The 61,189-nt window shown below is 32.4% G+C and overlaps 3 protein-coding genes and 1 long non-coding RNA gene across 4 annotated transcripts; 3 read left to right on the top strand and 1 right to left on the bottom strand.

The window, feature by feature from the left end:
• Window positions 1-2,589: 2,589 nt before the first annotated feature.
• LOC134241244 (uncharacterized) lies at window positions 2,590-6,562 on the top strand. The gene is made up of 2 exons (XM_062723304.1): window positions 2,590-2,695; window positions 6,300-6,562. The coding sequence occupies exons 1-2, from the start codon at window positions 2,590-2,592 to the stop codon at window positions 6,560-6,562; spliced, it is 369 nt and encodes a 122-aa protein (XP_062579288.1).
• A 6,579-nt stretch (window positions 6,563-13,141) lies between these two features.
• On the top strand, window positions 13,142-16,476 carry LOC134241243 (heavy metal-binding protein HIP-like). Its single transcript, XM_062723303.1, has 2 exons — window positions 13,142-13,312; window positions 16,061-16,476. Exons 1-2 carry the CDS (start codon window positions 13,153-13,155, stop codon window positions 16,450-16,452), a joined length of 552 nt encoding a protein of 183 aa, XP_062579287.1. The 5' UTR covers window positions 13,142-13,152; the 3' UTR covers window positions 16,453-16,476.
• Window positions 16,477-20,716: 4,240 nt separating this feature from the next.
• Window positions 20,717-34,385, bottom strand: LOC134241240 (short-chain collagen C4-like). Its single transcript, XM_062723302.1, has 4 exons — window positions 34,303-34,385; window positions 24,323-24,470; window positions 21,714-21,947; window positions 20,717-20,986 (listed from the first exon to the last, which is right to left on the bottom strand). Exons 2-4 carry the CDS (start codon window positions 24,468-24,470, stop codon window positions 20,742-20,744), a joined length of 627 nt encoding a protein of 208 aa, XP_062579286.1. The 5' UTR covers window positions 34,303-34,385; the 3' UTR covers window positions 20,717-20,741.
• LOC134241242 (uncharacterized) lies at window positions 33,464-37,376 on the top strand. The gene is made up of 3 exons (XR_009986619.1): window positions 33,464-33,546; window positions 36,551-36,592; window positions 36,890-37,376. It is a non-coding gene; the product is annotated as an uncharacterized LOC134241242 (long non-coding RNA).
• The last annotated feature ends 23,813 nt before the right edge of the window (window positions 37,377-61,189 follow it).

Raw genomic sequence — 61,189 nt, 5'->3', positions numbered from 1 at the left:
GTATAAAAATGGCAAGTTTAACGTTCATAAGGTGAATCTTTATTTAAAAAGAAGTGATGAAACAAAACTCTCTTCACACATTTCCTAATTTTTGTTCAAAAAGAAGGTACACAATCCTTTTAGAGCTTTCAAGATTTCTCAACAATGTATATTCAATATTCATATGACTGTACAGGAGAGAAAAGATTTGTTTGTAATGTGTATGTTAATTTTAACTTGCTTTATATAAAATTTGAAAATATCTGCACATTGAATGAGAAAATAAAAAATATTTTATCAATAACACAAATCAAGAGAAAACTGCGACTAAGGCATATAAATAAAATAAAACTTTTCCAAAAACTTGACTCCAAGATTCCTTAACCGCTGTTCTCGCTCCCTGTTTCGGACAGGGTAACTAACAAGCAACCTTCAAAAAAAGCTGAAAATTCAAGGCCCCCAGTCTGCAAGCATATATTTAATACTTTAATCATTGTCTTGCAAAGGGGAGGGGGGTGGAATCCGTGGACAACTCAGTGTAATCTTCAACATTAAGCAGGTAGATTGAAAACATGATTGAAACAGATGACCCTCTACAGAAACTGAAACTAATCTTGAGGTGCAGGAATCAAGCAAGAATTGCAGTTTTGGTCTGGGCAAAAGTGACCATGCAATCTTCGCAAAACCAAAAGTTTTATTTGCACATTGAAATAAACCTTTCGATGGCGAATCTCTCCTTGTTTTTATAAAGAGTTTTAATGTAACTATCCACGTAAGCTGGTGAAAGTGATCAAACTTGCGGGACAGTAAGCGTTTATTTTTTTTATGCAGAAAGTTATAGAACTCAATTATTTTTTATGTTCGCTTTTCATTCTTACTTCTCCTACGCACCTGTCCCTTTGGAGTAATCAAAGTCAAAAGTACATTCAACAATAAAATATTCAGCAACCTTCAATACGATTGGTAAATCAACGGGTCAATTGTTTTCTGATGGACGACAAAATACCTTAGGTGTTAGCAAAATGTACTATTAATTTGTTTAATGAGCAATACCAAACGCTGTGTTATCTGATACGCATTGATACCTGGCTTGGGTATTTAACTCCAGTGGAGTTGGTAGTGAAGAGCATATAAAAGAAGCATATCTGAACACACGGTAAGATTAATGTTAAAAAATGACTTAGTATATCTTTATAATTTTAAGGTGTCAATTTTATCATTTTACTGCATCTTCACTCAAAACAACAGTTTATAGAGTATTTATTAAAATAAATAATAACTTAAAAAATAAAACAATGAGACCAATGACAATTTTATGGAGATAAAAAAAAATAATGAAGTTCACTCAGAAGTCCATTGAAAGTACTGCAATTTGTAGAAGAGCAAACTCGAACCTCTAAAACTTCAGAGGAAAAAAATCAGTGCCATTGATGGAGGAACCGCCGATGTCGACGGGTAACACAAGCTGTGTGCTCTATTTCGTTAAATTAATAATTTTTAAATTTCAAATCACATGTATAACCCAACTCCCCAAAACACTTCCATATCGAGATTCATATGAACTAACTCTATTACTTGTCGTGTATGCCTTTTAAGTGTTGATGTAATTGTAAACAGAACAAATTATATTTTTAGTCCAACATTAGAATTCATAGTTAAAATAAGAGAAACAATGGACGAAATTTTCAAAAAAACCCCTCATATATTAGTTACTTTTAAAGATCGTTTACAAATCAGATTTGATTAAAGGAAAAAAACGTACACATTTCGTTAACAGGAGATACAATACGAATTCGACAAGAGAAGTTATGTTTACCTCCATCAATACTGTGTACAGAGAAATTTTCACCCCCGTCTTATTTTGCCCCCTTTGTTTGCAAGTGTGAAACGGTGATAATAACACAGGGCAAAAATAACCCATTATACAGTAAATTCTTACTGATATCATTTAATGAGAAGGTTCTGTCTACCTACTTCAATACTTAGGACTCATGGTAGATTTGATCGATCAACGTGGAACGCTTATTCCTCATAGGCACCCATCTCCTGAGTTTCCAGGGATCCCTATTTATGTCATATTTACATCTATGTATTCTTTAAAGATTTTGTTTAAAATTAATCAATGTTCTTTTGTTCACCTTTTATATAAAGACAGGTGATCGCACTGTTTTGTACACCGTGCTAAAATTTGATAAAGAAATCTAAATTCCACTTTTCTTTTTCAAAATTGGGCAAATTCTGGAATATGGTTTATTTTCCTTTTAAAAGAATAACCTGATGTGTACGAAATATAAGGTCGAGGAAGATGTTAGACTGCTCTTTCCAATATGTTTTAAAACCGTTTTCGTGTTTCTTTTGGACCACGTGATCTGTACATTATCAGAACAGTGGCAGCGTGCAAGAAAAACTTGAGGAAGTCTACTGGAAGTTTTTTAACTCGTTCGGAACACGTTCTGAACACAACTTGTACTATAACTGAAGATTTTATTAAATTTATATTTATGTTTTTAAATGAATAAAATGTTATTCTCTGTGATATCCAGATCTTAGCTTATTAAATTAGTCATACGATAGTTATTTTACCTCTCAGATGTGCACGTGCAAAGAATGATGAATGAAGCCAAAAATAACAGTGATGAAGAACAAAAGAAAACTGAAATATCTATCATGGAATTTGGTATGAAGTTGATAGGTCTATTAAATATATTCCAGAAAGGTCAGTATAGTCTTTCAAAGTATCTTGTTGTAACATTCTTAGAAATATTATTTGTGAACTATTAAGATAGGTTCGATTTTAAAGATATTTTTCTAATTTAACAAGCTTAACGTAAATCATAATAAAATTCGTGAAATATTATCATTTTCCAAATGAATAAGGATTTTCCCTAAAATCGAATTGACAATGTCATTTATGCATTAATATTGTGTAAAGCAAGTAAGAGTACTTAAATATATTCCATTATTAATCAAACTTGCGATAAATTCCTTATGTTTATACTTCAGATATCAATTAATAGAAGAAGAGTTACATAAGTCTATAATTGTTTTTTTCTTACTTGCTCAAAGGAGGTTAGGCCGTGTGTTTGTCTGTCCGACCGTCCGTCTAGCCTTATGTTTGTCCCTCTGTCTGTTCAACACATATTTTGTGTTGTCCATAGCAAAACATGGACACTACCTTCCTTTTGTGATATTGAAGGGTGCTCGTCTCTCATCAGGAGCTCATTCTGTGCAACCGAATAAAATTTGATGATACTTTAACACATTTTTTTTTTGTAAAAAATGCCATAGTGTACCACCTATTTTCCTTTCACTAATCTGACACTTATTTCGGGTTTCTCAGAACAAAACATGGATTTTGACATAATATTCATACATTTATGGGAGGCGGGAGGTATTTAGTGAATCATTGCTCACAATACATCTTGTTAGGTCACCTGAGTCACTCAGGTGACCTATTGCTCTCTGTTTTCGTCCGTCGTCGTACGTCGTTCGTCGTCAATCGGTCGTAAACTTTTGAACATTTTCAGCTTCTTCTCTGCAACCACTGAACCAATTTCAACCAAATTTGGCACAAAGCATCTATGGGTGAAGGGAAACAAAAATTGCGAATTTCATGATCCCTACCCCCCTGGGGCCTGGGGGTGGGGCCAACACCACTAAAATTAATGCAATCTTTAAAAATCTTCTTCTTTACTCCTGGACATCAAGCAGTCATACTGTTGGCATGATTGTAATCAGCATTGAGTCCTCTAACAAAATTGTGAAATTCATGGCCCTGGGGTCAGGGGTTCTTGTGGTAGGGCGGGGCTGAATAAGTATATACTGAACCAAACTTCTAAGTGTTCATCTAACATTTTTTAAGTTTTAAAGAGCAAATGCATACAATAAATACTTTCTTTAATTCATGGTTAATCATAAACATTTAAGTTCGATGTTGCGTAAATTTCATGTAAGTATCTCGTCAGAATTTTAAGCAAAGTGTCAAGGAAATGATGTACCCTCAAAATGAAAATTCACACAAGAAATCTCTATGGAGTAAGACCTCCACTCGCTCTAATTACTACAAGACAATCTTTACTCTCGGATACCAGGTACCCCTGAATAGGGGATTGACCCATCTGCTGCCACACTTACTGCATAGAGCTTTCTAAACCGTTGAAATTGTTTGGAGGGGGGGGGCTTTGACATTCCTAATAAAAATCCCAAATGTGTTCAATGAGATTCAGATCCGGGAATCTGGCAGTGCATCATCACATAGATGCCTTTAGGTCAATATCCTAGGATGTTTAGCACGTAAGTGCACCGCTTTAAGGATGATTCAGACTGCTTAAGCTGATGTTAGACTGCCACGAGCACCGATTTCTTATCATTTTCATACGATTGAAATTGTTTATTTTCATATTTCTAAGATTGTTTCAGGACATTTTAATACTTTTTTAACCTGGTGTGATGCAAAATTTTGGCCTTAGATGAAGATCAAGGTCACTTCTGGTTTGGTTAAATTTTGTCCGAAACTTCCAAATTGTGATAAATTGGCGATGTAAAATGACGCACAGCCTATAGAAAAATGTGTTTAAATGGGTTTCGATATTGGTTGTTAATTTTTAAAAGTAATATAAAAGAAATTAAACACTAAAGTAAAAGTGAGTAAAACGTGGTGAAAGGATGGTCCAGATATCAACGTTCCAACGGCTCTCCCTTCTATATCAGTGGTCATTTTGCCAATGTTTTGTGTTTTTTAGTGAAACCAGTTTTTAAAATTTGATAATCATCACAAAATGATGCTAATTACACAAAGCACGTGCCGCAAATTACAGATTTATTGTTTTTAATCTTCGTCACGGAACATTGGTTTTCATCAGTGATATTTTATTTTCTTTCTACAATTGTTGAGAAGACTCATTTGTTGTAATAATTTGAAAATATCATACCATTCTATAAAGTAGTTTTAAAATAAATGCATTTATTAAAGTGAACACTTAGAAGTTTTGTTAAGTGTATATTTCATTACATGTAGATCGGACTGAAAAACAGGACTGGGTCATTGCTTTTTAGCTTTCCATTATTTCGTTTGATATCTCTCTATATTTCTCACGAACAGATTTATTTTACTTGTCAGATTGATGAAACTTTTAAATAGCCACATAATTCTTTGTTGCTTTCCTTGTATATTGGTCAGTTTTTCATAGATGGTACTCTGTGTAATAGTAGTGTGTATATATCTCAGTTGATTCGATAAGCAATAACATGCTCTAAGTAAGAACGATTTCTGAAACGAGTAAACTATTGACAAGCAAGTTGATGAAACAAGAATATCAGCAGTCTCGTTTAAAGTCACCATTGCATAAGTACTATGGTCGATAAAATAACCGTATCAGCTAATACAATTTATCGCTGATTCAAATGCTGACTGACGTTTTTTATACTAATTGTTAGTACATTATTTACACAATGAATTCACCACAGATTTTCGCGTTATTTCCCGATCATGACAAGGAGCACACGGCGGATGTGAACGGTCGGCAGAGGATACTCACTCCTTCATGGCACCTGATCCCACCTCCAATGTTTTGGAGGTCCGTGTTTTCTCTTCTCCTATTTTTGTATTGTTATTGTTGGTTTTAAGCATTATAGTTTGTGTATTACTTATATAAATCAAAATTTTATGTTCGTATAGTACGATAGTGATGTATAAAGCAAATTATTTGATTGCGTTATCTTCAAATACTTTTACTTATGGCTTTCAGAATGAATAAATTAAAAATGTAACAATAAATGTCCTTTAAAACAATCGCAAATTTAAAATATCTAAATATATCTATGTGCTGGCTCAAAGCCGGCTTGGTTACATCGACCATAGAACCTGTAAAATGATTATGTTTAACAAGGCTTTTGATATTCTTTTTAGTCAACTTGCTTGTCCATTGCTTGCCTCGTTTTTAAAAAAAAGGTCGAACGTAGAGCTTGATTTTACGTATCGAATCAACTGGGAGACACAAACTACATATGGAGATGATAAGGGTATATTGCTTTGATGGAAGCTGACGATAGATAAAGTGAAGTCAGAGAGCTGTTTTCAATAAAAAAGAAAATTATGCCATTCATTTTTTCATGATTACAAAAATATCAAAAAAGCAAAATGCAAAAAATAAAAATAATCTAAGATTTAATCCTCTGTTTTAAAGTACACTTACATGGCTATCTTCATTATTTGTTTTGATAGAAAACATCGCTTTTCATGGTAACTACGTTGTTGTTGTTTATGGGAAAGTAACATAAAACTGGAAATGCCTATAACACAAACACCTGTAAATTCACAGCGCCTGAAGATGGTCTGTTCTCATTTATGTGGACCAATGTAACAAAGGGTGGAAAACAATTCCACACTGAAATTGTTCTCAACGGTAAAATTATTGGTTATAATCATGTCAATGGAGTGTCAGGCAGTTCTCACTGGGCGTCCGGAACTTCATCAGCTGTAATAAAAATGAAGAGGAAAGACGAAGTTTGGATAAGAACAGATGGTTCGTTTGGATTGTATGCTTATGCTGACTGGTCATCATTCACTGGATTTAAATTGTAACAAAATTATTGTCTGAAATAAATATGCAGAACTATCAAAATAGATATAATATATAACAATATAATTATATCTATATTAAGAAATCGTACATAGAACATGACACTGACCTGACATTAGTCCCTAAATGCATAATCTAATAATTCTAAATTTCAAAAAGTAAACAGAATTAACACAGAATCCATTAAAGCATTCAAACATAATTACGATCGTGTAGTAAAATATGCATTTACCTCCATTCATTAAATGCAAAATTTACAACATGATACAAGTCTAGAAAAAAGTGATAAAGTAGAAAATTGGAAGTCTTTATATCTAAATAAAGTTTCTCTGCAAAATTCTTTCCAAAGAATCGCTGAAGAAATACTATTTAATCAGACAAGGAGGAAAAAATATCAATAGAATCGCTAGAATATTTTTCTTAACAGTTAGTGAAGATACATGTAAATGTAAAAAAGGATATTCCCTCTCCTAACCGTATAATACAGACAGCAGAGAGGTTTGCAAATAGCAAAACTTTTACATCTTTACACAGGTAATAAATTTCTTATATCTAAGAAAATCCATATATGCGCAAGAATATTATTTTCAAATAACATTTAAATTGATGATGGATACAAAAAACAAACTACCAGGAATGTGTGGATTATGACTTATCTTCGTGAAATTGATGGCATTTTCCAATTTAAGTTTAAAAATGAGCAGCATGCGATCAGAATTGGCTGGAAAAGGAAAACAAAAGCAAATCAGAGTAGCTCCACGAATATTAAAGGAAAAACAACCCTTCTTCTAATTTAGCTGTAATTACCCTATGATAGAGATAAAACATTCCATAGAAATTATTCCATACAATCAAATGAATTATCTTACCAGAGTTTAATAATGAGAACCATTTTATAGTCAATCGACTCATTCAGATCTGAACTATGTTTAAATTTTGGTTACTACATGTATTTTCTATTGCCAATATTTTTTTTTATATAAATTACTTTTCAACCCATTCCGTCAAACTATGAAAATTGAGATATTTCTGTATCATAAGGAATAACTGTTTTAAATTATTGAACAAATTTCAAATGCAGAATTTTAATATTCATTTCCGAAAACGTAAGCAAAGCTTCATACTTCAACCGCCTTTCAGGAGTATTATTTGTCGGGTGCATACAATAATGCCTGTGACCAGATGAACACGAAATACGGAGGTACAGAGTCATGTATTTCTTTTGTAATTATTTTATGCCAACTTCAATCATGACTTTTTAACTTTGAAAATATCTATTATTTGCAACTTATAAAATCTTAAAAGGCAACTAATTTGAAAAATCTTCAGAGAGAGAATAAAATTCAAACTCAAAATATTGGGTTATAACTCTTATTTTTTTTTCATGATTTCCTGTAAGGAACTACTTACCTCGACCACTTGAAGGAAAACAGCGCGCAGGAAGCACCGGAAGTGGCCAAAATAGAAAAAGAAAGAACCATCTCGTAGTATATTTCCTCGTGACAATAAGTAGAGTTAGTAAAAAGTAAAACAAAATAAAAAATTAGATCCTCATGCAGTTAAAAATAATTAATGTCTTTGCATATAAGTAGAAATAGTGACCACGTAAGCAAGATGTTTGCATATTTTGCAAATAGTATTGGAGAAAAATGGACATTCATGATTAACAGTGTCGCACTTAACACTTAATGGCAATTGATTAATGAGAAGTGTTAAGACTCGTTTTGCTTTAAAACTTTTCAAAAAAATCTTGTGTGTGTATTTATTATATTATTTGAAATGGTTTTTGGTAGCCTTAGCTTTTTTAAAAGCTTTTACTAAGTACAGTATGTACATAGCTACATTTATTTGATGAATTTTACATAAAACATTTGTACTGATTTAAAACCATAAAGTGTATTTTTTATTGTGTTATTATTTTTTTTCAGGGGATCATACTTCTTGCAATTCTTGTTCTCTTGAAAGGAATAAACCTTGAATGGATTGTTTTTGTATGTTTGGTGTGTGTTTTAATTGTAACGTCAACAACAGTTTTATCAAACATCAATTTTGATCGTCATTATTTCAAATTATGAATCTCACTCTTTAAACATTTTACATATAAGACATGTATGAAGAAAATATTTAAGCAATGTAGAACCATTTCATAAAAAATTTGAATTTGATTTTTTGTCATTATGAAAGTTAGGCCTAAGTTAAGAAATTAAAACGAAAATACGTTTAAGTCGGAGGCAATAGAATGGATGTTAAATAATAATGAATGGAAACGAATATCCACAAATTTTGTAAACATTAATTGGAAAATTAAATGAAGCTTTAAAAATGACCATGAAGACATATTTGAAAACAAATCACCGTCTACTGAGTCCTAGTGATAAAACCCTATTATGGAACGCCATCACTGCCTTATAGCATACAACTATGCATTTATTATGTCAATTTATCATTACGTGATGTGAACATATCTTTACGTTATGTCATTTTTATGATATGATGTGAAAATATCATAACATCATGTCAATGCTGCATTACATGAAGTAAATACATTCTTTTATTATGTCAGTACTTCATAACTTGAAGTAAAAAATCCATTTTGTTAAGTGATTATGTGTTTACATTGTGTTAAAACTTTATTACTTGAAATGAATGTTTCTTTACATCATTTCATTTCTTTAATATGCGAGGTCAAAATTGCATTACGTCAAGCAAATTGTGTTTTATAATTAAACTTATCATTACATGAAGTCAAAAATCCATTCCTTTTTGAGAGTGTATATTTTTATTATATCGAAGCATTATTACGTGATATGGATTTATCTTTTTCATACGTCGGGAGCATCATGATGCTAGGTGAACACATCTTACCTTCATGTCATTGCTTTATTACGTGGTGTAAAAAGTGTATAACATAATGTGAACATATCTTTATATTATATCAACACTTTATTACATTATGTCAAAACTCCATTCCGTGATGTGGATATATAATTACGTTATGTCAACCTTTTCTAATGTGATTTAAAAACATCTTTATATTGTGTTAACTCTTCATCATATTGATTCCAATAGTTCATTACCTGATGTAAAAATACATTTTCATTATCTCAAAGCTGTATATCCGTGTATTAATGACTGGTAAGAGAAAGGGGGGGGGCTCCTCATTGATTAGGACGAATTTCAGGCACATAATATCAGCCCCCCCCTCTTTTCCCATATATAACTTTACTATAGGAAATGTAATGTTCATGGAAAGTACAGCCCCATCCCCACTTTTTCTTGAAGTATAGTCCACTACGGGTAATGTAGAATACTTGAAAAAAAAAATTAGGACTGTTTTTTGTTTCGAGTAGAATTTTTTTTTTCTTGCTGACCTCCCAGTGGCGGATTTAAGGGGGGGGCGCATCCGGCGAGCGCCCCCCCTAAAATTGTCAAAGTTAACGTAAATCACAGTTTCGTCTAGAAAATGTCAATATGTCTACTTGGTAGACCTCATTTTTACCCTACAAAATCTCTAGAACCCTGGAGCTTCCGGGAGCTTCGATCCCTGGGCCCCCACCAATGCTTTGCCCTGGACCCACTGGGGGCCTCAAGGCGCCTTGCCTATTTTTGGCGCCCCCTCTTACTTCAATTTCTGGATCCGCGCCTGCTTCCCCTTTCAAAGAAGATGCTGCGTCACTGGAATTAGTAATTTTTTCAACAATTCCAGTGCCAGAATTCTATTACAAAAATCTATATATCAGTCTAAATGAGTTGAATATGCCTTAGCAAGCATGCATGGGCACATATCAGTGGCGGACATGGGAATCTTGAACAAGGAAGGGGGGCGGTGTATAGTTGGAGACCAAGGGGGGGGGGGGGGCTCTTAGACTTTATAGTTTTATAGAAAAAAAGGTTTTCAACTCTTAATTCAGCTAATCTTAAGCAATGTCCTACAAAGTAAAACCAATGAATTTATTAATCCTATGTATATTTTGGTCACTAAAGATGGAAGGACGGGATTCCTGCCCCCAACCCCAAAACCACCGTTGCACGTTTGTTATACGGTGTGTTAACACTTTTTAAAATAAAAAGGAGAGGTAGAGACTGATAAAAAATATATGACAATGTTCTTAATAAGATAAGAATTTTAAGACTTATATATAAAAAAACAATTCAATATGAAAATAAAAAAAAGCTGCTCGACTCATAATATTTGATTTATCTAATTATCAGATTAAATTAAAGTAAACGCCATTGAAATTAATTCAAAGTCGCAGTGTGAAGGCCTTGGCTGCACGTTTCAAGATTGTCAATCATTTGTCGCTTTACGTTTTCATTTAAATATGCCATTCCCAAATCGCCGAGAATTTCTTCTGTGACTGTTTTCTTTCCCGCCATTTTTAGTGCCTGCGGAACGCGGAAAATACGTTATGCGCATATAAAGGCCGAGGACACCCGTGTTCGCATAACGTAATAGTGAATCGACATAATGTAGAAGAGTGCGCACAGTATAACATGAGTTTTCCACATCTGATCAATATGAAATAGCCAAAGATACACGTATGCTGACAAGAGGCTGAGCATTTTTGACACAATTAATGTAAAGACACAATGACATAACGTAATAACGATTTGTTAAAAAGTAAGGGCAAATTCACATCATGAAATTGATTCACGGCGTCATGTAGCATATTGATGACATATTAAATGTAGTAGAAGAATTCACTACATGTGACAATTTTTTGACATCATGTAATGAAATTCTGACATCGTATTATAGCGACTTGATATCAAATTAAGATAAATTCACATCAGGTAATGAACTACTTAGACCAAATAGTAGAGAGTGCACATAATGTAATACTGAGTTGAAATTATATAAATGTATCTTAACACCACGTAAAAATCTTTTGACATAATGTCACAAAGAGAAGTTAACATAATGTAAAAGAAAGTTGTCGCAATGTAATAGTAGTGTGTGTAAATGTCATAAAGAGTTGACCTAATGTAAAGGAAAGTTGAGATAATGAAATAGTAGTGTTAATAAATGTCACAAAGAGATGACATAATGTAATGGAAGGTTGAGACAATGCAATAGTAGTGTGGGTTAATGTCATAAAGAGTTGACATAATATAATGGAAGGTTGACACAATGCAATAGTAGTGTGGGTTAATGTCATAAAAAGTTGATATAATGTAATGGAAAGTTGACACAATGCAATACTAGTGTGGGTTAATGTCATAAAGAGTTGACCTAATGTAATGGAAAGTTGACACAATGCAATACCAGTGTGAGTAAATATCATATAGAGTTGACATAATGTAATGGAAGGTTGATGTTGTGCAATCGCAGTGTTCTGCTATAAGGCAGTGACGGCGTTCCATACCCTATAGCTTCAATTGTATGGATATTGAGAAAGGTTCATGCCAATTAAACATCGGAAGATTTCATCGATAAATACATGTACTATAAAGTTTGTAGAGAAATTCTTGGAATGGGATATAAAGCAGAGAACTGTAAAGGAATGGAGAAAGGTCATTAGTTTAACTTTACCTTTCTTCACATTCCTTTAACAATTTGTATTACTACCCTATTCAGAAAATGTTCAGTATATACCAAGAAGACCAATCGATGACAGAATTGATAAGTTAACCACATGACGATCGTATTGATCGAATCAAAATACACATTTTTTATGTTTTTTTTTAAATAGCTCTAATCATAAACAGAATAAGAGAAAATAGACGTTTGAAGTTAGAAAAATCCTGTTATTTTCTAAATCAGATGTATGATGTTGTGCGTTTATTATTATTCTTTTAAAACAACGTGTAATTTTAAATGTATTGTATGACATGCACAGCTGATCGATATATACATATCATAAATCACGGTAGATGTATTCTTTTCTGTTATTGTTTCAGCGTAAGATTCTTATTTTTGTTAAACTACATTGTGTAAGAAGAGGAAGGAAAATTGGGAATTTTAAAATAAACCAAGCTGTTTCAGTTATTACAGATTAGACTAACAGAAAATACACATGAAAACGGATACTATAGCCTAAAAGTATGTGTGTTTATTATATTGTAATCGAGTCTTATTAACATTCTCAGCAGGAAGTGGCAACACATTCATACGCTTTCAATAATTTGAAATCACGTTGTTAATTTACTAGTTGATTGTAAGTATTTACGCTTGCATCCACTTACTAATAATTAACAATGCTAGCAACGAACGAGAATTTTATACAATAATCTAAGCTGTTCATACACATAATTTAGTTACAATAAAAAAAACTCATTACAATTGTTCAAATGAATATACATATGAACCTCCTAGAAATTAAAACTAAAACTCATGAAATATAAAAAGTAATGGAATATTCAACGTTCCATAAATATTTCGGTTTTGAGCAAAAATTGCACGTTCCATTCTAAGATGAATCTTTACGTCATAGAAAAAAAAGGAACAAAACTCTCTTCATATACCTCCTATTTTTCAATATGGGAGGCTGAATTTGCCAGCAAACAGAAATCCTTCAAGCAGATAGCAGATAGCCTCGTCCATTGGAGAGTATTCTAAAATATTATTGGTGTATTTACAATATCTTTAAATATGATGAACATACTTAAAGTGATTCTCCTTGTCGGAAGCATACTGTTGGAAGTCCGGGCAAAAGAAGTTACAAAAGACTTCATTGATAAATACAACAAATACTTCACAGTCTGTAAAGGGATGGGATTTCAAACTAGGAACTGTTCAGTTAAAAAGGAAGGTATTTATTTACTCTTATTTAATATACTCTTGTCTACAGTAGAAATAAATTAAATAACAATTATGAAAGTAAAATTAAACAAAAATTTATAACTTGCTTTAGTGTTTTCAAAATTTAAGCGAAATAGTGGATTTCATGATTTTGAATTTTGGTCTGCCTACGACAATTTAAGTTTGTGAGACAAGTCAATTGCAGAAAAATGACCGTTAACACATCATGAGTCAATAAAATCGATAAATTATCTTGAAATGCGTAAATTAAATAATTATAAATATACGAGTGTCATTCAAAAAATACGTTCCCCATCATCATATTATTATTACAAGATTATAGATAAACACATTTTCCTAAATAAAAGCGCATATTTGTGTAAAGTGTGAATTTTCCTTCCATTTGATGAGATAGAACTCATGTTATCCAATACTTAAAGTAGTTTGTTTTGTTACCACGGAGCATGATCAACCAACATTGTAACGTCAAAAACAACGTCAAGAAAGTTTCATACACGATTTGTAGCGTCTTCGCCATTCATAAAAACGTATCCATAACACTTAAGGTAGTCAATGTATAACGACTGTACATGTATTTTGTACTTGATAAATGAATGGTCAAATATCTTTAATCATGATAGCATTTTGAAGATATTATCAAATAAAAATACTCCATCAAAGGAATTTACAAATTTTTGAATAATGGCCAATTAATTTCACCATGAATTTAACATTAAAGTCTATTAGCAGCCCATGTTTTTGTAAGATATTGTAAAAAGTAATTTGAATTTCAAACAAATCTCATGGTGAAAATATGCATAAATTCCCTCTTTATTAGAATATGAAATTTTGAGAAATCAAACCTTTTAATCTTTTTATCAAGGGCAGATAACTCTTGGAAAACTTTCAATGTGCAAAATGACCGTCTCCTTAAATGTCATCAGTCTTGTGAATTTGGTTAATTTCACCTTTATCGTTATCTAGCAATGTGACTAGATTGAAATCATTTAAAATCGTTCAAAATCCCTTCATTATATATTGAATACCTTAACACATATTTTTGCTAAAAATTGTGCAAAAAGCTCGAACTAGATTGTCAGTGTTTTCAAATTCTTTACCGTGTAACTCTATTTGTTCCGGAACAGTAAAGTGCAAATAACGTCTAATGACATTCCTAAATCTATTGACAAGATTTTTAGCCTGTTTGTTTGGAGACCATTCATCGTCCGATTCAAATTCTCTACAACAAAAAACTATAATCTCTATTTATATAGATAAAAGATACCACAGAGTCGGACACAATTGTTTCATACTTGAATATTTTACTTGAAAAAGACATTAAAGGTAATCTAACATCGAAGCTATATGATAAACCTGGTGACTTTAACTTTTCTATTGTCAACTTCCTTTACTTATGCAGCAATATACCTTCATCACCTGCGGAGTATTTATATCTCAGTTGATTCGATACGCAATAGCATGCTCTACGTATGAACAATTTCTAAAACGAGGTAAATTATTAACAAGCAAGTTGATAAAATAATAAGAACATCAGCAGTCTCTTTTAAAGTCATCATTTCATAAGTTCTTTGGTCGATACAATGCCCTTGTCAGCAAATACAATTTATCACTGAGTCAAATGCTGACTGACGTTTTTCATACTAATTGTTAGTTAATTACTTATACACTAAATTGACGACGGGTTTTTCGTTATTTCCCGCTCATGACAATGAGCACACAGGCGGGTGTGACCGGTCAGCAGGGGATGCACATTCCTCCATGGCACCTGATCCCACCTCTGATGTTTCGGAAGTCCGTGTTTGCTCTGCTCCTATTATGTATTGTTTTATGGACTTTGATATTGAATACTGTTCGATATCTCCATATCCTTCATATACAAATTCACGGATAATTTTTCATATATTTCCTGTTTTATACAGAATTTTTGAAGTTTGTTAAAGAAGTTTCCCGAATACAAAGTAAATTTTTATTGCTACTTGCTGCTCTGTTACGTCCTCTAACATCATGGTTTTTTTGCCTTATGTCCATATGTTTTTAGAAACTGATATCTTTTTAACAGAACGATATATTACATTAACTGATAGCAACTTAGGTAACACAACAAGGCTTTATCTAAACATGAAAATTTTATTTCGTTTCAGTGGATTTCCACTAACGAATGTTACACCATTTGTTGCTTTTCTTGCATTTTGGTAAAATATTATTTACCGGTAAACAACATAAATTTTATCATAATGTAGTCATTTCTATTTGTATAATAAAATCCGAATTTTCCACACTTGGTCTACAAAAATTATCTTCTCGAGAGGTATAAAACTAGCTAATATTGAGTGCTGGAGAGATTCTAAGATTATACGCCTAACATTATACTAGTAATTTAATTATTAGCCATTTTAAATTAGAGGATTTCACAGGCTAAGCCAAATTAAAAAAAACATTCGACTGTGATATCAAATATTTCAAATTAGAAAGATCTTGCATTGATGGATTTAATTCTAAAGTGAATAAATATGACAGAAGTCCTTTGAAACGATACATTTCTTCGTTATAAAAATATCATGATATATTCATTCGTTGGCCTAGATCCTTCTGGAATGTAGAGTTTTATTTCAAAGTTGTTTGCAATGTTATTATTACATTCCTTATTGTAAAAATATTCCAAAAAGCAGAATAAAGTAAGGATAATTTGGTCTTTTCATATACCCTTTGATGCTTATATTTAAATTTCTTTTCATAGAAAACATCGCTTTTCATGCACGTTTATCGAAGACACAAGTAAATCTTGGTTCAACCGCTGTTGTTGTATTTGGAAAAATAACGCAAAACTCTGGAAATGCCTATAACGCTAACACCGGTAAATTCACAGCACCTGATGATGGGCTGTACTATTTCCAATGGACGATTCTGACAACAGAGGGAAAATATTTTCACACTGAAATTGTTCTCAACGGAAAAATAATTGGTTATAATCATGCGGACGGCGTGACTGGTAGTTCTAATAGGCTATCCGGATCTTCATCAGCCGTTATAAAAATGAAGAGGAAAGAAGATGTCTGGATTAGAGTACATGGTGCAGCTGGAAAATATGCTTATGCAGACTGGTCATCATTCACCAGCTTTAAATTGTAACGGAATTATTGTCTACAATAAATATGCAAAACTATCGAAATAAATGTATTTTATGATTTATATTATAAAATTGACAAAAGTACAAGAGGACATTGCCAATGTGACAATGGGTAGAAACACTACAAACACTTCCACACTCAAATTGTTATCAACGGTAACGTTATGGGTCATAATCATGTCAAGGGTGTGTCAGGCAGTACTCTCTAGGCGTCCGGAACTTCAGCGGCTCTTATAAAAATGTAGAAAAAAGACGAAGTCTGGATAAGAACAGTTGGTACAGACGGAGAATACGCTTATTCTGACTGGTCATAATTCACCGGCTTTAAATTGTAACAGAATTATTGTCTTAAATATATGCAGATCTATCAAAATAAATATAATTTATAACTAACATAATTATATATGTAAATCAAGAAATGACACATTAGGACATAACAGGCATCGCTTCATACTTTAAATAATTTTTCATTTCAATCTTGTGCTGTTGTTGATGATGATAATCAATATTGGGAATTAAAAAAGAAACAAATGGTGAAATTTGGAGCAGAGGGATATTTCACTTTTAGTAAATAATGTTAAAGCTTCTTGGTGATTTTGGATACTTATGTTGTTAAGAATTATTAATGTCTAAAAATTAATTAGTAGAAATAGTCAAGAGATTTGCATAATTTGGAAATAGTATTAGAGAAAAATGGATATTCGTGATCAACAGTGTCTCAGTGAACACTTAATTACAATTCATTAATAAGAAGTATTTAAGACCCATTTTGCTTTAAAACTTAAAAACAAAGATTCGTGTGTGTGTTAAATTATCAGGATTTTAATTATATATTTGAATGGCATTTTGGTAGCCTTGGCTTTAAAGGCTTTTTATATGTAGCACACTATCTGATCCCCCCAAAAGAACCATTTGTGTTGATTTTAATACTATAGTGTGCATTATTTGTGTTATTATTCTTTTTCAGTGGATTATACTTCTTTCAATTCTTGTTCTCTTGTGAAGAAAAAAACCCTTGAATGGATTTTTTTGTTTGTATGTTGTTTATGTTTCAGCAGTAACTTTAATATCCGTTTTATCAAACAACAATGTTAATTGTCATAATTCCAAATTATGAATCTCCTTTTTTAAATAAGAGATATATGTAAAGAAACTATTTTACAATATAGAAAGATTACAATAAAAACATAAAATTTAATTTGTTGTCATGACGTAAAAAAAATTACAAAAATAAAATTACAGGATGGATTTTTGTGATTGTGTAAAACTTAGGAAATTACAATGTATTATGAAAATACGTTTAAGATAATCTTTGAACAGATAAGTAAATAATGAATGGAAAAGAATATCCATTTAAAAAAATGACCATAAAATATAAAAAAAAAAACGTATAAGCCTAGTGATAAAGCCCAAGCCTCCTGATCGGGATGCCCGGGTTCGATTTTTGTTCGTTGTGACGAGTCAGATATTAGACAAAATCATAGTAATGGACTGTTCCTTTGCAAAGCGCACGGCTCTAGAAGTACAAGTCACGGGTCTCTGGGAAGTAACATTGAAAAACACCGGGGCCGCGGTAGGCGTTGGCATGAAAAATTACCCTAACTGTGATCCTAGATTTGGAATTTCTAGTTGTTCGCGTTTTATGCCTTCTGCACGGATATTAAATATATAATAAACCTTCATCTAATCGCATTATTTTGCCTTCCCTTACAAAACACTTTCGGAAGCATTTTCAAGTGCAAATTTTTGTACCATTTCACCGATGTTTTCTCTTCACTTCGCGAAATTCACGTATATACATATGTTTTTATTAATCATTATTTTATTAATTTTATTAATTTTTATTAATTATTAATGTTTTTATTAAAAGCATAAAGCTCATCTAAACACTGATTGAACCAATCAATTTAAATATGAAACTTAAATCTTCACAGACAAAAAGTTCCCTTAAAACATACCGTCACAAAAGATGTGAAGATATTAAAAGTTTTAGGCAAAAGCTCGAGAATAAATAGAATATTAAAAATTAAAAATCAATATAGTGACATATTTTCATCGTGAATTTATAGTGGTTCTTACCTTAAAAGAAGGGGAAGTATTGAGATACCGAGTCAATAGAGCTCATTAATCTTTGGATTTTTTCTTAGTGTGTGAGATGAGTGAAGGGGAATGAAGTGATTATTACTACAAAAAATTGAAAGTTTTCAAATGTTATTTATAATTCAAAGAATATTTCAATTTTGTCTGAACGAAAACAACAGGGGTAGACATCGTGTTTTTAAAATGATGTTCGCACTGCGTTGAATGTTTCAGCAATTGTTGATTATATATCATTTTCATAGACTCTGATACGTTTGTTTCCTTTCTGGATATTTTACTTGGGAAAAAAATGGTAACATTGCACTTGATGATAAACATGTACAAGTAAAATGACTAACTTTTCCATCGTCAACTTCTTCCCTTATGTATGTAGCAATGCACCACTTATCAACTTCATTTGAAGTTTATTTCTACAAAAGGATTAGAAACACAATTTCATGATCTACCTACGAACAAATTTTAATATAGGGAAGCTAGCCTATTGACAAACAAGTTGATCGATGAAACATGGATATCAACAATTTTGTTAGAGATTCCTTGACGATATAATTACCTTGTCAGAATTAACAATCTGTCATTAAGTCAAATGCCGAAGAACATTTTCCTTGCTTGATGTTATGCTATTATTTACACTCTGAATTGTCTATGGAATTTTCCGTTTTCCAATCAGGATAAGGAGCACAAGGTGGATGTTACTGGTCGACAGGGAATACTTACTCCTCCATGACACATGATCCTATCTCTTAAGTTCTAGAGGTCCGTGTTTGCTCTGCTCATTGATTTATTGTTTGAATGAACGTTTGAGTGCAATTACTTTTGCTATTCTCATATTTCAGTTAAGAACAGTTTTGTTATTTTTAATTATTTATAAGACTGATTTGGAATTGAATATGCATCGGGTATGGTCCACCTGCACACAACCAAAGAACAGGGTTTATTTACAGATATATTTTGAATAGAGAAAACTTACTCGTCCAAAGCATCTGATCCCACCATTTTTTGCATAATTCAAGATTATCTGTGTTTACTCTGCTCTTATGTTGTAAAGTCTTTTGAGCTTGAATACTAAAGGATATCTACATAGAGCTGTTTAACCTAAAAAAAATACGAAGCTTTTCATTTAAATTGTTTGAAAATAAATAAAATATACACAAGACAAACTTGAAATATTTTACAAAAATATTCGGGTAAGAGAACAATACCATAGTATTTCAAAGCTTTCAAAGTACTTAGATATTTTACAATTCATTTGCTTTCCTAAACTAATCGATGTCACATAACGTACTTATCGAAATGAAACAAATGGAGAAATAAAAGTAAAATTAGAATTTTTCTTTTTGCATAAAAACCTGGCATAACGACACTAGTGTTTAATTTGATCAGAATGTTTAAAAAAAGTGCATGAAATTAGTCTTATTTATTTACTTTTTTTATGTACATAGATGTAGATATTAATATTCGTAATCAATATGTCTTATAATATGCATCACTTATTTCTCCTGAAAAGATTCATTTTACTCATAAGAGAAGGACTTTTTTCTCATCCATTGACAGTTGGATATCGCGTGTTAATTTATTCAAGCAACCTATTACATTTAAAGTAGTATTTAATTAAAAAAATGTACAATTAATCGAGATATTTATCAAGTAGTAAATACCATAAATCACGATTATTTGTTTTGGTTTTGTAGTATAATATTGCACCTATTAGTCTTGAAATCAATTTGTCACGGCAGATTTATTTTTTTTCAGTGTAAGATTCTTCTCTTTATAAACTGTGTTGTCTTAGGAGAAGTATTTGATCTCCCAATGTGGTCCCATCGAATCTACATTATGTCAGAAAGATTTCACGTAAATTCAGTCTGTTCTGGTCCATTGTTCCTGTAATGATAAGATTTTTAAAAGATGCTACCAAATTTTCTGAAAACCCTAATTATTTCACCTTGGAAAACGGTGTGACTTTTCCTTTGGACATACTTCACCTTTGAATACTCTGTGTCAAGTTTGTTTGAAATTGATCAAGACTGAGTGCTTATGGAGAAGATGAAAATATTAAAGTATTTAACGACAAAGACCAACAACAAACAATTATCCATTTAAAATACTCACTTTGGCCGAACGGGTGATCTAAAAATAATTTTAAAAAATCAAAGTGACATTGTTTTCATTTTAATGTTTGTAATAGTTTGTTCTATGCCTTAGAACAAACGACACAGGTAATTTCCCAGCCGTCCATGTAGGGTGGACATTTTAGACTGCCACATCTTCCTTCTACCAGATAGAAAAGATAACCATTCTTGCGTGGGCTTCCTCCAATCACAGTTTGGGGATATCGATCAACACATGAATATACAGAACCAGCCTCATAGTCATAGTTACCGGACATCAGATATCCGCTATATTCTGTTTTCCAGCCTGAGTAACAAGATGTTCTCGCTGAAATTATATTTTAAAAAGATGCATTGATTAATGTACGTTTTTGACTGATTTTGATTAGAAATGACAGAATAAAATAATAAATCTCTAAAATATAACGAAAATTCATGAAACTTGTACATGTACCAAGAATACATGACTCTAGTTAATTTTAAAAATTATAAAGCATTCTTGTTTAAATGTTGCTTTACATTTCATGACAAATGAAAATTATATCCTTTCATTGGTCCCTCATCATAGTATCTTACTAATTTGAATTTATATACTAGGAGTGCAGTATTATTTATCATTTTGCAGGTTTAATGTAGACAAAGTAGATTTGATAGAAACATCGATGTTTTAAAATTATTACTTCTTTGGTCGATACAATGACCTTGTCAGCAAATACAATTTATCACTGAGTCAACTGACTGACGTTTTCATACTAATTGTTAGTTCATTATTTAAACACTGAATTGACGACGGATTTTTTTCCGTTATTTCACGATCATGACAAGGAGCACACGGCGGGTGTGACTGGTCAACAGAGGATGCTCACTCCTCCATGGCACCTGATACCACCTCTGATGTTTTAAGGGTCCGTGTTTGCTCTGCTCCTATTTTGTATTGTTTTATGGACTTTGATGTTGAATACTGTTGGTTATCTCCACGTCCTTCATTCTTTGAAATAAAAATAACGAGACTTTTCTATTTAGGAGTAAAAATTACTACAAATTCCTCGATTTACCTGGAATAACTATTACGGACTTTTCACCGACAGTTTCGCAGACAGCACAGGGCACGTCATGATCCACGAGATGGGACACAAAGTCACTAGGAACACCCTTGTATTCAGCCCCATAAAGGAGTCCTCTATGCCCGTCCTTCCAACTGTTGTGGGAACCCCATTGAGGGTCTGTTGGCAAACAGAGTGGGTCTACCGCGGCGCCCTTGTGCGTATAATAAGATCCTCCAGCAAAACCTGCATTACAATAATTTTAAGCTGTTTATTAACGAACTAAATTGCCAACTATAATTGACTGAAAAATCATTTCTTTCCAAATCAGTAAATGAGTTTTCTTCCAGTCAGTCGTATGTCTTTCTCATCTAAGCTATGCTCGTGTTGGGATCGAGGGGTGGGTGCTTAGGTGAGTAGGGGAAGGGGGGGGGGGCGGACATGTGTCCCCGGAATTTGCAGAGTTATTAAATGTACATAGTAAGTAACAAAAATATGAAGTTAGACCCCCCAGCAAACGCAGATTCCTGTTAAATTGATTGGAAGAGTTATACATTTGAAGCTCAAAACGTGAAGGAATGCTGCTTTCCCTACTCCTACAACAAAATATTTTTTCTTTTCACATATAGGAAATATTGTTTTGGCTTGTCAACAAATTTTCTGGACTTGTTTTCAGACAAGTTTGGACCTCCTCCTCCTTTGAAGAAAAAAATCTGGATCCGCGCCTGATACTGCGTTCAACCAAATTATCTATTCTTTTCAATATCTTACTTAATCTTATCTAGGACTGTCATCATAACCTTAAAACGATTAGTCTTAACCATCTTATTGGAAAACTGGAGTACGAATGAATTTCTGGTTTGTCTGGATATTCTTGAATCAGAGCACTACTTCCTCCTTCTACTTGGAACCCAGTCACTTTACTGGCAATCCAAGTAGACATTGCCTGCTAGGCGATGTGATCTTCAATGATCATCAATTAAGAATTTACAGGAACGCTTGGTCACCTATGACGGCATCCCACTTTTAAAAGAAAGAACTACATGTAAAACAAGATGTGTTTGTGAAACACTGATGCCCCCGTATAGCAAACATAACAAAGGTTTAACTTATCTTAGTTGCTTAGTTTCTTAGTTCTTAAATGCAAATTAAATATATTTGTATCCTAATAAAGTAGGTTCTTCTCACAAGAAAAAACAATTGTGAAATATGAAAGCCCTAGCATATCCTGTTCAAAAGTTATATTTGAAAGGTAGGTCAAACTTCAAAGTTATGAAGGGTCAAAGTTGTTGTTTTCTTAAGAGAGGTCTTGTCACAAGGATTACATACACCATGTGTGAATTATAGAAGCCCTAGCCCTAACTTTTTTAAAGAAATGGTAGATGTTTTTTAAAAATAAAAATAGGCCAAACTCCAAGGTCAATGTCAGAAGTCAACGTTCTTTGTATCCAATGAAAGGTCTCTCAAGGATTACATATATGAAGTATGTTAGCTCTAGCACATACCATTCAAATGCTATTGCCAAGGTTAAACTTTTTTATAAGTATGGAAATCGTCAAGGCCAAGGTCAAAAGAACAAAGTTGTTGGTATCAAACAAAAGTTCCTGTAACAAAGTTATGGCCAAAGTTTTTAATTTTTGTGTAAAAGTTGGTCAAACTCCAAGGTCAAAAGGTCAAATTCTATGTTACCCAAAGGAAGGTCTTGTCACAAGGATTAAACATTTGAAATATGAAAGTCATTTCATTAGCTCCACTAAATTATAAGTTATGGGCAAGGTTAAATGTTTTTGCGAACAAACATACAGACACATACACAGACAGCTAGACAGACGGACGAACACGACAAAAACAATATACCCCTGCATCTTCGACTACAGGGGCATAAAAATTATTTGCTTGTGCAACTTTAGGCTTTTGTTCACTCTTTCCTTAATTAAAGATTCAAAATGAACAAGCATTTTTGAACTCAAGAAATCTAGTTCTTATATATAAAAAAATAACCCCACACATAACAATATTATTAGGTATGGGGTTAATTTTATAATAATTAAAAAAATGTGTTTGTGAAAAAAAATGTTGCCACCAGATGACGAGGTTGAAGATGTCACAAAGAATGCATCGGTGAAATATGAAAGCCCCATTTTTAACTGTTTAAAAGATATGACCAAGATTAAAGTTTTTAAAATGCGAAGTGGATCAAACTCTAAGGTGAATTATGGCAAAAGGTCAAAAATATTATACTCACTGAAAGGTCGTATAAAAATGAATATACATGTAAAGTATGAAAGTCCTTCCATCAACAATTCAAAGTTATGGTAAATGTGGGTCAAACTAAAAGGTCAACGTAAAGAGGTCAAATTTGGTGGTACATGTACCAAAAGAAAGGCTTAGGTCTTGTCACAATTGAGGAATACATTTGTGAAATATAAAAGCCATAGACAAACTCACTCAAAATTTATGATCAGAATAAAGTTCTGCGGACAAAAAAATTTAGAAAGACAGTCGGACGGACACGGCAAAAACTATACCCCAAATTAATCGAATTCGGGGGTATAAGCAAAGTCAAGTACCCGTGTTCTGAATCTATCAAGACGTATTCCAGCCGTATCCAAGCAGCCTACCTGAATATATTAACTTTGCTGATCCTGGACAGTCCTTTCGACCCCAGCGAGTATACACAGTCCCTCCTGATGAGCCTCCCTTTACGACGTGGACACTAGTTATTGTCAGAATCAGCACCGAGCAAATACAGGGGATGAATGACGTCATCTAAACATAAAAAACTAAACCATGTCTTTAGAAAATACCGACCGCTCTGTAAATTTATTCCAAATGCCTACTGCATTTATGTATGGCAAGTCAAACGTTGCAATATTCGATCTTTTTCATTTGTATTGTTAAATTTTCCAATTGCATTGTATAATTTTTCATTTGATTAGCATAATTTTTCATTTGCATTGTATAATTTTTCATTTGCATTGTATAATTTTTCATTTGCATTGTATAATTTTTCATCTATATTGAAAAAAAAAATCATTTGAATTGTATAATTTTTAATTTTATTCTATATTTTCCATTTGTATTGTATATTTTTTCATTTGCACTGTATGCAAGGGATTGTTTATTTTGGTTTATTACAAAAGATTTCATTGGTTTAATCTAATCATATATCGGATTTGGTAATACTTGAGATGTTCCGGGAAGTGCACACGTGTTATCTAGTCTGAGCATAGACTGGCCTGCCTGTCTGATCTTCGATATACAGACAGGTGACCAGTAAAGTAAAGAAAATACAGAATACAAATGAAAAATTATACAATACAAATGTTTTTTTTACAATATAAATGAAAAATATACAATGCAAATGAAAAGTTGTACAATGCAAATTTAAAATATAGAATACAAATGAAAAATTATTCAATACAAATGGAAAATTATAGAATACAAATAGAAAATTATAGAATACAATTAAAAATTATACAATACAAATGGAAAGATCGAATATTGCAATGTTTGACTTGCCATATTTATGATTGTGATTCATTTGAATAATACGAATAAAATGATTTCTTTGGTAATGTCAGTACGGGTTTTAATGTCCCAGCTGTTGCAGAAAAAATACGTATAACCCGAGTAATTGGGTTATGCAATTCTTTTTCTGCAATAGCTGCGACGTTAATACTCCTGCTAACAAGCAAAGAAAATATTTTATTGTTTATATTTACATCTGTATTAAAAATCATTCAAAATAAAATCTAATTTGTTTAAATATTGCATTTAAGATGAATATGTAATTGTATTCATAACTCATAGAATAGCCACTGTTCAAGAAATCTACGCAGGTGGCTTGCTTACTGTGGTTCAAGCACTGATTAATGGTAACGGTCTCCGAAATATATAAAGGAAAAACATATTCAGCAAATGTAAAGATTTTGAAATGAAAATGGGTTGCAAACTGAATGTATTAACATTGGATGGAAAGTAAATGGAAAATAGAGAACACACCATAAAATCGGCAATGGACATGTTCATAAATCTACCATAAAACCATGTAACAGATGTTTTGGACTATTCTTACGAGATATCTGGGACCTAGGAAAATTTTATGTGAAGAAAAACCTCTCGTTTTTCTTTAAAAAATTATCTAAAAGGTACATATGTTTTGATTGTTAACCATTCGTTCTATAAAAAAGAGCACAGACACCTGATTCTGTAATAATTTTTCAACCCATAGCTAGGATGTTATTATACAGTGGGTTAAAATTTTATTACAGAGAGAAGTGGTCGCCTGCGTTGCGCAGTGGTTAGAGCGTCTGCTTTAGAGTGGCAAAGTAAGGAAATGGTCCTTACGTCTCGGTTTCGAATCCCACTGTGGGACGTAGAGACCGGTCCTTCGGATGAGATCGTATAAACCGAGGTCCCGTGTCGCAGTAGGTGCTTGCACGAAAAAGATCCCTCCCTGCTCAATGGCCCTGAGTGCCGGGTATAGGACAGAGTTTTCAGCTACCGGCAAGTAGTGACATCTCTATATGAGTGAAAGATCTCGACAGGAACATAAACAACATACAATCAATCAATCAGAAACAAGTGATGTGCAACAATCATAGTATGCTGCTTTTTGAAAACCAAATTTTAATCTTATTGAAAAATATATGTGTGCATCCTTACCCTTCAAACGAAAGACATACCTCTTCGCTTTTAACTTAGAAATAATGCGGGGTCTTTTGTTAGTTTTATATATGTTGACCACATTCTCGTATTTCAAGAGTTGGACAAAATAACTGTTACATAACCATTTTAATTTGATTGCTACACTTTTACACAATATTTATTAGCATATTATAAATCTAATAATTAACACAAGTATAGAACTTTTATTTGCAGAAGCGCGTAACATGTTTTTTGGATGCAGCAATATAAATTTACTCCATTTCTACAATAAAATGTCAATGCAATGATATTTAAGTGAACTGCAAAACCAATTTTTTAAGCGCACAGAACTGATATCTTCAATATTGTGTATAAGAAAGTTACATTAGAATCTTTTTATCAAAATTTTGAATTTCTGAATTAATTTGATAATATAAACCTATCAATTTATGTTAGCTTCTTGGAATTGTTAGCGCCAAGATCAATAGATTAGGACGTATATTGTTTTTCCTGTTTGTTTGACTACCAGTTGTCATATTTTGAACCTTGAAAAAAAGAGACTTCATATTTGCTTTGCATATTCCACAAATTAAGTTCTTTCAAATGACACCAACGTCAATGATCGTATGCATTTGACTGTGACCCAATGCTCAAATAGTTTTTTTTCCGAACTTTCATCATTACATTTGAACCACAGGAGTTAGTGACTTCCTGTTTGATATGCATGCTCCAATAATTAATTTCTTTCAATTAACATCAAGATCAATGACCTAGTGACATTGACAGTGACATATGTGCTAAACTATCTTTTTCGGACCTTGTTGCCGCCGTCTTGTTTTTGTCTATTTTACCACACAAGGATTATTTTGTATTTTTATTTTTGTAGCTTTCACATGATGTCTCATAGGAGAACCGTGAATTATATCTGCTCCAGGCTTTTAGAAATTGAATAAAACTAATTTTAGATGAACCTTTCAGACTGAAACAAAACAACATATATAATGTCTTGCATTCATATCTATCTGCAAATGTATTTTTATCATTTTAAATTCCTGTACTATCTACTGGGTATTAGGCACATGTAATGAAAGAGCCATTCTAAAAGTTGCAACCCTTCCTCTCATCAATGTGGGCTTGATATGAAAACACTACGTTCTTAAGCTTTCAATGTTTGGGACGTCAAAAGAAAAGACTTAAGATCAATTAAAGCCGCCTAAGTATAATATACAACACAACAGCATTGTATTAGGGATCCATAGAATTATAAACTATTTTAACAAAATAAACTGATTTATGAAGCTATGTAAAAGGGCGATAAGGAATCAAAAACAAAAATAATATGATACACAGTACTACTCAGTAATCTACTTGCCTGCCCCTAATTGTCACTTTCACCCACTTTAAAACCCATTGGCATAGCCTGGTGTCTATTTTGGTCTCTAATATACCATTTTGACCTGGCTTCAATTTGGCCTCACTAAAAATATATACTTTAGAATTTGATTTAATTAATCGTTTTTCTAAGTTGGTTTCAGTGTTTTGAGATTTAAGGACAGATGATACTAACAAACTTTTGTCAAAAAATTTGAAAATAACAACTTGGGTCATGATTAAATGAGTAAAACGAAAAACTTTCACAGCGTAGGTTTTGATTTTTTATTCAAATTTTCACAAAAATGGAATTTGAAGTGAAAAATTTTTGTATAGATAAATAAGGATGGTTTCAGAAGGGCATACTTATGAACATCACAGAAGGTTTACAATTTCTTTATATTCTAGGAATTTATTATTTGCATCATTTGCAATGAAATTAGGCCAAAAAATATATACCAATCCAGGCATCCATTTTTTGTTTATATCATCTGTCCTTAAGCAGATAAATAAATATATTTCTTTTGTTTTGTCAATGCTTGTGCACATTAAAATAATTATGTACTACCACCAATCTGATTTATTTTTATTGATGATCTATTGATCGGTTTCAGTTTTAAAGACTGCATCGCCAAATATTTAGTTTCTCCCCAAAAATACAACAATGATATAGTCAATATGAGTATTTTCTATATTTCCAAAACAAGATTTATGATATCTACAATGAAAAATGTTAAGAAGTATTTTAAATCATCAAGACAACGAAGAAATTACTTCAAATAAATATAATTATCTAAGATCTAAAATATCTTTATCTAACTTTTTAAATTGTCTATATATGTATTTGATAAGATGCAATTGTATTACAACACAATTGTGTATAAAATGTTCTCTGAAAACCTTTGTTTCGATAATTTGTGAGAAAAAAATGTAGCAAATTCTTCTATGCATGACCTAACTGACAAAGCACATATATGTAAGGGTTCTCCAAAAAGGTCGTGGACAATAATGTTTTTGTTTTTTAAAAAAAGGTTCTATTTATATCTTATATCTATTTTATATCAAAATTTTTCATATGAAACACGAAGTCAGAAAAGTTTTACTTTTATTGATGGAACTTAATATTTTAGTAAAAAAATAAATTGGGATCTTTAAAGGCCGCTGATGGTTCGAACGGACCAGTTCGAAGTTAAGCTAATTTCATTATAACGTCAAACATTTGGATGTTGAATTTTAATTAATATCTAAAATGCTCTTGAATAAGACGTTAATGGTAATCTATCAACCAAGCTATATGATAAACGTGATGAGTTTAACTTTTCTATGGTCAATCTCAGTTGATTCGATACGCAAGGGCATGCTATAGTATGAATATTTTCTAAAACGAGGTAAATTATTGACAAGCAAGTTGATGAAAGAAGAATATTAGCAGTCTCGTTTAAAGTCATCATTTCGTATGTTCTATGGTCGATACACTGACCTTGTCAGCAAATACAATTTATCATTAGTCAAATGTTGACTGACGTTTTTCATACTTATTGTTAGTCCATTATTTCCTAGTATACACTTAATTGACGACGGATTTTTCTTGTGATTTCCTGATCATGACAAGGAGTATACGGCGGGTGTGACCGGTCAGCAGGGGATGCTCACTCCTCCATGGCACCTGATCCAACCTATTTTTATATTCATATGAAGCAGAATTTGTGCAAAATCTTACGCACGAAAAAAAAAAAAACACTTGCTGTGGCCTTCAACTCGACATTTAGATGTATCGACGACGTATTGTCAATTAACAATGGTCGATTCCATTCCTACGTCAATACAATACCAGGTATATCCTGGTTAGCTTGAGTTTAAAAGCTACTACAGAGTCTGACACATCTGTTTCATACTTGGATATTTTACTTGAGAAAGACTTAATGGTAATCTAACAACAAAGCTATATGATAAACGTGATGACTTTAACTTTTCTATCGTCATCTTCCCTTACTTATGCAGCAACCTTCATCACCTGTATACGGAGTGTATATATCTCAGTTGATTCGATACGCAAGAGCATGCTCTACGTATGAACAATTTCTAAAACGAGGTAAATTATTGACAAGCAAGTTGATGAAACAAAAATATCAGCAGTCTCGTTTACAGTCATCATTTCGTAAGTTCTATGGTCGATACAATGACCTTGTCGGCAAATATAATTTATGATTGAAACAAATGCTGACTGACGTTTTTCATACTTATTGTTAGTCAGTTATTTGTACACTGAATTGACGACGGATTTTTACGTTATTTCCCGATCAAGACAAGGAGCACACGGCGGTTGTGACCGGTCAGCAGGAGATGCTCACTCCTCCATGGCACCTGATTCCACCTCTGATGTTTCTGAGGTCCGTGTTTGCGCTGCTCCTATTTTGTATTGTTTTATGGACTTTGAGATTGAATTATGTTCGTTATCTCCATATTCTTCTTGTTCCATATACTTTTTCCAAATTCTCTTTGATAAGTGAAACCATATGCGTTTCTTTTTTGGTTGAGTATATGAGGTAATAGTGGAATATTACTACAAGAATGATAAAAGTTGACAGTGGAAAAGCTAAAGTCAACTCGCAGTTGATATTGTCTTTTTATAATAATTCTCGTGAAAAAAAGTTGCTCAGGAATCTATTACATAAATAAGTAATGTTTCAAAGAATTTTTTTAAAAAGCTGCAAACAGCTGAAAAATAGACATATATTCGCTACCAAGAGCTTATCATAACAATACTGAATACTGTGGAATCACGAGATTTTGTTGGGGTAAATTTTGGCAAATTGTTAAATTTTATAGGTTTATGGGGACGTATGTTCATGTATTCTCATATTCCAAAATATCAACAAGAGAAAATCTGAGTCTGTAATCATATTTTTTTTTACTTAATTTTTTTTTTAACTTAGAGGGAAATTTTAAGATGATAAGTACTCATGAATTCCACTAAAATTCAGCCACCACGAAATCTCATGATTCCAAAACACTTCCGTCTATACCTGTGAAAATTCATGTTCATTCATGTTCATTCTTGTTTTATTCAGGTTTTATCCTAAGCAGTCTTTCAAAATTAAATATTCATGGATTGCACGTAAAACTGTTATAAAAAGTAACTTTAACTTTTTACAATTTTTTGTTGCTTTTCCTTTCATTTTAGTGCCTTTTTTTTTTTTTTTTTTTACAAAGAACGGCGCCCTCTTGACATTTCTGTCTGTCAAATGAATTTTCCACTTTAGAAAGTGCTCGAATAATTTTTGTTTTAAAAATACTAGATTCATCCAATGTTAACAATACCGGTATAAATCAAATAAATTAGAAAGGATCGACAAAAGGACTGTATTATAGAATTCGGGTTTTCAATAGTTTTCTTGATGTTTATCTGTTTTTTCACGAACAGATAAATTTTGCTAAGGTAACCCTGTTGGTCTCGTATTTTTTCCACATCAGGATGGTGCGTATTTATTTTTTCAGGCAACCTGTTACATGCACCTATAATGCATTTTATGAAATGCACAATTAATCGATGTAACTGCAGAGTAGCAAATATCATAAATCACGATTCTCTATTTTTACCATATATGAAAAATTGCATCCTTTTTAGTTTTGAATTCAAATTGTTTAGGCAAATTTATTGTTTATTTTTCATGTGTTTAGATTAAGATTCTTATCTTTGTTAATCATTTTGTCTTAGAAGAAGGACAAACGAAATACATAAATCAATCTGTTCTTAAATTCCATTTGAATACAATGGAGAGAGCTTTAGTTACAAATTAAATCTTGCAAATGATCATTCTGTGAAAATGATACGTAATTTTATATATTAAAGTGTTCATAAGCATGGAAATAATAACATATTCAACACTTTTAATAAATATTTCCCTTATGTATAAAAAGTTATGTTATACTACAATTTGTGATAAATGACATGGAAATAAACCCTCGCTGTAACCAAACCTTATAAAAAGGACAAAGTGTACGTGCACATAACGTTTCATAAAAAATAATGGTCCTACTTGAGAAGATTACATAATTTTTTTTCTAAACGATATATTAGTTCCTTCATATTTGTACCAGTAAAGTGACTGTCTTAGAATTTTTTATTATATTAGCATCATTGTGCATTGATTTAATAAAACACAATTCAGAATGGGTTGTTTGAGTAAAAGAAGATGCATTCATTGGTACAAAAATGGGATTCGCAGATCCCATAATTGCAATCCAAGAGAACGGGATGTCTAAATGAAGAGAAAGATTGTATTATTTGATATATCATATCTAGAAAATGATTGGCAATTTTGGGAACAGATTGTGTAATTCGAGATATCGAATTAAAAAATTGAGATAACAAATAGTGAATGATGATTTTAGGAAATGGGTTATGTAATTCGAGATCTTAAATTAGTTTTGCACTTTTTAGAAATCGACATATCCCTTCAGGGCTTTCTTAACCGTCACAGGGGTAGCGGGTGCATGTAGCGTTGCAATTACTGTGTATAAGTCAGATATATGACGCAAACTTGTTCAAATCTTATATTTGAAAAAGAAGATGTAACACTTGCAGTGGCCTTCAGTTCGACATTAAGATATATTGTCGACGTATTGTCAATTAGTGATTATTTCTTCCCTTTCATATTTGGACTTATGCAGCATATACCTTTTAATTGTCACATACATACGCGGTTTTATCTCTCAGCAATTACTGCGGAACTGTAGCTCTCTGCTTGAGAAAATACGGGTAAAACAAAGAGCTACAGATCCATGCATTGTGAAAATTGATTTACGCCGGCACTTTTTGTCGCTCACGTAAGGTCTTCTTTCTTATATTCTTAAATGTTTACTCTGCTGAAAAATGGCATCCGATAATTTTCCATATCTTGAACTCATAATTCTGAAATAATGATTACCTATGAACGGTTCCAATTTAATTTAATTGTGGTTAATAGTGTAAAAATGGTTCATGACAGAAAGGGATTACCGAATACAATTCTAAAACCCAGGGAAAGCATACACTGCAAGAAAGAATGCTTGAAGTGACCGACAAAAAGGTGGCGACCTGTAGCGCTCTATCTGTCCGAATTTCCACAAGCAGACAAGTGGAGTCCTGTATCTAAGTTGATTCAACACGCAAAAGCATGTTCCCTACGAATACGTATGTACAATTTTCTGAAACGAGGTAAGTTACTGATAAACAAGTTGATGAAAGTAGAATATCAACAATCTTGTGTAGAAAGTTTAATGGTTGACACAATTGCCTTTTCAGCAAATACAATTATTCAGTAAGTTAAATTCTGACTGAGTTTTTCATTTTTCATTCGTATTGTTTGGCTTTTATTTACACGCTGAATTGTCTGTTGATTTTCCCGTTCGGCAGGGGCTGCTTATGTACTCTCTGAGACATATCACACCTCCGATGTTTAAGAGGTCCAAATTTGCTCTGCTACCTATTTGTATTGTTTAAAAAGACTTTTGAACTTGACAAGTGTTCGTTTTTCCATATTTCAAGTTCCTCAAAGAAAAGTCTTAATGATCGACACTCCAAATACATTCATAAGAAAACAATATCTTTTAGCAACCCTAACTCTGGGACGGCAGCAATATAAGGAAAACGACATTTAATTTTCCGTCACAGAGGACGTGTATTACATGCAAAACACCGAGAGCTATTTTAAAAAAGTTAAACAGCATTGATACTTTATTGATTTTTCCAGATTTTCTGGTTCAGTGCTAGAAGTTTTGAACCGTTTTACTCTCCTTCGATACATTTATTTCGATAAGGATACCAAATTTACCTTGAACAGTTAAGTTTTATTTTGCTTTTTTCTTTGTTGTTATATGTAAATCAATTTTCATAAAGTATACAGGTAACTTCAATTTCAACTTTTATAGATTTTTTTCCCTATGATTTAAGATATCAATGATGTGCCATTCGAAATGTCTATAGCTGTAAAGGATAAAGAATTTATTGTGTATTTAGATAAAACATTCCAGTATTTTTTTTAAAAATGCTTATTTTAACTAAAGTTAGTTGAAAAAAAAATGATAAACTAATGCAAATCAAATTAAGAAGAAAATTAAAACAAACTTTAAGAATATGAATTAAAACTCAAGCAATGCAGCCATATAAAAACAACTTGCTCAATTGACTTAAAATCTCATATAGATAATGATCATAATTAATTTTTCAAATAAAAACTTTATTCAAACTTAAGTTGATAGATACAGTAGAAGTGAAAATGTTATGTAAATCGATATCTTACAAGGATTTAAAAATAAACCACGGATATAAATAAACAATTGGAATTTCCAATTCAATATACAGTTTATACGTGAACATCGTCGTAATTCAAAATACATTGTGTCGTTACGCAATTTTATAAACTTTGCACAGTTTTTTTTCTTGTGGGGGTGGGGGTGCAAAAAGGCCATTTAAAGAACAAACCATATAATTCTCTATCAATAAATATCTTACAATATACCATATTATCTTATTGGTTCCGCAGGAGCGGAGACAGAAGGAAAAAGTTTTGCCAATACATATGAAAAATAAATATACCGGTATTGTTGTGTGCTGTGCTCCTCTTTGTGTCCTTGTCGAGAGTTTTTGTTAGTTTGTGACGCCCACTCAACAAAATTGATCGGGCTGTTCCCTACAGGTTTAATAATGTAAAGGAATTGTAGACAAGAAAAAAAAATAATTTGATATCAGTGTCATGAAAGATAATATATATTAATACTTTACAATATTGCGTAAGCCAATTAAAATGAATCGAGAACATTTGACTTATTTATGAATGTATTGTTGTTTAATATTCGTTTACAAACATCAAAGAAATACCCAGCAAAAATAACGTTTAACACTAATCACAATGTGTAAACAACTTTCTGTTTACTTTTATGATGACCTTTATCTGATTTTTTTTTTGAAAATTGAAGCCTGCAAGAATTTATGATACCAACAGTAAAGTTTTTATTTCAATAGAAAAATTAAGAATGGGTATGCATAACGGTTTAGATTTCTTTTCTTTGCTTGTATAAGATATTGATTTATTTTTTATGTCTAAACAAGTAACTATCATTATATATTATAGGGTTATTGAACTTATATTGGTGAATATATTCACCAATACAAGTTCAATAACTCCTTTATTATATAGCTAAACATTTCCACATAATTTGTAATATTTATTCCAACAACAACAACAAAAAAAAAAAAAAAAAAAAAAAAAAAAAAAAAAAAAAAAAAAACCCTCAAATTAATGTTATTTTAGTATCAGTATTCTGTCCTGTTAGTGTTTAATATCGCATCATTCTGATGACCCTACCGAGCGATATGATTTGCATATTTATGTTCTAATGGGTATAATACGTATTATATTTTTAATAAACAATTTTATTTTTGTGTGAAAAATAAACACATCTTATTAGATGCCAATTCCTTTCTTTAATTTAGCTCTGAGAATTTGACCAGACAACTTTTTAGCTCACCTGAGCCGAAGGCTCAAGTGAGCTTTTCTGATCACATTTTGTCCGTCGTCCGTCCGTCCGTCCGTCCGTCCGTCTGTCTGTCCGTCCGTCTGTAAACTTTTCACATTTTCGACTTCTTCTCAAGAACCACTGGGCCTATTTTGACCAAACTTGGTACACAGCATCCTTGGGTGAAGGGAAATTTAAATTGTTAAAATGAAGGGACATATCCCCTCGCAAGGGGAGATAATCAAGAAAAGACAAAAATAGGGTGGGGTCATTAAAAAATCTTCTTCTCAAGAACCACTGGGCCAAAAAGGCTGAAACTTATGTGGAAGCACCCTTGGATAGTGTAAATTCTAAATTGTTAAAATCATGACCCCCGGGGGTTGGGCGGGACCACAATGGGGAATCAAAGTTTTACATAAAAATATATGGGAAAAATCTTTGAAAATCATCTTCTCAAGAACCACTGGGCCAGAAAAGCTGAAACTGATGTGGAAGCATCCTGGGGTAGTGTAGATTCTAAATTGTTCAAATCATGACCCCAGGGGTTGGGGCGGGGCCAGAATGGGGAATCAAAGTTTTACATAGAAATATATAGGAAACATCTTTGAAAATCTTCTTTTCAAGAACCACTAGGCCAGAAAAGCTGAAACAGATGTGGAAGCACCCTGGGGTAGTGTAGATTCTAAATTGTTCAAATCATGATCCCCGGGGGTAGGGTGGGGCCACAATGGTGAATCAAAATTTTACATAGAAATATATAGGAAAAATCTTTGAAAATCTTCTTCTCAAGAACCACTGGACCAGAAAAGCTGAAACTTATTTGGAAGCATCCTGGGTAGTGTAGATTTCAAATTGTGTAAATTATGATCATTTGGGTATATGGTGGGGTCACAATATGTATTACAAGGGGGAAATCTGGTAAAGAACAACATGACAAAAGATTCTCAGGTGAGCGATGTGGCCCATGGGCCTCTTGTTTTTGTTTACAACGGGGCCATCGATATTGAACACTCGTGTTCGGAATGTTTCGGACATACTCATATACGTAATACAAAGTTAGCGTTCAATAAAACGTCAAGATATTGGACGCTAAAATTCTCTAGATTTTTGGTGGTGTTTTATTAGAGACTATTTATTAGCTATATAATAATTGTATAATTTTTTGTGCTAATGGGTACTTACAGCTACATGTAATAAGCAAAGCCTAGAAAATCATTACGAAATTTTATTTATAATGCTGAAAGAACTATTATTTAAGGTTGCTTTGTCTAATATATTACTACTTTAATGCAGTTTAACTTGTGTTTAAAAATGTTTATTTTTTTCAGACATGTGGTTATTTGGGATGAAGAAAAAAACCATCATTGAAGGTAACGGTTTCATTATGTACAGCATTTTTTGAATATAAAAATTGCACAATTATTTATTTATAACAATCATCTCAAACGGGATGAACTGCCTGTTAATATTCGTGAAGCAGAGAGAGAGAGAGAGAGAGAGAGAGAGAGAGAGAGAGAGAGAGAGAGAGAGAGAGAGAGAGAGAGATCCTTTCAGCACATGCATATCAACTCTTACAACATAACTTTCTTTGATATTTGATTTATTTTTCATTCCTGTTGGAATAATGGGGTATAATCATACTATTTATGTGTTTTAATCTTTTTTAGGACTGCGTATATTTTACTTCCTTGAATCTCTAATAACAAATGGATGGTGTATCTATAAATGTCATGGAGTGGACAGTGATATGCAAACGTATGTCTACATTATAGGAGTTGTTCTCACGCTTACAATTGTTGCTCATGTCTTCCTATGGTATCAAACAAACAACACCAGTGAAGGTTATATAACTCTTCGTTTCATAATTGCCTTGTTGGATATGTGTGCTCTATTGTGTCTTCTGATAAAAATCTTTCAGATGAAGACAGTCGATATTTCATGGGCACAAATGATTAAGAAAGTTCTTGCATCTCTCAAAGCAATCGCATATGCAGTGGAAACTAATAAACTATGGAAAAAATATGTACGGTTTCGAGACGACCTTTGCATTGAATGGTTATTTTTCATCACCATAATCATTTGTAATAATAGCTATAGCATGTATTATTGGTTTCTTTTACCCCAACTGAACAAACTACAGAGAAAATTCAGATGTTTTTTGTCATCTCCCTCGGGAGATGACACATTAAGATTGTATGCCGGAAGTGAAGTCCTAGTGTAAGCCTCCATTAATCTTTCGGGAGTCCTCGATCTTTTACAGAGTTCCAAGTAGCTTGTAAACTAGTTTTCTTTTAGAAGAACTAGCTTAGGAGTGTGAGATCTACTTTCGGTTTAGGCCTATTGAAAGCCAAGGAAAATTTAGAAAAGAAGTACGATGCTTATAAATATCTATAGTTTCGGTGTGTCGTATATATATTGATCCTCAATACTCATGATACTATGCCTTCTTAAATTGGTAAGCCACACAAGGAGAATTGACAATGACGTGATATCTATATATAGATTTGTTGACGCGAAAGGGAAAACTGTTTCTCGCACAAAAGAACAAGCTTACAATTAGATTCTGCAAAAAATGAATGAAGAGTGGTCAACGCTAATTTTATGTTAATTTTTTAGTCTGTAATTGGATTATTAAATTAATTCCTGTCAAACTTTAATGATTAGCTGCTTTTTTAAATGAATGATGATTATTGTTGATAATTCCGTATTGTGTTAAGAAAATATAGTTCAAGGAAAGTATTTGAGTTTAAAGTATAAAATTGTAAACACCCAGAAGCACAAATACCGCTAGAATGAAATTTCACAAAAAATCGCCTTGGGTGCTCTCGCAGACGTCCATGCTTTCCATATATATACTGCGGCCAAAAGAAACTGTACTTTACTGTGGAGTTTGCTGAATAAGTCATTTGGGAACTTCAGGTGTAATAATCCATATATTCATTGCATTAAAATATTTCCCTTTCTGTTTTATTTCTTTGACATTATTGATACCAAAGAGATGACATTTCAGGCTTTCTGGAAAGCCAAACTTGTTTAACTTAAAGCCATGCAGAACTATTACTATTGCAGTGAAATCTAATGATATATATGTATAAGATAAGTATATTATGTAGTTTTATCTTGGAGACATATCCGTAGTCTGTTTTTGATATTTATTGAAATAAAATTTGATGTAGTGCAGTCATATATATCTGTATTTACATCTGTAAGTCATGTCTAGTAACTAACATTTCGCTACACAAAAAATTACTTTATTAGATGATTGAATAATGCTTTGCTTTTGGCTTTCTGCCGACATTCAAAATTGTAGAAAAAATACTACCTAATGTTCATCTGCACGTGACCTTTCAGGTGAACATCAGGACTTATTTTTCCCTACGCAGAGGTAATAAGGAAGCATACAAAATATTCTACCTTGACTCAATCAGTGCTATATTATGACGTCATAGTAGGTGAAATGACGTCAATTTAGAAAACAAGTTTTCGTAATGTTTCAGGAAGCGAAGAGGTTCATAAAAAGGCGTAAACTTCCCCAAGTTATGTTATATCGTATAACAAGTTGAAATAAGCTTCATTCCTTATTATTTAATTTTCAGCGTAGACATTAAGAAATAGTTCCTCCGGAAAAAGACTTCAAATAAAGCATATCTTAAAAGTAACGTCAAGCGGAGTAATACGTTTTTTGACATTTTTTGACGTAACTCATGGGCAAGTTATGCTATACAAAATGGATAAAATCATTTTTCCAACCAAATGGCGTGTTACAACTAAAATTAAATTATTGGTATTTAGAGATGTAATATAACTCTAGAAAATGAATAGAAACGTGTAAAGATTAACAAAAATAAAATTTTCTTATTTTGTTATGCTGTGTCTGTCATTTTGATTAAACCATTGATTAAACCATCGATTTAAACATCTATAAAATAAATTCAAATTAACATTATGGACAAAAGTCCATATCATACAAATACCGTGTAAGTGGAAATTTTAGCGAGACGAAAATTTAGCGATTTGTCCGTAAAAATTTGTATTTCATATTTAGCGATAAGTAATTTAAGCGATTTTAAAATGCTCATCAAAGAAGCTATTACAAATAAAACGCAATTAATTTTTAGCGATATTCAATTTTAGCGATTTCAATACTCTCGCTAATAATGCCAAAATTAAATCTTCGCTAAAAATTCTACTCATACGGTAGCGTGTAAAAATTTTTCACTGTTAAAAAATGTATACCTGTAGTAAGATTTAAGCCAATAGCTTCAGAAATAATTGCCTTTCATGTTTAACAAAAAAGCAGGAGAACCTTGGCGTGAATGTCGTTGAAGTATTTAGAACAGAGACTGTTAAGTCTTAAAAAGCCTATAACGCTACGACACGTAAACTTTAGTTACGGTCATACCGAAGGCAAAACAGGAAGTTCTAATTATGACAGTGCATGTTCATATGCTATCATAAAATAAAGAGGAATGATAATGTCTGGATAAGGACATTTGGCAGAGATGGAAAATTTGCTTATGATAATTGGTCGTCATTCTCTGGTTTTAAACTTTAAAAGACAGTTTTGTCATTGATAGAAATGTGCATTAATCTTTTACACATATAGAATTATGAACATTTTTGTGAGCTTGACATTAAATTATATTTCATTAATTGAATCATTTAAATGATTTTATAAAGTTTATTTAAGATTTTAATCTGCAAATAACAATATTTTTGTAAAAAAAAACAAAAAACAAACAAACAAAAAAAAAAAAAAAAAAGCAAAAAAAGGTTATCGAACGGAACAAACTGGTTCTGTTTTGTTAAAAAAAATGCTGACGCAAGGAACACTTGATATTTTGAAAAAGGTCAAAAATTTAGAATCATAAAAATACAAAAGAAGTTAGCTGGGAAAGATACAGTCATCAAGGAAAGATTGCTGCATGCTAACGTCCGTGACTAGGAATGCAATTCAAGATATTCTAACACTGGTTTTACAGTCAAAGCATTGTTATTAAACATAAATGTGACAATACTATAGAAAACAACATCAATCTTTATTGGAAACGAAATGAGCATAAAACATCAATTCAAATAGTTTAAACACTATTCAAAATATTGCCTTGGTAAATAAAAAAAAACCTGGGGCCCGTATAACCAAAGAACTTACTACTAAACCAAAAATTTTAGTTGATTATGAGATTTTGCAAAACCTACTATTCTGTTTAAAATTACAAGCATAAAAATATCTTGTGAAATTCTTCTTAAAAAGATTTTTTAAAATACTATTGAGATTATAGGAACCACCAAAATTCACATAAGATACAAAATCGGAATCTGTTTAAATATTTTATAGAAGACATTTAAAATGATAACATGCCCACAAATTAATCATGAAAGGATTATAGATAACAAGTAGACAAATTTAAACCTGTTAAAAATAAACATGAAATATATTGACAGAAAAATTCTTAACCTGTTTAAATTGAAAATGAAATATGTAAAATATTTAACCATGGAAAATTCTGAATCTGCCCTGGTATTTATTTTGGTCATTTAATGAAATCCCTCGACTAGAGAGTGTATAAAAAATAAGATGTTGAGTCATCAACCATTGAGGTGACTTACAGGAATGAGGGACCTAATTATGTAGAAAACTAATGCAATTTTTTCTAGCTTCCGAAATCCAAATAGTAAACGCTAAACTAGACAATATCATGTTTTGTGTGAAAGTTTGACAAAGTGCAACGTGATATAAACATGTATATGTGACCTACTGAAAAGTCAAGCCGCGATAGTCTAGGGGTATTATTCTTGCTTAGCATGTGAGAGGCCCCGGGTTCAAATCCTGTATGAACCTGCTTTTCATGCCCCCCGTTTCAAAGACTCGGGGGTATATAGTTTTATCGTGTCCGTCCGTCTGTCTGTATGCCTTTTTCTTTATCTGTCTATCTGTCTGTTTAGCTTTCTTTTGCAAAAATTTAACCTTTTCCATAACTTTAAATTTAGAAGAGCTATGTCTTTTTATGACAAGGAACACAGTGGTAGGGGATACTAAATCCTACATGGCAACCTGATCCCACATGTGATGTTTCAGGGGTCCATGATTGTTCTGATATTAAATTAAAGAACTAGGTTCACTTTATGCATAGAATGGCCCTGTAATTATATCAATTAATTAACTATCACCCTCTTTCCCATTTCATATATCAAAATAGAGTAGACACTTGGTGCTTTCATTTCCTATAAAACATTTCTTTTGAGAATGCAGATATTGGAAAACAGGATTTGAGAAATTGCAATGTTTTTGAAATTTGCAGAAAACACGCGTATATGAGAACCTTCAGCAATTAAAATTAAAATATTAGCACAGCCCAAGATCCAAAAAAAAAAAAACCAAAAAAAAAAAACTTGTTTTTAGATCTTCAGAAACAGATCTTTCATTATGTATTTGCATATTTTGGATCAGAGGTTGTGCTCTATATGAAATATTGATAAAATACTTCAACTTTAAGTCATTTTCAAAGAAATTTACAGGATATGAGGAAAATTACGCATTTTATGACGTCATAATGCATTGACTAGATGGAAAATTACGTCATGATTAATAAGATGGTCACCAACATTCCAACTGATAAATACTGCATTTGCAACTTTAACTGAGCAGTTTTGATTTTTCGGTAATTCCCATGGCCAAATATGGCCAAAAGTGGCTCTTGCTCTTTGTATTGTTTAATGGACTTTGGAGCTTGACTACAGTTCGTTATTCTAATATATTTCATGCTGCAATTAAAATACTTGTTCACAAACGCAGTCCTATGTGTACCCAGATAGAATAGGCAACAGCGCGACTTGCCCTCAGCACTTTTTAAAATAGTAGTGACAGTAGCGACATGTGTATAAAATATCATAATTTATAGTTAAGCGGATATCGTTGAACTTTTGAGATTTTAGAGGGGTTGTGCCTGTTATTGTAGTACGTTTATGCATAAAAGTGCATGACTGCGGCTTTATAGGAGACCTAATCGTTATCCATTAAATAATACTGTGAAATATGGAGTAATGCGTTCAAAAATATGACTCAATTTTAGTCATATCACGCTTATTTAGTTTTAATTTTCATATTTTCAAGTTGCAATGATTTGCTTCTCAAGTACAGAGAAACTGCGTGTCAAACTAGTCTATGCCGTCATATCTGTCAGTATGTAGCGAGATCAAGTTGGCTTTGATTTTACATTCAAATAGGTTATAATGACAAGATAAGTTACACAGTTTATGTTTACAATAATTATGAGAAATCACAGTATGTAAGAATGTATGTAAAAGAAAATTATTGTTTATTCGCCAATATTCATTTTTACAATTTCAACGTGACGTCACAATCGAGTTTCCGATTTTCTGCATAGACTGATCTACCTTTGGGAGTCCTTAACCTAGCTGCCTGTCTATATAGATTCTCTCCATCAAAAATTTTCTGTGTCAAATACCCGGTATTTTCCCCCAATGAAATTATTAATTTTATTTTTCGTTCTTTTAACAATACTCGTTCAGGTGTTTTTGCAAGACTAAATATCGCAAGAGCATGCTCTACGTATGAACAATTTCTTAAACGAGGTAAATTATTGACAAGCAAGTTGATGAAACAAGAATATCAACAGTCTCGTTTAAAGTCATCATTTCGTAAATTCTATATATGATCGATACAATGACCTTGTCAGCAAATACAATTTATCATTGAGTCAAATGCTGACTGACGTTTTTCATACCAATTGTTAGTCCATTATTTATACACTGAATTGACGACGGATTTTTTCCGTTATTTCCTGATCATGACAACGAGCACACGGCGGGTGTGACCGGTCGGCAGGGGATGCTCACTCCTCCATGGCATGATGTTTCGGGGGTCCGTGTTTGCTCTGCTCTTGTTTTGTATATTGTTTAATGGACGTTGAGATTGAATACTGTTCGTTATTTCCATGTCCTTCATGTATTATGTTACAAGCAATCCGAAAGTAGATACTGGGAGTTTTACTAAAGTTATGCATAATACTTCCGTCTTCACTAGTAAAAACTTTTTTTATTTTGAACCAAAACCAAATGATCAGCAAATATAGGGGCCCTGCAGTTTACGGAAATAGGAGATTTATATGGCTGATTAATATAGATATTTGCCATTTAAAAATTGTATTATTATTATTTTTATTTTTTATTCAGAAGTTTTTACATTTTTTGACTTTTACGTGTATTAACCTGTACTGGACTGAAATTAAAGAAAGCATTATTTTCATCTCTACATTTTAAGCGATACGGTTTCATAACATAAGATTAACAATTTTAAGAAGTGGTGGGTTGAAAATTTGCAAAAAAGCAGATGAATATCTACATTGTTAACAGTACGTGTCCATGTCATTAGATCGGACAGACAAACAGGACTGGGTAATTGTTCTTGAGCTTTACATTATTCGCATGGCATAACTGTCTATATTTTTCACGAACAGATTCATTTTATTTACTTCATCAAATTGATGAGACATGTTTATCTCAATTTTTGTCACTGTAGGGTGTTGCTTGTTTATTTATTGACAACCCGTTACCTTTCTTTAATCACGATTCTCTGATACATTATATTCAAATATTGTAAAATATTGCGCTCTTTTAGGTTTGAAATCAAATTGTCAAGGCAGATTTATTAGATTTCTTTCAAGAGATTTTTTAAGGTAAGATTCTTATTTTTGTTACACTGTTTGTGTATGAATTATAACCTTTGATATTAATCATTAAGCACGAAAAAGATAATGTATTTGACATTTTATAAATATTTTTGTTTTTAAAATAAAAGTTACATTCCATACAGAGACAAAACAAGACACACGAAGTAATATCTCTTACATACGCACTCTTGAAAGAGAGTGTATACATGTATGTACATGTATATTTTTAAAATATGATTTTAAAGTGTTAAACATCGAAGTTTTGAAATCCCTAATATTTTTTCCGATATTGTTTAAGTCAAGAAATTATCCTTCTACAGTATAATCAGAAAACTACTTATAAAAGAAGGATATGAAGATAACGAACAGCATTCAATATCAAAGTCCATAAAACAATACAAAATAGGAGCAGAGCAAACACGGACCTCCAAAACATCAGAGGTGGGATCAGGTGCCATGGAGGAGTGAGCATCTCCTGCTGACCGGTCACACCCGCCGTGTGCTCGTTGTCATGATCAGGTAATAATGGAAAAATCCATTGTCAATTCGGTGTATAAATAATGGACTAACAATCAGTATGAAAAACGTCAGTCAGCATTTGATTCAATGATATATTGTATTTGCTGACAAGGTCATTGTATCGACCATAGAACTTACAAAATGATGACTTTAAACGAGTCTGCTGATATTCCTGTTTCATCAACTTACTTGTCAATAATTCGCCTAGTTTTAGAAATTGTTCATACGTATAGCATGCTCTTGCGTATCGAATCTACTGATATATATACATATATATACTGCGTATGCAGGTGATGAAGGTATATTGCTGCATAAGTAAGGGAAGTTGAAGATAGAAAAGTTAAAGTCATCACATTTATCACAAAGCTTGGTTGTTAGATGTAGATTACCATTTATGTCTTTTTCAATAAAATATCCAAGTTTGAAACAGATGTGTCATACTCTATGGTATCTTTTATTTTATTTTAGATTTTGCATAAATTCTGCTTCATATGAATATAAAAATAGGTCTGATAATAACGGGCGCAATTGGTACCCATGGGAATTCCAATAGATTGTTGGAATTCCAAGTCTCCAGAAATCACATAGATATTGTCAATCAGAAACTCAAGCATCTCTTTGATATCAACTTCAGAGTTCTTGTATGTGCAATCAGGGTGTGTTTTAACAAAATAATTTTGCAAATGACCAATGACCAGATAAATTTACCAGTTCCATTTTTATTGAAAAAGCAGCTGTCAATGATATCAAAAAGCCTGGACTTTAATTTATCGTAGGGAATGGGTGTGTATAAAGTTGAAAAGTCACAGGTTTTTAAGCTGTTGATTTTGGTAAAATCTTGTGATTTCAAATTGTCCAAAAGTTCTTTCGAATTTTTGAGTCTCCATATCTTATTCACACCATTTCTTGAATACATTGTTGCAGAGTGCTCTTGAAGTTTTTCCTACACTACTGTCAATATTTTAGTGAGGAGTACTAAAGAGGCTTGGTTTAACAATAACTGGAACCCGCAATGAATCTTTGTTTGTAAGGATTTTTATGAAGTTTCGGAATTCAATATTTAAAGGGTAATTCAAATTCATTTTGGCTCTGTAGGATATTAAAAAATATTAAATGAAAAAGTAGTAATTTTGACAAAAGAAGACACTTTTAAATAAATGACATCACAACCATGAAGATAATATATACTTAACGTTTACGTGTCTTTCTTTAATTATTATAAGTTGTTGTTTCTATATTGAAAATAATCAGAAGGAAAGGGGAACACATCCGTACGCTCTTGCTTTCAAAAAGCATTACTGGTGCCTTGATTATGGTTGATAGTTATTTCAAGGTCATTTCGGGATTATTAATTTTGCTAGCAACAAGCTGCAATTTTATACACAGTCTAAGCTTTTTATAAACTTTTTAGGCGATAGTAGAACTCTTGTTACGATTTTCCAAAATACCTCCTTTATAATAATAGTTCATTACTTCTAATGTTAAAATTGTACATTATAGTATGAAAAAAGTTACATATTTAATTTTTTTCATTTTTTTTTAATTTGAGCATGAAAGGTATGATTAAATTGTTTATAACAAAGAGAAAAGGAACAGATATTCGTTAACGATTATAGTTTTAAATGCATAAGTACTTCCTAAATCCTAAAATTCCCACCTTCGACATTCTTGTATCCGTAGTGAAAACATTTGAGGCTATCTGGTATTGCAAATAGCCTCACTCAAAGGAATCATATCTTTCAAATACATGTTTTGCGTCTTGAAATAGGATGAGAATATTTGAAGCAATTCTACTTGTTGTGTGCGTCCCGTATGAATTGCAAAAAGGGAACTGTGCAGGAGCAGAGAAAGGTATTTATGTAAAAATATTTTTTTAAGAAAATGACATGCATGTGCATGTCCATAATGAATAGATAACACACCACTTGCCTTGAGTTGGATAATTAAAAAATTTAGATGCAGCAATGTATTTAACAGTTTCAAATTATCGTTTGCCTACGGAAATTTGAGTTAAATATTATGTGAGTCACGTGCTTTGCTGACGTCGAACACAACCACCAAATCCCTAAATCATTTTGATCCGTCAACAAAACATAAAGGTCAATAAGTGATAAGATTTGCTTTTTGAAAGTTTTTTTTTTAATTTAATATTTAAAGCAATTTAGATCAATAACCCGAAGCCACTTACGAAAAGCACACATACTTCAACCTTTTTGGCAATCAGCAATAATTGTCACTGGTTGTATAATATACTGGTCCTTGTTAGAGCGTCTGCTCTAGAGTCGCTTAGTAAAGAGTTTATCTTTACGTCGAGGGTTCGAATCCCACTGTGGGACATGGAGACCGGTCCTTCGAATGCGACGTATAAACCGAGGCTCGTGTCGCAGTTGGTGCTAACACGAGAAAAATCCTTCACTGCTCAATAGCGTGAAGTGCAGATTGTGTCGACCCTTTGTCAATAGCTTGATTCGTTTTAGAATCTGTTCCTACGTAGAACAGGCTCATGCCTTTCAATATTAACCGGGAGACATAAACTTGATACGCAGGCGATAAAGGTACATATTTAATATTGCTAACAAGTTAGGAAAATTAACTACGCAGCACAGTTAAGGTTACAGTAAGGAGGCGGGGCCTAATTTGTACTGGAAATGTTTACTATGATGTCACGAATAATATAAGTTCTCCAGAATACCACAAAATAAAATTATTTGCTATTTCAAACAGCTGGAAGCTGTATACTACATACAAACTTACTATAACATGCAGTTTTTTCGTTTGCTAAATCCCACACAACAGTATACAAACGATGCATTGATAGCAATACACTTGTCAATGTGACGTCATCTCACAAAAAATGACGCAGTTTTTACACAGTTAGAGGCTGATCAAGTCACATTTTGTACAATGAAAAATGTCTTTTGTTCTCAAATAAAATATTATTTGCAGTAAAATAAAAAGCCATCAATTTGGATGCAATGTCTATTTTAGTATTTTATTCATAATCTGTACGTGCATTCTCCAGACAAGCGATACTGTCGTGTGTTTGTATGCAGATTTATTGAAAAAGCAATGGAAGGGCCCTAATAAATCGATTTATTGCAAGGGCATACCCTCAATGTATCTTGTCAAAATTTTAAACATTAACTCAAGAAGCATTAAGATATTTGAAAAGTGCTGCGAACCTCTAGAAATCTTGCAAATAAATTAATTATAGCTATATTTAATGTAGTTGACCAGCAAAATATTTAACCTGCCGTCCAACAAATTAAATTTTACTAATCAAAAATGGGAATCTATATAGGTTCGCAGCACTTTTCACAATCTACATATAGTATTGAAAAGGATTATAAAATAAACTAAGATTTTTAACTTGATTATGCCATTGCAATATTGAAATTTATAGATGACCTCTAAACTGCAAGTATAATTGCCAAAGTCATGTGACTTCGACATCATATGACAAGTCTAAATAAAAATTCTAGATATCACCAACATGTAGATTTAAACCACATTACGTTTTTTTATATCGGTGAATTCCTAAAAAGATTCGCCCATCCTAATAAAATATGTATTTTTTATCTTTATAAAATCGCCGATATTTCCATTTGTAACCTTAACTGTGCTGCGTATGTAAAATCAATTTTAAAAAAGACATTTTATAGCCAAATGCAAAAAGTATTTGTGACGTAGTTAAATAATCATATTTGTCATTTCTTTTGATAGAAAAGATCGCTTTTTTTGCATGTCTAACAAAAGCACAGAGAAACTTTGGTAACTACACTGTTGTTATTTTTGGACGTGATACACAAAACTCTGGAAATGCTTATAACGCTACTACCGGTAAATTTACAGCACCTGAAGATGGACTGTACATATTCCACTGGACGATTCTCACAAATAAAATATTTCCCACCGAAATTGTTCACAACGGTAGAAATTTGGGCTATAATCATTCGGGTGGCTATTATAAATATGAGGAGGAACGATAAAGTCTGGATAAGAATACATGGTGCACATGGAAAGTATACTTATGCAGAGTGGTCATCTTTTTCAGGATACAAATTGTAACAATATCATTTAATGAGATAAATCTGCAAAACTATAAGAATAAATATACTTTTGTTTTGTATTTGAACATGGTCAAAGGTGATAACGGACATAACAATGATATGACGACATTAGTAACTATCTTTTTTATCCGATTATTCAAAACTTCAAGACATTCAATTTGAATATTAACGCAATTGTCACCAGCACAAGCCATATTACAGATTTTGATCTAGCAAAAGATACTAATTAGAAAATCTAAATGAAAAATACAAAATATGTGAAGTTAAAAGTTGGTTCCTTTATAGAATGTTTACAGAATGTTCTATAATAAAATTGCTTATCTTGACCAACATGCAAAAGACATGTTGAAACACCATTAATAGCCAAATCAGAAAAGGGCAGAATCGTTTTATATTGTATTTTCTTCATTTGATTACGTCCAATGAATACTACATGCAGCTTTTCACGATAATTACAAAATGTGATGCATGCATAATAGTAAAACAAATACAAAGCAAAACGCACAGAAGAAAGAAGTACTTTTCATTAAATTGTTTTAAAATTGTTTCGAGTTTAAAATCTAGCTTTTTATCCCCTTGTTCAACTAGTTGTAGGGGGGGGGTATAGGTGTCGTAACAGTATTTCACTTGGGTTCACGTCAAATCATGGCTGACGGAAAATAATCCCTGAATCTTCCCTTCCGATTCGGGCATTTCGATTCGCAACTGGAGCTGATTTTTTTATGAGATGACAAAACAACATGTAATCTTCCTGTATTGACCAGATTTATTAAAATTTAGGGTGTGCTGATTTTTCTATATACTGTTAAGAGTTGGGAGTGATTAGGCCTTGGACTAGATTTTCAAACACCTGCTCGACTTCGACCGAAACAAACTTGCGTGCCTTGCTGAATGGCTATGCATTTTTTGGTACTAAAATCTTTATAAAGAATGGTTTTACAAGATCTGAAAAGGAAACTTTTGAGAAGTTTTTGAATTAATTACACCTACTCAAACTTGCGCATTTTTTGGTAAGAATATATAGCAGAGTTTAATACTGTTTTGCAACCTATAGCATCGCTTCTGTGCACATGTGAGGGTGTGTGTAAGTGTGAGGGTGAGAGTGTGTGTATTAGTGTATCTGTGCCAGTTTGTTGGCAATATTAATAAAAAATCTTAAGTTTGGACTATTATTTCTCAGCTTCCACATACTAAAGTGGCATTGTAAAGGGCCAAACGCTATTAATTTTCAAATCAATCGGTGATTATTTCTTATATGTAAGGTTATCGCGTTTTATGACCTTCAAACCCGAGTTAAAAATATTTACTTCGCACTTGAATCGTTCTCGCAAATTCGGTAAGCTTCGATAGACTTACTTTCACGAGGTTCGCTCCTGAGCTTTTGGGCAGATTTTCATCTCAAGTGTTATGCATTATGTTTGAATTTTTACAATAAATTTAGATTCTACAATGCCAATTTAACTATATTCAGTTAAAACGCCTTGATTTAATTCCATACTAAAAGCATTTATATATTGAGGAACTATATTTTTTAAAGAACAAAAGATAATTTCTCTTTCGAAGTATTTAAAGTATGTTAATTGTAGCCATACATGTTTTTATTCTAATTTAAAACATGTCACGCGACAAACAGCTGATATAAGTGTAGTTGCTTTGCCTGAAATCGGCAGAGACCCTATACATACGTATGTAATAGCAGAGTTTCCATTCAATTTAAACTCATGAAAATAAAAATAATTTCAATATTATATTGATTTTCTCGGTATATTTTAAGGCTTATTTCCTAAGGGCATCCTTAACCTGGCTGTTTCGTTAAAGGCACTGTAAAATCCACTTATCCGTGAGTAGCATGCCTCACTTCAAAAATTGATCGCACTCAGATCAAGCATTTGTTTAGCGAATAAGTTGGGAAACATAAAACAATAAGTGGGTGATAGTGACGAACAGCTGCATAAATAGTAAAAGTTAAAATGGAAAATTAAAATTACACCGTATTACATGTATCTCTCTTGTAAAAAGTAGTTCAGGAATGAATTTTGCATCTATTATGATCCATGCAATTCAAAAAAGTAAATCTGAACACTGTTCTTACATGTAAAAAGATATATAAGTGAGTTTTACATTAGCTATGTCGAATACTTTCGTCTACATCGATGAAAACTAATTACATCGAATCGAGACCAAGTGAACGGCTAACATGTAAATGGTAGTAAAACTAACGGAAAATGCAGAGTAATATGGCGGACAAACATACCAGTGAACCAGTGGTTGCTAAGGAAATGATGAGAATAAAAACTTGTATTGCATTAAATTACAACGCCAATTTGCAAGATTATTCTTAACATGGCGTAACAAAGTGATGAGTAGACAACGTTTTTATGCTATATGTGATTGTATAAAATTACACTGATGTACCTAAAGTTGACAAATTAGCAAACAAGTAAATTCTGCAACTGTTGCAAAATGCTATTAAGATTATAGGAACCAAAACAATGCATATGACAAACAAAATATGAATCTTATATCTCATTTTATCTTGCATGCCCACAAAATAAACATTAACATAGATAACAAGTACACAAATTTGAACCTCTTAAAAAATAAACATGCAATATATGGACAGAAAAATTCTTAACCTGTTTAAATTAAAATTAATATATTTGAAATATTTAAGAATGGAAAACATTTGAATCTGTTTTGGTATTTAATTTGGTCATTTCATGAAATCCCTTGACTAGAGAGTGCATAAAATAGAAGATGTTGAGTCATCAATCATTGAGGTGACTTACAGGAATGTGAGAGCTAATTACGTAGAAAACTAATGCCTTTTTTTCTAGCTTCCGAATTCCAAATTGTAAAAGCTAAACTAGAAAATATGTTTTGTTTGGAATTTTGAAAGTGTGCAATGTGATATAAATTAAACATGTATATGTGACTTAATGAAAAGTCAAGCCTCGATAGTCTAGGGGTATTATTCTTGCTTAGCATGTGAGAGGCCCTGGGTTCAAATCCTGTATGAACCTTCTTTTCATGCCCCTGTTTTAGAAGATTCGGAGATTTGTAGTTTTGTCGTGTCCGTCCGCCTGTCTATATGTCTTTCTCTTTGTCTGTCTGTTTGTTCTTAAATTAACCCATTTTTATTTAAAAGAGTTATGACTTTTTATGACAAGGAACACACGGTGGATGTGATCGGTCGGTAGGGGATACTCAATTCTCTATGGCAAGCTGATACCACCTGTGATGTTTCAGAGGTCCACAATTCCTCTGCCATTAGAACTGGACTGAAATTAACACAAGTATTATTTTCATCCCCACATTTAAAGCAATACGGTTTCATAACATTGGATTCTCAATTTTAGGAAGTTGTGGGTTAAAAATCAAAAAAAATCATATGAATCTCTACCTTGCTAACAATACCTGCCCATGTCATTAGATTGGGCGAACAAACAGGACTGGGTTATTGTTCTTGAGCTTTATATTATTTGCATGATATAATTAGCTCTATTTTTCACGAACAATTTTACTTTATTTTCCTCATTAGATTGATGAGACCTGTTTATCTCAGTTTTTATCGTGTAGGGTGTTGCGTGTTTATTTATTCTGACAACCTGTTACTTTTCTTTAATCACGATTCTCTGATATATATTATATTTAAATGTTGTAAATTATTGCACTCTATTATTTTGAAATCAAATTGTCAAGGCAGATTTATTACATTTTTTCGATTATTATTTTTACGTAAGATTCTTATTTTTGTAACACTGTTTTGTATATGATTTAAATTATATCAATAATTAAGCACGAAAAAGATAATGTATTTGACATTTTATAAATATTTTTGTTTTGAGAATAAGAGTTACGTTCCATACAGAGACAAAACAAGGCACCTGACGTATTGATAAAGTAATATCTTTTACATGCGCTCTCTTGAAAGATGGTGTATATGTACATGTATATTTTAAAAATATGATTTTAAAGTGTTAAACATCAAGGTTTTGAAATCCTAAATATTTTTTTTTGATTTTGTTTAAGTCAACAAATTGTCCCTCTACTGTACAGAAAACTACTTATAAAATAAAAAAAATAGAATTCATAAAAACAAAGAACATTTTTAAACAAATGACATCATAGCCATGAAATTGGAAAATTTATACTTTAGGTTTAAGTTTCTTTCCTAAATTATCGTATCTATTGAAAATATTCAGAGGGAACGCATCCATACGCTCTCACTTTCTTAAAGCCACATTGTTGATGCACTGGTTGTGGTTATAGTTTATTTTAAGGCCATTGATTTTGCAAGCAACAAACTTCAACTTTATACACAGTCTGACATGTTCATAAAGTTTTCGGTGACAGTAGAAATCTCGTTACAATTTAAATTTCCAAAATACCGGTACCTCCTTTGTAATAATTGTTCATTACTTTTTATGTTAAGATTGTATATTATAGCTAGTATGAAAAAAGTTACATATTCAATTTTTTTCATTCCTTTTAGATTTGAGTATTTAAGAAGTATGATCAAATTTTGTAATTAACAAAGAAGAAAAGGAACAGATATCCATTAACGACTACAATATTAAATGAATAAGTACTTAAGAATATCCAAAAATTCCCACTTCCGATATTCTTGTAGCAGTAGTGAAAAAAGTGATGCTATCTGGTATTGCAAATAGCCTCACTCATTGGAAACATATCTTTCAAATACATGTTTTGCGTCTTGAAATAGGATGAGAATATTTAAAGCAATTCTACTTGTTGTATGCATCCTATATGAATTGCAAAGTGTGAACTGTGCAGGAGAAGAGAAAGGTATTTATATAATTCTTTTTTAAAGTAAATGACATGCATGTATATAATGAATATATAACTCACCGCTTGCCTTGAGTTTGGATAATTAAAAAAAATAGATGCAATAGTGTATTTAGCAGTTTCTAATTATGGTCTGTCTACGGTAATTTGAATTAAATATTTTGTGTGTGCTTTCCTGATGTCGTATAATACCACCAAAGCCCTGAATCATTTTGAATCGTCAACAAAACATAAAGGTCAATAAGTGATAAGATTTGCTTTTTGAAAGTTTTTCTTAAAATCATATTTAATAACCCGATGCCACTTATGAAAAACACACTTGCTTCAACCTTTTGCAATCAGCGAGAATTGTCACTGATTGTCCTTGTGATTCTTCTTTTTCATTAAGGCAAATGCACTAGTTTTTTTTACTCATATTAGATACCCTTATGAATGTAACCCGCGTATCACAGTGGTTACAGTGTCTGCTCTAGAGTCGCTCAGCAAAGAGTTTATCTTTACTTCGAGGGTTCGAATCCCACTGTGGGACATAGAGGTCCTTCGGATGCGACCGGATAAACCGAGGCTCGTGTCGCAGTAGGTGCTAACACGAGGAAGATCCCTCACAGCTCAATAGCATTAAGTGCCAAGTTTGTAAGAAAATTGTGTCGACCCTTTGTCAATAGATTGATTCAGTTTTAGAATCTGTTCTTACGTAGAACAGGCTCATGCTTATCAATATTAACCAGATGACATAAACTTGATACGCAGGTGATAAAGGTACATATTGTATATTGCTAAACAAGTTAGGAAATTTAACTATGTAAAATAAATTTAGGACATTTTATAGCCATATCAAAAATGTAAAAAAAAGTAGGATTTTTTCGTTTTTATTTGTGATGTAGTTAAAAAGAGTAAAACTCGGTTATAGCGAAGTCCTCGGGACCTGTGAATTTAATTCGCTATAACCGTAATTCGTTATATCCGTATAACGAATTCGTATAACTATTAAAGCGAATTCGCAATATGCATGTTTCCTTAAGGTATTACTACCAAATATGTTAGGGAAGCAAATATTACAAAACATATCTTCGATAACTAATGTTTTATTATGAATTGAATTTCATATACAACTGCTAGAAGGAAATAAAGTCAGTTCAATTTATCAAATTTTTTATAATCTTGGAAACTTCGCTATAAAAGATGTAAATTTCATTAAATTTAACCTCAACGGGACTCAAAATCAGTTCGCTATATCCGTAAATTCGTTGTATCAGAGTTCGTTATAACCGTAAACTTTTACAAAGATTTGTTAACAATTTTGCTGGGGACCCAGGAAAACTTCGCTATATCCATGAATTCGCTATATCCGTGTTCGTACTAAACGAGTTTTACTGTAATTATATTTTTAATTTCTTTTGATAGAAAAGGTCGCCTTTTATGCGTGTGTATCCAAAGCACAGGAAAACCTTGGTAACTACACTGTTGTTATTTTTGGGCGAGTAACACAAAACTCTGGAAATGCTTATAACGCTACTACCGGTAAATTCACAGCACCTGAAGATGGACTGTACATATTCCACTGGACGATTCTCACGAATAAAATATTTAGCACTGAAATTGTTCACAACAGCAAAATCTTGGGCTATAATCATGCGGATGGCAAGACAAACAGTCATCACATGGCATTAGAGTTGGGTATTGCGAAGGAAATCCATATTGCGATATATTGCAATATTTTACTTTGAATATTGCAATATATTGCAATATATTGTAGATTAATTATCATTAAACATTTGAGCAGAACGTTTGAAATGCTGTCAAGTTCAAAGACTATTTGAATTTATCTTTAAGTTTAAAAGCGGGAGGAGGGATAAGACATTGATTGCACACCAAATTAACACTTTACTTTTAATCAAATTCCAGGTAAAATAGTAAAACAAGATGAACTCTCTTGGAGAATTTTCACATTGAAATAAAATTTTTTACAGATTATATAATCTTTTTTCATTGAATTCTTTTTTTTTGGGGGGGGGGGGGTTAATGTAGTAGCATAAAATGTTATTAAAGATTAAAACAATGTACATATTAGGCCTATGTAAAAAAAAAAAATTACTGTGGTTACAAAATCAAATTTAAAAAACCAGAAAGAAATTGTGACCTGTTTTCGTGCGTTTTGGTAATTTAGTCTAACCCGACCTAATTTCACATCAAGACGTACAATCAGGAAATAGCCTCTTTTAATATATATACATGCTCCTGCTATAGCATAAGGTGTTTAAAATGGCATGAAAGTTATTAAAAATAATTAAAACAACACTGCTACAAGTGAACACATGGATGACCATTTACTTGTAATATGTACATGTATATTGAACTTGACATTTCACAGCGATGTCGATCGTGTAGATTCAATGTGAGATTTTGAGAACCGCAATGCATATGGTATACAGTAATACACCCTGTAAAAATGTTTTATATATTTTCTTCCTTATAAATTTTGCTTTAAAGTCTTATTGATTAGTAATTTTATTTCAAAGTAAGATATTCAAAACTGCAACAGTGAATTAAAAGCTTCCACCCCCCCTCTCTCTCTCTCCTCTCTCTTTCTCTCTCCCGAACGAAACTGACGAAGAATTCTTTCAACGAGAAAGAAAAAGACTTAGAAGTTTCCAGTTTTATTTTAACAGTTTCTACAATAAAGGAGGTTTTTATATATTTTTATAAATATCGTGAAATACCGGTATCTGATTTTCATATCGCGATATATTATCGTGGTGGATAATACCGCAATATACCGATATATCGGTAATATTGCACACCCCTACATGGCATCCGGGTCTTCATCAGCTGTAATAAAAATGAAGAAGAACGACAAAGTCTGGATAAGAACACATGGTGCTTACGGACAGTATGCTTATGCAAACTGGTCATCATTTTCAGGATTCAAATTGTAACAAAATTGTTATCTGAAATAAATCTTTAAAACTTTCAAAATCAATTCAATTTATTACTTGTATTTACAAATTGGACAAAGATACAAACGGACAAAACGACTATGACAATAGAAACTAATTTCATTACCTAGCGATTTAAAACGTCAAGAGATTAAAGGAATTAACACTCAATATATTAAGACATTCAGTTTCAATTAATGCACATTTAGCAACATGATGACGATCCTGTGTAGTGAAGTCAACAATTAAATTCCATTCAGTTTAATCCACCGTTTGTTTACATCCCAAAAAGATGAATTAAAATATATAAAAATTAAAACAATCCTTCTCCCTCACTGTGTTATAAAGTCAGCAGAAAGGATTGTTAATTGAACTACAAATATATCTATATGTATGTACACCGTGTAATAGGGTTCTATGCTTAGATAATCAAGCAACATTACAAATGAAGATTGATTCCAAAAAACTATATCAGAACTATCTGCTTAATGAATTGTCTTGATGAAATACAAGACATTTGTATATCTTTGTACTTATATATCTTTGAACGGAGTCTTAAAAAAATTAGCAAATGTACGATCAGAAGAATTTGTATATGAAAACAAAAGCAAGTCATAGTACCTTCAGGGTTATTAGAGGCAAGAGACATTAAATTTGCTAAATTAAACTGTAAGTATTTGATAATGAACCTAACAACTTCTGCATCAAAAACATACTCTCTAAATAATTGATTGGTTTGCTAGTGGATTTTTGTAACTGGCTAAAATTTGAATGAATTTGTTGGGTTTTTAGCTCACCTGAGCCAAAGGCTCAAGTGAGCTTTTCTGATCAAAATTTGTCCGTTGTCCGTCGTTGTCGTTGTCGTCGTTGTCGTCGTAGTCGTCGTTGTCGTTGTCGCTGTTGTAAACTTTTCACATTTTCATCTTCTTCTCAAGAACCAATTTCAACCAAACTTGCTACAAAGTATCCTTGGGTAAAGGGGATTCAAATTTGTTCAAATGAAGGGCCACATCCTTTTCCAAGGGGAGATAATTATGAATTAGAGAAAAATTAATGGCTTTTTTAAAAAATCTTCTTCTCAAGAACCACTGGGCCAGGAAAGATGAAACTCATGTGGATTCATCCTCAGGTAGTGTAGATTCAAGTTTGTTCAAATCATGACCACCGGGGGTAGGGTGGGACCAAAATGGCCGATCAAAGTTTAATATAGGAATATACAGGAAAAATCTTCTTCTAAAGAACCACTGGGCCAGGAAAGATGAAACTCATGTGGAATCATCCTCAGGTAGTGTAAATTCAAGTTTGTTCAAATCATGACCCCCGGGGCAAGGGTGGGGCCAAAATGGCCGACCCAAGTTTTACATAGGAAAATATAGGAAAAATCTTTAAAAATCTTCTTCTCAAGAACCACTGGGCCAGGAAAGATGAAACTCATGTGGAATCATCTTCAGGTAGTGTAGATTCAAGTTTCTTCAAATCATGACCCCCGGGGGTAGGGTGGGGCCAAAATGGCCAATCAAAGTTTTACATAGGAATATATAGGAAAAATCTTCTTCTCAAGAACCATTGAAACAGGAAAGATGAAACTCATGTGGAATCATCTTCAGGTAGTGTAGATTGTTCAAATCATGACCACCTGGGGGGGGGGGGTTAAAATTCAAGTCCCCTCCCCACTCCCCGCCCTCAGTTAACTTTCAGTTCTGATCTGATATGTGCTTTTTTCTAGCCAATTGCTCAGGTGAGCGATGTGGCCCCTGGGCCTTTTGTTTTACTTCCCTTCGAGAATTTTCATTCATATTTAGACACCACTAATTGCCTGTGGGGGTGTTGTTTTCCACTCGTACAAACTCTAACAATCTGGGGGTTCTTCACGGTGTGATATCAGCGCAGTAGGTTTATACTTATAAATTGTTTAAAGTACATATAAGGTTTAAACTAGGTTTTACATCTAGCTTGTTTGCTTTATGATAGATCCATGTAGAGCTAAGTGGATTTCCTTCTTAGTGTAAAATATTTTTAAAAATTAATTGTTACTAATAATTATTATCAAAAGCAGCGTATACTTAATTATAAGACATTTAGTAGGTAATATTTTGCGCAATATACATTTTGTCTGCTCTAGTTTTAATAAATCACTGGCGAATGTACCAACTGGAATAAGTTTTTTTTTTCTAATTACCTAAAAATACGTAATCCTCAATTAAAAAAAATCAAACAATCCCATATGTAAAATACTATTAGAATTCAATCGGAGTATTCAGTTGACTACTAGTTGACGGTCAACTGACCGTCAATTGACCATTAGTTGAATTTTTGCCATGCACATGAGGGAGCATTCAACTCATTTGCATAGAGTGGACCACTGTTGAATGCTCCCATATATTCTTTGCAGTTGACGCTAGTTGAATACTCCTCTATTTTCTTTGCAGTTGACCGCTAGTTGAATACTTCTCTATTTTCTTTGCAGTTGAAGGTTAGTTGAATGCTTCTCTATTTCCTTTTTAGTTGACGCTAGTTGAATCCTCCTCTATTTCCTTTACAGTTAACCGCTAGTTGAATACTCCTCTATTTCCTTTGCAGTTGACCGCTAGTTGAATGCTCCATTAGTCAGTGCACGTAGGTTGCATGCATTATTTGAAAAAAATGATGGGAAATTTGAAATCTAAGACAAGCAGTATTCTTGAAAATATGAAAATTCAAAACAATGGAGTTTCTGAATTGACATAAATGTACATGTAAATCTAAATGCATGTTGTAAATGAATTGAGCTGGCACACTCTCATAAGTTGTTACATGCTTTCTTCATTTTCTGTGCAGAAGGGTTATATATAGAATTAGTCTAAAGCAATGGCATATTTTTACCAACACAACACGTGATGTATGACAATTAGTTTTCAGAATTCTTTTAATATTTAAAAAAAAGTACAGAATAACAGAGACCTATACTGGCTACAGTTTTTTTGTATTCCTAATATCTGTTTAAAAAATGACAAGCTTAGTAAAACAAATCTTTAAATTTCATACTTACAATAGTGCATGAGATTCCGCACGCTGAATCATCACGAAGGCAATAATGTTTCAAATCAAAATTTTCCTACCTTCTACAGAAAACACACATGTACTGATTCAAATCCTGGTTGTTGTATTTATGGTATAACAAACCCGATCTATGATATTGTAATTTTGAACTCAACATAAATATAGCGTGAGAGAAATTTTCTAACAAGTCGGAGTGTTCAACTAGTGGTCAACTCTTGTTTTCCATGAACATTTCAAAGTATTAGCATTCAACTAATGGTCAACTGGCCATTTCATGCAAATCAGTTGAACGCTTTTCAGAAAAAGAATTCAACTCCTAGTGGTCAACTGTTTTCGCATTATCAGTTGAAGACTGGTTGACTGCTAGTTGATGGTCAATTACACATTTTCGTATGGGAAATTAATTGAATCAAAAACATATGATCCGATGAGATTGAGACTGATAAATTTGGAAAGAATAAGGTGGAAGAGGATAACTTCCTAATAAAGACCCGTTTTTTTTTTGGACAAACTGAGATATAAAGAATATCACACTGCTGTTTTGATCTCGGCCCTGGTATCAGCCCAAGCCCGGAGGGCGCGGGCCGAGACCATCCGAGGGATGATACCAGGGACGAGATCAACACAGTGGTGTGATGTTGTTTATATCATATATTTAAAACCAAAGAAAAGAACATATTTAGATATTTTTCGATCAAAAGGTTTATATAATTTTGTCGTAATAAAATTAGAGTTATCTTTCTGTTGCTTGACAGTGAATAATCATATATAGAGTAAGATTTGCCTCTTCTGATGATAAAAAGAATAGTCCTGGTATTATGAAACATTTCATTTTGAAGCACTTTAGATAACAAAGATTTAAAAGGTCCCAAACTTAAAAGTATTCATAATTTCACTTTGCATCGAACCGGGGTTACAACTTCTTTTACGAATCGTTACAACTTGTAAGTCTCAGATTTATAGTAACTGTTTGTTTTGTTTACGATATACTAGTATATTAAATGAAAAATGGCACATTAAACGAAAACTTGGAATTGTCTTACTGTCAAAGCAAATAAACGTCCATTTTTTTCAAAACATTATTTGTTGCTGTCCTATAAGTAAACAAGGGTAACCTCTTTTACGTCACAAGTGCTATCATTTGGCGCAGTTTGAGAAAATTTCTAGTATAAATAAATAATTTTTAAAGATTTTGGTTCAATTTTTAGATATATATTGTTTCTCTTTAATGCTTAAATATGAATTTTACTCTTAATTCACACAAATTAAACAGAAATAATGCTTTGAAATTTGAGGACGAGACAGCCCCTTGACAACGGGCCGAGACAGAGATATCTCAGCCCTGAGGGCGAGATAGCCCTACTTCCCAGGCGCTGTCTCGCATAGTCCAAAACGTCTGTATCAGGGCTGATACACTACTAGGTATGTGATATATTCCCTGTTTGATGTGATATAATATACATTCATTGCATGATAGTGAGGGAAATATGAAGACATATTCAGCAAAGAAATTTCTTGGCTGAATATGTCTTCATATTTCCCTCTCTATCATGCGAGGAATTGTTTATCATACCGAAACGAGCAAAACCTTTGAAATAAACATAAACTTTCAAACGCGGCACCCCTTTCAAATTCACTTTCATATTTTTAACGTAAAGATACTATAAATTTAATACCCTGCGGTCAAAACATTATCATCAATTTTGTGACGTAAACCAGGCTATTGTGTCGTCTACTACTCTCGGGAGTTTTCGTTCAACGAACGAGAACTATATTGCAGGAAAATACACTAGGTGTTCCAAAGAGGTGGAATATGATGAAAAACGTGTCGACGGCCATGAAATATGAAGTTTTACGGCCCGATCACGTGATAATCTAGAACCAATCAGGTAACGCGTTGT

This window comes from Saccostrea cucullata, unplaced genomic scaffold (genome assembly GCF_032062105.1).
Source record: "Saccostrea cucullata isolate Sc308-1 unplaced genomic scaffold, CSIRO_AGI_Scuc_v1 ctg4157, whole genome shotgun sequence".
NCBI classification, from domain to species: Eukaryota; Metazoa; Mollusca; class Bivalvia; order Ostreida; family Ostreidae; genus Saccostrea; species Saccostrea cuccullata.
This window is presented reverse-complemented; position numbering and strand designations above follow the sequence as displayed.

What these genes read in the sequence shown, in the direction of transcription:
- LOC134241240 (XM_062723302.1), bottom strand. Translation starts at nt 24,470, where the DNA reads ATGACGTCATTCATCCCCTGTATTTGCTCGGTGCTGATTCTGACAATA. An exon ending in AGCAAAGTTAATATATTCAG is followed by an intron (nt 21,948 to 24,322) that starts GTAGGCTGCTTG and finishes ATTGTAATGCAG; the next exon opens with GTTTTGCTGGAGGATCTTAT. An exon ending in GTCCGTAATAGTTATTCCAG is followed by an intron (nt 20,987 to 21,713) that starts GTAAATCGAGGA and finishes ATATAATTTCAG; the next exon opens with CGAGAACATCTTGTTACTCA.
- LOC134241244 (XM_062723304.1), top strand. Translation starts at nt 2,590, where the DNA reads ATGAATGAAGCCAAAAATAACAGTGATGAAGAACAAAAGAAAACTGAA. An exon ending in ATTAAATATATTCCAGAAAG is followed by an intron (nt 2,696 to 6,299) that starts GTCAGTATAGTC and finishes GTAAATTCACAG; the next exon opens with CGCCTGAAGATGGTCTGTTC.
- LOC134241243 (XM_062723303.1), top strand. Translation starts at nt 13,153, where the DNA reads ATGATGAACATACTTAAAGTGATTCTCCTTGTCGGAAGCATACTGTTG. An exon ending in CTGTTCAGTTAAAAAGGAAG is followed by an intron (nt 13,313 to 16,060) that starts GTATTTATTTAC and finishes TTCTTTTCATAG; the next exon opens with AAAACATCGCTTTTCATGCA.